Genomic DNA, 72,089 nt, shown 5'->3' on the forward strand with positions numbered 1-72,089 from the left:
CCAACTTACTCTAAACAGCGTTAGATATCGCCTTAGTTCCCTCCAGCTCTGCTCCACTCACACAAAGACATCAATGTTCACAAGCAATCAGCACTTCCTGGTAGCTGGATGGTGCTGAGGGCTTTGACACCTATGTCCACTAGGAGACAGGAGACAAACCAAAGAGATCATAGACCTCGGGTCTGGGGCTGAGTCCCAAGTAGCAACCTATTCCCCATATAGTGCACTATTTTGGACCAGAGCCCATTGGGATGTGGTCAAAAGTAGTGCACTATAGGTATTTGTGAAGCATCCTGAGCCTCCTCTTAAATGTATTTAAGCAGCGCCATACGTCCACCATCTTTGTTTAACCCTATTTGGCTATCCTGTAGGCATCTCCTTGACATTGCATGTTTCTGAGAAAAAGCTCCTGGTCAAAACGCTGAGGAACATCTGTAACAGGGTCAAGAACGCACGCCAGAATGAAGCATGACATAAACAGAACTTCAAGCTTCCAGTCTGTGTTTGACTGGGTGAAAAGCATGACTCACAAAGGCTCTGAAGACCACTAACTAAGGCATTTTAACTTCAAGCTTCCAGTCTGCGTTTAACTGGGTGAAAAGCATGACTCACAAAGGCTCTGAAGACCACTAACTAAGGCATTTTAACTTCAAGCTTCCAGTCTGCGTTTAACTGGGTGAAAAGCATGACTCACAAAGGCTCTGAAGACCACTAACTAAGGCATTTTAACTTCAAGCTTCCAGTCTGCGTTTGACTGGGTGAAAAGCATGACTCACAAAGGCTCTGAAGACCACTAACTAAGGCATTTTAACTTCAAGCTTCCAGTCTGCGTTTGACTGGGTGAAAAGCATGACTCACAAAGGCTCTGAAGACCACTAACTAAGGCATTTTAACTTCAAGCTTCCAGTCTGCGTTTGACTGGGTGAATAGCATGACTCACAAAGGCTCTGAAGACCACTAACTAAGGCATTTTAACTTCAAGCTTCCAGTCTGCGTTTGACTGGGTGAATAGCATGACTCACTAAGGCTCTGAAGACCACTAACTAAGGCATTTTCTTACGTCAGATAGAGCAACGATTCAAATAGCCTAACAAGAACTAAAAAAACAGGCTATTTATGGATACACTTAACTTCACTACACTGACCTGTGCTGCTTCTAGTCACTTCAGGACAACACATCAATCAGATTACAATAATATGGCCGTGGAGGAAGCCGGCAGAGTTAAGTAAGTAGAGATAAGATATACGGGAGCCCCTCGGCTGCAGTGCACTTCATGACCAAAAGCATGTGGACACCTGCAATAACAGCCTTCTGGGAAGACTTTCCACTAGATGTTGGAACATTGCTGCGGGGACTTGCTTCCATTCAGCCACAAGAGCATCAGTGAGGTTGGACACTGAAGTTGGGCGATGAGGCCTGGCTCGCAGTCGGGGTTCCAATTCACCCCAAATGTGTTCTATGGGGTTGAGGTCAGGGCTCTGTGCAGGCCAGTCAAGTTCTCCCACACCGATTTCGTCAAACCATTTCTGTATGGACCTCGCTTTGTGCACGGAGGCATTGTCATGCTGGAACTGGAAAGGCCCTTCCCCAAACTGTTGCCACAAAGTTGGAAGAACAGAACTGTCTAGAATGTCATTGTATGCTGTAGCGTTAAGATTTCCCTTCACTGGTACTAAGGAGCCTTGCATGAACTATGAAAAACAGCCCCAGACCATTATTCCTCCTGAACCAAACTCTACAATTGTCTCTATTCATTAGGGCAGGTAGTGTTCTCCAGGCATCCACCAGATCCAGATTTGTCCTGTCAGACTGCCAGATGGTGAAGCGTGATTCAACACTCCAGAGAACACGTTTACACGGCCCTAGCAGAGCAGAAATATAACACTCCAGAGAACACGTTTACACAGCTCTAGCAGAGCAGAAATATAACACTCCAGAGAACACGTTTACACAGCTCTAGCAGAAATATAACCTCCAGAGAACAGAAATATAACACTCCAGAGAACACGTTTACACAGCTCTAGCAGAGCAGAAATATAACACTCCAGAGAACACGTTTACACAGCTCTAGCAGAGCAGAAATATAACACTCCAGAGAACACGTTTACACAGCTCTAGCAGAGCAGAAATATAACACTCCAGAGAACACGTTTACACAGCTCTAGCAGAGCAGAAATATAACACTCCAGAGAACACGTTTACACAGCTCTAGCAGAGCAGAAATATAACACTCCAGAGAACACGTTTACACAGCTCTAGCAGAGCAGAAATATAACCCTCCAGAGAACACGTTTACACGGCTCTAGCAGAGCAGAAATATAACACTCCAGAGAACACGTTTACACAGCTCTAGCAGAGCAGAAATATAACACTCCAGAGAACACGTTTACACAGCTCTAGCAGAGCAGAAATATAACACCAGAGAACACGTTTACACAGCTCTAGCAGAGCAGAAATTTAATGAACTGACTTGTTGGAAAGGTGGCATCCTATGATGGTGCCACGTTTAAAGTCACTGAGCTCTTCAGTAAGGCCATTCTACTGTCAATGTTTGTCTATGGAGTTTGCATGGTCGTGTGTTCGATTTTATACACCTGTCAGCAACGGGGGAGGCTGAAATAGCCTAATCCACTCATTTGAGGGGCTGTCCACATACCTTTGTATATATAGTGTACTTATGTGAACTCAACTGAAGCAGTTCTGTGAACTCAACCGAAGCAGTTCTGTGAACTCAACCGAAGCAGTTCTGTGAACTCAACCGAAGCAGTTCTGTGAACTCAAGCGACGCAGTTCTGTGAACTCAAGCGAAGCAGTTCTGTGAACTCAAGCGAAGCAGTTCTGTGAACTCAAGCGAAGCAGTTCTGTGAACTCAAGCGAAGCAGTTCTGTGAACTCAACTGAAGTAGTTCTGTGAACTCAACTGAAGCAGTTCTGTGAACTCAACTGAAGCAGTTCTGTGAACTCAACTGAAGCAGTTCTGTGAACTCAACTGAAGTGTGTGATAAGGAAGAGATTGTGTACAGAACAGAAGATAAAGAGGTAAATGACAAGCTTGGTTACAGTAGTAATCAGATAGAGACAAACATATATGAGTCCCAAATGGCAAATGGCAAATTCCCTTTATAGTGCCCGATGGACCCTGGTCAAACGTAGTGCACTATATAGAGGATAGGGTGCAATTTGAGACAAAGACATACAGTAATCACGTTGGCCTGTGCTGTAGAGGCTGGGAGTGGTGAGGAACAAAGTGACTGTCTCAGTCCTGCAGCCCTGCCTAGATGTTGGAAATGAGTCTGTTCCACAGTAACCCGCTGTACTAGATATCACCGCCCTGCAACATCAATCACCTACAGTGGCTTTCTTTCTCTACACTGAATAGGCCTAATAGTCACCGTCATCTGGGGAAAAACACACTTCAAACATCCCCAGTGAATCCAATGGTTGATGGAGCTCCATTCAATACTGTTTACTTTATGGATTCAGTCATACGCTACCAGTTCAATGGTACAGTGGGTGGTATCATATTTGTAAGGGGCTAACCTACCATTACCTAAATCCTACCATAGACTAGTTTTCTATTGTTCTGGGTGGATGGACACGTTAGGGCATGACAGCTGTAATTTGGCCCTATTGTGAGAGCTCAAGGGTATTTCCCTTGCTGCTAATCTCTCTCTCTCTCTCTCTCTTTCTAACTCTCTCTCTCTAACACTTTCTCTCTCTAACTCTCTCTCTCTCTCTAACGCTTTCTCTCTCTAACTCTCTCTCTAACTCTCTAACTCTCTCTCTCTCTCTCTCTCTCTCTCTATAACTCTCTCTCTCTCTCTCTCTCTCTCTCTTTCTCTATCTCTAACGCTTTCTCTCTCTCTCTCTCTATAACTCTCTCTCTCTCTCTCTCTCTCTCTTTCTCTAACGCTTTCTCTCTCTAACTCTCTCTCTCTCTCTAACTCTCTCTAACTCTCTCTTTCTCTAACGCTTTCTCTCTCTCTCTCTTTCTCTAACGCTTTCTCTCTCTCTCTCTAACTCTCTCTCTAACTCTCTCTCTAACTTTCTCTCTCTCTCTCTCTCTCTCTCTTTCTCTAACGCTTTCTCTCTCTCTCTCTCTTTCTCTCTCTCTCTCTAACTCTCTCTCTCTCTAACTCTCTCTCTAACTCTCTCTCTCTCTCTCTCTTTCTCTCTCTCTAACTCTCTCTCTTTCTCTAACTTTCTCTCTCTCTCTAACTCTCTCTCTCTTTCTCTAACGCTTTCTCTCTCTCTCTCTCTCTCTCTCTCTCTCTCTCTTTCTCTAACGCTTTCTCTCTCTAACTTTCTCTCTCTCTCTCTCTTTCTCTAACGCTTTCTCTCTCTCTCTCTCTCTCTCTTCTCTCTCTTTCTCTAACTTTTCTCTCTCTCTCTCTCTCTCTAACTGCTTTCTCTCTCTCTCTAACTCTCTCTCTAACACTTTCTCTCTCTAACTCTAACTCTTCTCTCTCTCTCTCTCTCTCTCTCTTCTCTAACGCTTTCTCTCTCTCTAACTCTCTCTCTAACGCTTTCTCTCTCTAACACTTTCTCTCTCTAACTCTCTCTCTCTCTCTCTTTCTCTAACTCTTTTTCTCTAACTAACGCTTTCTCTCTCTCTCTCTAACGCTTTCTCTCTCTCTCTCTCTCTTTCTCTTCTCTCTCTAACTCTCTCTCTCTCTAACGCTTTCTCTCTCTAACTCTCTCTTTCTCTCTTTCTCTAACGCTTTCTCTCTCTAACTCTCTCTCTCTCTCTCTAACGCTTTCTCTCTCTCTCTAACGCTTTCTCTCTCCAACTCTCTCTCTTTCTCTAACGCTTTTTCTCTCTAACTCTCTCTCTCTAACGCTTTTTCTCTCTAACGCTTTTAACTCTCTCTAACTCTCTCTCTCTCTCTCTCTTTCTCTAAACTCTCTCTCTCTTTCTCTTCTAACGCTTTCTCTCTCTAACTCTCTCTCTCTCTCTCTTCTCTACGCTTTCTCTCTCTAACTGTCTCTCTCTCTCTAACGCTTTCTCTCTCTAACTCTCTCTCTCTTTCTCTAACGCTTTCTCTCTCTCTAACTCTCTCTCTTTCTCTAACACTTTCTCTCTCTAACTCTCTCTCTCTTTCTCTAACGCTTTCTCTCTAACGCTTTTTCTCTCTAACTCTCTCTCTCTCTCTCTAACGCTTTCTCTCTCTAACTCTCTCTCTAACGCTTTCTCTAACTCTCTCTCTCTTTCTCTAACGCTTTCTCTCTCTAACTCTCTCTTCTCTAACACTTTCTCTCTCTAACTCTCTCTCTTTCTCTAACGCTTTCTCTCTCTCTAACGCTTTCTCTCTCTAACTCTTTCTCTCTCTAACTCTCTCTCTCTAACTCTCTCTAACTCTCTCTCTCTTTAACACTTTCTCTCTCTCTCTCTCTCTCTCTCTCTCCAGACAGCCGCCTAAGTTATTCTCTCTCTCTCTAACTCTCTCTCTCTCTAACGCTTTCTCTCTCTAACTCTCTCTCTCTCTCTCTTTCTCTAACGCTTTCTCTCTCTAACTCTCTCTCTCTTTCTCTAACGCTTTCTCTCTCTAACTCTCTCTCTCTCTCTAACGCTTTCTCTCTCTAACTCTCTCTCTAACTCTCTCTAACTCTCTCTCTCTCTTTCTCTCTTTAACACTTTCTCTCTCTCTCTCTCTCCAGACAGCCGCCTAAGTTATTCTCTCTCTCTCTTCACTCCATCATTAGGTATAATGCTCTGGGGGAAGCAGACTGTGGTTTGAAAACAAAATTGCTTTCCCAGATTCACATTTCAAATCTGCCACTCGTGCCTGTCCAGGATAAGAGGTAGACTGAAACCTGAGAATGTGAGTGTGAACATCACTAGCAGCTCGGGTGAGGAAATGTAACCTCCATCGCCCTGCAGTCACCTTCAATGTGCCGACATCAGTGAGATTACAGTTAATGTTTCAGGGGGAGAGAATCAGAGGGAGGGTCACAAGTGCCGATGCAATGAATCATAGTGCCAAAACATATCCCAATGTTCCTAGGACCTAAGCCATCAAAGGAAAAATATGTCTATTTTTCACATTCTTTACATAGCTTACATGTTCACATGGTGCCTGTGGCATGGTGCTCTTAGAGCAGAAAACTAGCAGCTAAGACCCACAATGGGATCCCTAGGGAAAGGCACACAATTAAGAATGTTCAACCCAATTCACATTGTACAAGACAGCGTTTTACTGCATATAAATGTGTTCAAAATATACAATGACTAGTTAGGTTAATTATCTGAGACTTAACCTTAATCCTACACACTCTTGTCAGGATGAAACTGAGTTGCACCACACATGTATCTTGTGTGACCTTGGATAAACCTTTACAATCCAGCTGTTCAAAGTGAAACCAGACAACACAGCAGTCATCAACTCAACCCTGCATCACAGCACATGGAAGGGACATTGGTTTTAGCCTTTCTGAATGTTTGAGAAGTGCAATAGGCCGATCACCTTGCAAGGAAATCCTGACATCTAACATAACAAGACAGCTAATGTTGACTTGCTGAGTGAGTTGAGATTGTTAACTTAACCTACATACTGCATGGATAGGAAACAGACTTTTACATCATCAAAATGGGACACAACAAATCAGACAGTAAATAAACATACGACCCTGGACCCACTAGAAAGCATTGCTCAACATAACGGTGGTAAGATACCACAAAGTAGCCAATGGTCCATGACAGACAGTCAGTAAACTAGACTAATTGACTGACATCCGAGTTAATGTTAAGTTTCATTTCCTTGACCTTTGACCCAGACACATGCCTTTTGTTCTATTGCTGCAAACTCTAGTCTTGTTCCTTGAATGTTGGCTTTAAAGCTTCATTTGCTTAATTGCCTGGAATGGGGCAGTTCTGTGGAAATTTCAGATCTGATAAGAGCCTTAAATATAGGTTAACGTGTGGTTAACGTGTGGTGGGCTCTTGAGGCTGGAGCAGAAAGCTCATTACTGGTTAATGTAGAGCTGCTGATTACAAGAGCCACATCAGATGTAGCGTTAGGCTACAGATGAACAAACAAGTCTGTCTTCAAGACCTACTTACTAGACAGGGGTTTCACTGGATGAGGTTCCTACTTACTAGACAGGGGTTTCACTGCTAGATGATGTGTCTTCAAGCCCTACTTACTAGACAGGGGTTTCACTGCTAGATTTCACTGACAGGGTTTCAGATGAGGTGTCTTCAAGCCCTACTTACTAGACAGCCCTACTTACTACTAGACAGGGGTTTCCCTGCTAGATCAGGTGTCTTCAAGCCCTACTTACTAGACAGGGGTTTCACTGCTAGATGATGTGTCTTCAAGCCCTACTTACTAGACAGGGGTTTCACTGCTAGATGAGGTGTCTTCAAGCCCTACTTACTAGACAGGGGTTTCACTGCTAGATGAGGTGTCTTCAAGCCCTACTTACTAGACAGGGGTTTCACTGCTAGATGAGGTGTCTTCAAGCCCTACTTACTAGACAGGGGTTTCACTGCTAGATGAGGTGTCTTCAAGCCCTACTTACTAGACAGGGGTTTCACTGCTAGATGAGGTGTCTTCAAGCCCTACTTACTAGACAGGGGTTTCACTGCTAGATGAGGTGTCTTCAAGCCCTACTTACTAGACAGGGGTTTCACTGCTAGATGAGGTGTCTTCAAGCCCTACTTAAGACAGGGGTTTCACTGCTAGATGAGGTGTCTTACTAGACAGGGGTTTCACTGCTAGATGAGGTGTCTTCAAGCCCTACTTACTAGACAGGGGTTTCACTGCTAGATGAGGTGTCTTCAAGCCCTACTTACTAGACAGGGGTTTCACTGCTAGATACTACTAGACAGGGGTTTCACTGCTACATCTTCAAGCCCTACTTACTAGACAGAGGTGTCTTCAAGCCCTACTTACTAGACAGGGGTTTCACTGCTAGATGAGGTGTCTTCAAGCCCTACTTACTAGACAGGGGTTTCACTGCTAGATGAGGTGTCTTCACTGCTAGATGAGGTGTCTTCAAGCCCTACTTACTAGACAGGGGTTTCACTGCTAGATGAGGTGTCTTCAAGCCCTACTTACTAGACAGGGGTTTCACTGAGGTGTCTAGACAGGGGTTTCACTGCTAGATGAGGTGTCTTCAAGCCCTACTTACTAGACAGGGTTTCACTGCTAGATGAGGTGTCTTCAAGCCCTACTTACTAGACAGGGGTTTCACTGCTAGATGAGGTGTCTTCAAGCCCTACTTACTAGACAGGGGTTTCACTGCTAGATGAGGTGTCTTCAAGCCCTACTTACTAGACAGGGGTTTCACTTCAAGCCCTACTTACTAGACAGGGGTTTCACTGCTAGATGAGGTGTCTTCAAGCCCTACTTACTGCTAGACTTCAGGGGTTTCACTGCTTCAAGCCCTACTTACTAGACAGGGGTTTCACTGCTAGTCTTCAAGCCCTACTTACTAGACAGGGGTTTCACTGCTAGATGAGGTGTCTTCAAGCCCTACTTACTAGACAGGGGTTTCACTGCTAGATGAGGTGTCTTCAAGCCCTACTTACTAGACAGGGGTTTCACTGCTAGATGAGGTGTCTTCAAGCCCTACTTACTAGACAGGGGTTTCACTGCTAGATGAGGTGTCTTCAAGCCCTACTTACTAGACAGGGGTTTCACTGCTAGATGAGGTGTCTTCAAGCCCTACTTACTAGACAGGGTTTCACTGCTTTCACTGCTAGATGAGGTGTCTTCAAGCCCTACTTACTAGACAGGGGTTTCACTGCTAGATGAGGTGTCTTCAAGCCCTACTTACTAGACAGGGGTTTCACCCTACTAGATGGGGTTTCACTGCTGTCTTTCAAGCCCTACTTACTAGACAGGGGTTTCACTGCTAGATGAGGTGTCTTCAAGCCCTACTTACTAGACTACTTACTAGACAAGCCCTACTTACTAGGGGGTTTCACTGCTAGATGAGGTGTCTTCAAGCCCTACTTACTAGACAGGGGTTTCACTGCTAGATGAAGCCCTACTTACTAGTGTCTTCAAGCCCTACTTACTAGACAGGGGTTTCACTGCTAGATGAGGTGTCTTCAAGCCCTACTTACTAGACAGGGGTTTCACTGCTAGATGAGGTGTGTCTTCAAGCCCTACTTACTAGACAGGGGTTTCACTGCTAGATGAGGTGTCTTCAAGCCCTACTTACTAGACAGGGGTTTCACTGCTAGATGAGGTAGTCTTCAAGTCTTCAAGCCCTACTTACTAGACAGGGGTTTCACTGCTAGATGAGGTGTCTTCAAGCCCTACTTACTAGACAGGGGTTTCACTGCTAGATGAGGTGTCTTCAAGCCCTACTTACTAGACAGGGGTTTCACTGCTAGATGAGGTGTCTTCAGGGACAGGGGTTTCACTGCTAGATGAGGTGTCTCAAGCCCTACTTACTAGACAGGGGTTTCACTGCTAGATGAGGTGTCTTCAAGCCCTACTTACTAGACAGGGGGGGTTTCACTGCTAGATGAGGTGTCTTCAAGCCCTACTTACTAGACAGGGGTTTCACTGCTAGATGAGGTGTCTTCAAGCCCTACTTACTAGACAGGGGTTTCACTGCTAGATGAGGTGTCTTCAAGCCCTACTTACTAGACAGGGGTTTCACTGCTAGATGAGGTGTCTTCAAGCCCTACTTACTAGACAGGGGTTTCACTGCTAGATGAGGTGTCTTCAAGCCCTACTTACTAGACAGGGGTTTCACTGCTAGATGAGGTGTCTTCAAGCCCTACTTACTAGACAGGGGTTTCACTACTAGATTTCACTGAGATGTGTCTTCAAGCCCTACTTACTAGACAGGGGTTTCACTGCTAGATGAGGTGTCTTCAAGCCCTACTTACTAGACAGGGGTTTCACTGCTAGATGAGGTGTCTTCAAGCCCTACTTACTAGACAGGGGTTTCACTGCTAGATGAGGTGTCTTCAAGCCCTACTTACTAGACAGGGGTTTCACTGCTAGATGAGGTGTCTTCAAGCCCTACTTACTAGACAGGGGTTTCACTGCTAGATGAGGTGTCTTCAAGCCCTACTTACTAGACAGGGGTTTCACTGCTAGATGAGGTGTCTTCAAGCCCTACTTACTAGACAGGGGTTTCACTGCTAGATGAGGTGTCTTCAAGCCCTACTTACTAGACAGGGGTTTCACTGCTAGATGAGGTGTCTTCAAGCCCTACTTACTAGACAGGGGTTTCACTGCTAGATGAGGACAGGGTTTCACTGCTAGATCTTCAAGCCCTACTTACTAGACAGGGGTTTCACTGCTACATTTCACTGCTAGGTGTCTTCAAGCCCTACTTACTAGACAGGGTTTCACTGCTACATGAGGTGTCTTCAAGCCCTACTTTCACTAGACAGGGACAGTTTCACTGCTAGATGAGGTGTCTTCAAGCCCTACTTACTAGACAGGGGTTTCACTGCTAGATGAGGTGTCTTCAAGCCCTACTTACTAGACAGGGGTTTCACTGCTAGATGAGGTGTCTTCAAGCCCTACTTACTAGACAGGGGTTTCTTCACCCTGACAGGGGTTTCACTGCTATGAGGTGTCTTCAAGCCCTACTTACTAGACAGGGGTTTCACTGCTAGATGACGTGTCTTCAAGCCCTACTTACTAGACAGGGGTTTCACTGCTAGATGAGGTGTCTTCAAGCCCTACTTACTAGACAGGGGTTTCACTGCTACATGAGGTGTCTTCAAGCCCTACTTACTAGACAGGAGTTTCACTGCTACATGGGGTTTCACTGGTGTCTTCAAGCCCTACTTACTAGACAGGGGTTTCACTGCTACATGAGGTGTCTTCAAGCCCTACTTACTAGACAGGGGTTTCACTGCTAGATGAGGTGTCTTCAAGCCCTACTTACTAGACAGGGGTTTCACTGCTACATGAGGTGTCTTCAAGCCCTACTTACTAGACAGGAGTTTCACTGCTAGATGAGGTGTCTTCAAGCCCTACTTACTAGACAGGGGTTTCACTACTAGATGACGTGTCTTCAAGCCCTACTTACGAGACAGGGGTTTCACTGCTAGATGAGGTGTCTTCAAGCCCTACTTACTAGACAGGGGTTTATAGTGGTGCAGCTCGGTGTTATAGTGTACTAGTTTACCTGGGTGGTGCAGCATGGTGTTATAGTGTACTAGTTTACCTGGGTGGTGCAGCATGGTGTTATAGTGTACTAGTTTACCTGGGTGGTGCAGCATGGTGTTATAGTGTACTAGTTTACCTGGCTGGTGCAGCTCGGTGTTAGTGTACTAGTTTACCTGGGTGGTGCAGCTCGGTGTTAGTGTACTAGTTTACCTGGGTGGTGCAGCATGGTGTTATAGTGTACTAGTTTACCTGGGTGGTGCAGCATGGTGTTATAGTGTACTAGTTTACCTGGGTGGTGCAGCATGGTGTTATAGTGTACTAGTTTACCTGGGTGGTGCAGCATGGTGTTATAGTGTACTAGTTTACCTGGGTGGTGCAGCATGGTGTTATAGTGTACTATTTACCTGGGTGGTGCAGCCTGGGTGGTGCAGCATGGTGTTAGTGTACTAGTTTACCTGGGTGGTGCAGCTCGGTGTTAGTGTACTAGTTTACCTGGGTGGTGCAGCTCGGTGTTATAGTGTACTAGTTTACCTGGGTGGTGCAGCATGGTGTTATAGTGTACTAGTTTACCTGGCTGGTGCAGCTCGGTGTTATAGTGTACTAGTTTACCTGGGTGGTGGAGCTCGGTGTTAGTGTACTAGTTTACCTGGGTGGTGCAGCATGGTGTTATAGTGAACTAGTTTTGACTATAGGGCCTGTGTTCTTCTGTATTTGTCTGACCTCATATAACTAGGAAATGAAGCTGTCTGTGAGCAGCATGTGACTCTGGGTACGAGGCAGTGGTCTTACTGAGGAGACGTATGATACTCTGTGCTACTGTTGCTACTAGCTACTGTACAATAGGCCAGTGCTTTGGTATGGTGTGAGGGGTTTCCTTTAGTCAGGGTCCTTCTCACTCCATGTACTGTCAGACCATCACTGTTTTAACCTCTCTGTCGTAATATGACTCCAATAGACACTATGTCTGCAGTAGGCCGGCCTACTGAGATTACACTTTGGGGAAATAATCCAGGATAGTGGCTTGGGGTGGTAGAGCGGGTTAGCCACTGTCCTGGATCCCATGTAGAGCTGTGAGTATGGGTTTGTATCAGACACACTGTCCTGGATCCCATGTAGAGCTGTGACTATGGGTTTGTATCAGACAGACACACTGTCCTGGATCCCATGTAGAGCTGTGACTATGGGTTTGTATCAGACACACTGTCCTGGATCCCATGTAGAGCTGTGACTATGGGTTTGTATCAGACACACTGTCCTGGATCCCATGTAGAGCTGTGACTATGGGTTTGTATCAGACACACTGTCCTGGATCCCATGTAGAGCTGTGACTATGGGTTTGTATCAGACACACTGTCTCTGGATCCCATGTAGAGCTGTGACTATGGGTTTGTATCAGACACACTGTCCTGGATCCCATGTAGAGCTGTGACTATGGGTTTGTATCAGACACACTGTCCTGGATCCCATGTAGAGCTGTGACTATGGGTTTGTATCAGACACACTGTCCTGGATCCCATGTAGAGCTGTGACTATGGGTTTGTATCTGACACACTGTCCTGGATCCCATGTAGAGCTGTGACTATGGGTTTGTATCAGACACACTGTCCTGGATCCCATGTAGAGCTGTGACTATGGGTTTGTATCAGACACACTGTCCTGGATCCCATGTAGAGCTGTGACTATGGGTTTGTATCAGACACACTGTCCTGGATCCCATGTAGAGTTGTGACTATGGGTTTGTATCAGACACACTGTCCTGGATCCCATGTAGAGCTGTGACTATGGGTTTGTATCAGACACACTGTCCTGGATCCCATGTAGAGCTGTGACTATGGGTTTGTATCAGACACACTGTCCTGGATCCCATGTAGAGCTGTGACTATGGGTTTGTATCAGACACACTGTCCTGGATCCCATGTAGAGCTGTGACTATGGGTTTGTATCAGACCCACACTGTCTATGGATCCCATGTCCTGGAGAGCTGTGACTATGGGTTTGTATCAGACACACTGTCCTGGATCCCATGTAGAGCTGTGACTATGGGTTTGTATCAGACACACTGTCCTGGATCCCATGTAGAGCTGTGACTATGGGTTTGTATCAGACACACTGTCCTGGATCCCATGTAGAGCTGTGACTATGGGTTTGTATCAGACACACTGTCCTGGATCCCATGTAGAGCTGTGACTATGGGTTTGTATCAGACACACTGTCCTGGATCCCATGTAGAGCTGTGACTATGGGTTTGTATCAGACACACTGTCCTGGATCCCATGTAGAGCTGTGACTATGGGTTTGTATCAGACACACTGTCCTGGATCCCATGTAGAGCTGTGACTATGGGTTTGTATCAGACACACTGTCCTGGATCCCATGTAGAGCTGTGACTATGGGTTTGTATCAGACACACTGTCCTGGATCCCATGTAGAGCTGTGACTATGGGTTTGTATCAGACACACTGTCCTGGATCCCATGTAGAGCTGTGACTATGGGTTTGTATCAGACACACTGTCCTGGATCCCATGTAGAGCTGTGACTATGGGTTTGTATCAGACACACTGTCCTGGATCCCATGTAGAGCTGTGACTATGGGTTTGTATCAGACACACTGTCCTGGATCCCATGTAGAGCTGTGACTATGGGTTTGTATCAGACACACTGTCCTGGATCCCATGTAGAGCTGTGACTATGGGTTTGTATCAGACACACTGTCTCTGGATCCCATGTAGAGCTGTGACTATGGGTTTGTATCAGACACACTGTCCTGGATCCCATGTAGAGCTGTGACTATGGGTTTGTATCAGACACACTGTCCTGGATCCCATGTAGAGCTGTGACTATGGGTTTGTATCAGACACACTGTCCTGGATCCCATGTAGAGCTGTGACTATGGGTTTGTATCAGACACACTGTCCTGGATCCCATGTAGAGCTGTGACTATGGGTTTGTATCAGACACACTGTCCTGGATCCCATGTAGAGCTGTGACTATGGGTTTGTATCAGACACACTGTCCTGGATCCCATGTAGAGCTGTGACTATGGGTTTGTATCAGACACACTGTCCTGGATCCCATGTCCTGGATCCCAGAGCTGTGACTATGGGTTTGTATCAGACACACTGTCCTGGATCCCATGTAGAGCTGTGACTATGGGTTTGTATCAGACACACTGTCCTGGATCCCATGTAGAGCTGTGACTATGGGTTTGTATCAGACACACTGTCACTGTCTGTGACTATGGGTTTGTATCAGACACACTGTCTCTGGATCCCATGTAGAGCTGTGACTATGGGTTTGTATCAGACACTGTCTGGATCCCATGTAGAGCTGTGACTCTGGGTTTGTATCTCACACTGTCCTGGATCCCATCTGTGACTATGGGTCTGTCTCTGTCCTGGGTCCCATGTCTGTGACTATGGGTTTGTATCAGACACACTGTCCTGGATCCCATGTAGAGCTGTGACTATGGGTCTCTCTGTCCCAGTAGAGCTGTGACTATGGGTTTGTACAGACACTCTCCCATGTCTGTGACTATGGGTTTGTATCAGACTGTGTCCTGGGTCTGTCTGTGACTATCTTTGTATCTCTGTCTCTCTCTGTCTCTCTCTGTCTCTCTCTGTCTCTCTCTGTCTCTCTCTCTCTCTCTCTCTCTCTCTCTCTCTCTCTGTCTCTCTCTCTCTCTCTCTGTCTCTCTCTCTCTCTCTCTCTCTCTCTCTCTCTCTGTCTCTGTCTCTCTCTCTCTCTCTCTCTGTCTCTCTCTCTGTCTCTCTCTCTCTCTCTCTGTCTCTCTGTCTCTCTCTCTCTGTCTCTCTCTCTGTCTCTCTCTCTCTCTCTCTCTCTCTCTCTCTCTGTCTCTCTCTCTCTCTCTCTCTGTCTCTCTCTGTCTCTCTCTGTCTCTCTCTGTCTCTCTCTGTCTCTCTCTCTGTCTCTCTCTGTCTCTCTCTCTCTCTCTACACATTAAAAAAATACAAAAAGTGTGGGACTCCTTCAAAAAAATAATCAAGGTTAGCTGTCAACTTGAATATTTACGAATCACAAAATTCAAGATGCTTCCTCCCTCTCAGCAAATAGCAAGTGGAGGATAATTACTATGGCATGTTAAACTAGTTGTCCATCCCTAAACCACAGCCCCTTTAACACCAAATGTGAAACTCACATGAAAAGTAATGGTGAAGAGACAGAGTCATGCCAAGGCTGGTCAGCTGGTATGGAATTGTTTAGCTCTAGAATGAGTAGTTATTATGCTTTGGGTTCTGACTGAGACCACAAACTCTGTTTTCTTGGACACAATATGATATATTATTATATTCAAATTGAGTTAATTAGGCTAATTTATGTTTCCAGGTCCCGTAGACAATTATTCAATAGATGATTTACATAACAATGGTAAAAAATGATGATGAGGAAAAGCACAAGTACAGTAAACAGGTCGGGCTGTAATTCAGCCACTGATGGCCTCTAGCTGATGCATCTATTTATACAGGCTGTTGCGTTGGAATTTTGTCACAGTTCCAGCAGTTGGTTCGCTGTTGGTTACTTTGTTGAGGTAAAGGTTTTGATCGGGTCCCGGTCATTCTCAAAGAAAGAAGCAGGGGCTTCCACAGGACATTTAAAACATCTGGACAATCTAACATAGAATGATCTTAGTTCATTTGCTTGATTTTTAGGAGATCACACCAGAATATGAATACTTCGATCGGCTACAGTGTAGCTACAGGAGCTTCGGGTCTATCGGATGTTATTAGGGCGTTATAGCGGGGCAACGCTGCAGAAAACTTTCTTAAAGAGACAGTATCGAGAGCAAGTCTAAACGGGGTGCTTGAGACGTCCCAACTCTGAGGTCACCACATTGAAGTTGAAATGTAAAACGGTTAAGGTAAGGGTTAGGTAAGGGGTATGTTTAGGGTTAAGGGAAGGGGTATGTTTAGGGTTACGGTAACGATTGGGTTAGGCAGTGTTTCCCAAACTCTGTCCCTGGGAGCCCAAGGGGTGCACGTTTTGGTATTTGCCCTAACACTACACAATGAATTCTTATGATCAACACTTGTTATTTGAAACGGCTTGTGTAGTGGTAGGGCAAAAAAACAAAACGTGCACCCCTTGGGGTCCCGAGGACCGAGTTTACCCTGGGTTAGGATAGGGACGTCCCATGGATCCCTTATAGTAGTAACCCTGCAGCGGAGCGAGGTGGGTTAGTGAGCCTGCATTATTAAGCCACTCAGTCACTTTCATCCCGGGGAGAAAAAAAAACAGATTTTATTTTAAATTACACAGGGAAGATGAACTTCGTTTTCACTGTTTTAAAGCTTGAAAAACTTCCCGGGAAAACTCAACAAAAGTCCAGTTTCAGTCCAGTTTCAGCCGGTGTTGAAAGTGTGCGTATGCCCTAATTACACAATCACAGAAGAGTCCAGTCCAGAAGACTGAGAAAATAAAAACTCAACATTGTCTTTATATCCATAAAGTTAGCTTGGAAAAGTTGGTGCCTCGAGGGACAGAGCTTGAGACGCTCCCTAAATAATCATGTTACACCAAAATAAAAGACGACGTTCTTAAAATGGTCCACAGGCACAAACAATATATAATAAAGACAGATCAGAATGTTGAACAAGTGTAAATGTGTTTTTACCTGCTGTTTTCTCCTTTATTGTTGGAAGGCGGTGGATGCAGAACAGTTTGGTTATCCTCCATATCCACCACACATTTCGTATGCAGTTCCGTTTCTGCAGAGTTCAGAGCAAATGTGTCTCTGTCTTGTTGAGAAAGTTTCCATACATTTCTAATCAAAGTAGCTAGCTAGTTAGCCTAATCATGTATCTACTACATCTGACACTTGGCAAGTTGGATTTATGTTTTATTTAAGATTAGAGGTAGCTAGCTAACGTGACACTAGCCACATATAAGCAGCCTGTCATTTGGCTAGAAGACTTGGTTGCTAACTTTCTATCTGCAGCAACAACAAAAAATCTATTTGGGATAAAAGGCTAAAGAAGGGGTACTAAAAACGAGTTAGCACGTATTAAATACAACTGTAACGTTTGCTGAATTCGGGTTCCTTTTCAGTGACGGTAACTTACCTCTCCGGTTCATGGGTCGGACTCTGACTGCAACTTTTACCTTGGTATCCGACATTTTCATCCACTTTCCTCCCAGCCTGGACTACCATCAATGTGTTAGCTAGCAAGCTATGGCTATCCGTCTGGCTCTCCCCGTCCCCGAAAAGACCAGTCCACTTTCAGCCGGTGTTGAAAGTGTGCGTATGCCCTAATAACACAATCCCAAAAGAGTCCAGTCCAGAAGACAGAGAAAATAAAAACGGAACATTGTCTTTATATCCATCAAGTTAGCGTCCTATGCAGATCCAGCACTGTGCTCCAGTCCCAGACAGCATCACAACCGCCATCTTCAAGTGGGAGCAGTTCACACGATTGTCTCTCTCTCTGGCTGCTGGAAATCATGCGGTGCCTTAAGGCTATGCAACAAAAAAAAAAGGATTTCTCATAACACGAACCGAACTGGCCAATATTGGGAAACCCGGCATGGGGGATCGGGACAAGTCGGAAACTGTATCAGTGCACGCGCTTATGGGGTTCAAAAATATTGTGAAATGTGAAATGCAGACTGTGTAAAATGTGTTAGAGGAAGAAGAGGAGGAGATACTAGCCCTCCTCATCAGTGGCCTTAAGTGACTAAACTTATACTTTGCTTTCTGTTTGGGGCCTTTTTATGTCTGGGAATGGACCGGATAGCCTAGCCTACTTAGTCGATACACCAGGAGTATAATCATTAGTCCAACACGTTTTGCGAAGGAAACTGTTTACTCCCCAAAAAGTTTTACAATGAAAACGAGAGTTTCAATTGGACAAATTCAGGTTTCGTTCCGTTTGGAACCGTTTGGATCGTAGTGAATACAACCTATGAAACAGAACATGTGCAAATGACCTCCAAAAGTGTTCAAACAGATAGACTTCATTAAAAATAAATGAAATAAATTAACCTTATGGCAAAAGGTCTCCCTTGTAAAATAGATCTTCTGACCTCAATGGGACTTCCTGGATAAATAAAGATGAATACAATTAAATGTATTGTCTAATTAGCACCAGGCTGTCAGTTAAAACGTAACCAGAGATGAGCAATGTTCCTAAAATATGTAATGACATAGGTGCAGTCAGTGTAATCACAGGACAGTTTTACAATTAGTAGGCCTGGTTTATTTGTATATCTCAGAAGTAATTATCACCTGTCATTACCATGTTATTATCCACCTGTCGTTACCATGTTATTATCCACCTGTCATGACCATGTCATTATCCACCTGTCATTACCATGTCATTATCCACATGTCATTACCATGTTATTATCCACCTGTCATTAACATGTCATTACCCACATGTCATTACCATGTCATTCTCCTCCTGTCATGACCATGTCATTATCCACCTGTCATTATCCACCTGTCATTACCATGTTATTATCCACCTGTCGTTACCATGTCATTATCCACCTGTCATTACCATGTCATTATCCACCTGTCATTACCATGTCATTCTCCTCCTGTCATTACCATGTTATTATCCACCTGTCATTACCGTGTTATTATCCACCTGTCATTACCATGTCATTATCCACCTGTCATTACCATGTTATTATCCACCTGTCATTACCATGTCATTATCCACCTGTCATTACCATGTCATTCTCCTCCTGTCATTAACATGTTATTATCCACCTGTCATTACCATGTCATTATCCACCTGTCATTACCATGTCATTGTCCGCCTGTCATTATCCACCTGTCATTATCCACCTGTCATTACCATGTTATTATCCACCTGTCATGACCATGTCATTATCCACCTGTCATTACCATGTCATTATCCACATGTCATTACCGTGTTATTATCCACCTGTCATTACCATGTCATTACCCACATGTCATTACCATGTCATTCTCCTCCTGTCATTACCATGTCATTATCCACCTGTCATTACCATGTCATTATCCACCTGTCATTACCATGTTATTATCCACCTGTCGTTACCGTGTCATTATCCACCTGTCATTACCATGTCATTATCCACCTGTCATTACCATGTCATTCTCCTCATGTCATTACCATGTTATTACCCACCTGTCATTACCATGTTATTATCCACATGTCATTATCCACCTGTCATTACCATGTTATTATCCACCTGTCATTACCATGTCATTATCCACCTGTCATTACCATGTCATTCTCCTCCTGTCATTACCATGTTATTATCCACCTGTCATTACCATGTCATTATCCACCTGTCATTACCATGTCATTACATTTACATTTACATTTAAGTCATTTAGCAGACACTCTTATCCAGAGCGACTTACATTACCCACATGTCATTACCATGTTATTATCCACATGTCATTACCATGTCATTCTCCTCCTGTCATTACCATGTCATTATCCACCTGTCATTACCATGTTATTATCCACCTGTCGTTACCGTGTCATTATCCACCTGTCATTACCATGTCATTATCCACCTGTCATTACCATGTCATTCTCCTCATGTCATTACCATGTTATTACCCACCTGTCATTATCATGTTATTATCCACCTGTCATTACCATGTCATTATCCACCTGTCATTACCATGTTATTATCCACCTGTCATTACCATGTCATTATCCACCTGTCATTACCATGTCATTCTCCTCCTGTCATTACCATGTTATTATCCACCTGTCATTACCATGTCATTATCCACCTGTCATTACCATGTCATTACATTTACATTTACATTTAAGTCATTTAGCAGACACTCTTATCCAGAGCGACTTACATTACCCACATGTCATTACCATGTTATTATCCACCTGTCATTACCATGTCATTATCCACCTGTCATTACCATGTCATTCTCCTCCTGTCATTACCATGTTATTATCCACCTGTCATGACCATGTCATTATCCACCTGTCATGACCATGTCATTATCCACCTGTCATTACCATGTCATTCTCCTCCTGTCATTACCATGTTATTATTCACCTGTCATTACCATGTCATTATCCACCTGTCATGACCATGTCATTATCCACCTGTCATTACCATGTCATTATCCGCCTGTCATTACCATGTTATTATTCACATGTCATTACCATGTCATTATCCACCTGTCATTACCATGTCATTATCCACCTGTCATTGCCATGTCATTATCCACCTGTCATTACCATGTCATTATCCACCTGTCATTACCATGTCATTATCCACCTGTCATTACCATGTTATTATTCACCTGTCATTACCATGTCATTATCCACCTGTCATGACCATGTCATTATCCACCTGTCATGACCATGTCATTATCCACCTGTCATGACCATGTTATTATTCACCTGTCATTACCATGTCATTATCCACCTGTCATTACCATGTCATTATTCACCTGTCATTACCATGTCATTATCCACCTGTCATTACCATGTCATTATCCACCTGTCATTACCATGTTATTATTCACCTGTCATTACCATGTCATTATCCACCTGTCATGACCATGTCATTATCCACCTGTCATGACCATGTCATTATTCACCTGTCATTACCATGTCATTATCCACCTGCCATTACCATGTCATTATCCACCTGCCATTACCATGTCATTATCCACCTGTCCTTACCATGTCATTATCCACCTGTCATTACCATGTTATTATTCACCTGTCATTACCATGTCATTATCCACCTGTCATTACCATGTTATTATCCACCTGTCATTACCATGTCATTGTCCACCTGTCATTACCATGTCATTATCCACCTGTCATGACCATGTCATTATCCACCTGTCATGACCATGTCATTATCCACCTGTCATTACCAAGAGCCCAAACACCCCATGTTATTAATGCTCTTCATTTCATTCTTTCCAACAGCGTTAAAAAAGAAAACATACTGTTCACTCAACAAAAAAAATCATCTTAAAACATTTGTATAATTTTAATCTGGATTTTATTGTGTTACATCACAACAGGTGGAATCGCCAGTCATTATGCATTTGGTTTCTATATTTTTTCACAATACAAGTCAGCCAGACAGCTAACTCTTCCTACATCATTTTTGGACTAGAATAGCATCCGAGTGAACTGAATACATCTTCACTGCATGGTCTCCACTGTCTAAAACAATCAGCGTGTTCTGTGCTGTGGCGACCAGCCCCACCGGGCGAACCAAGTCTCCACTGACTAGGGGGGTTAGGACCGGGCTGTTCTGGAGCTTTCCCAAACTCCAAATCAACCCACGCTGGGAGTCTATCACGATCACATCCCCGTCCCTGTCAAAGGCCACGGCAGACATGCAGGGCCACACGGAGGCCCCCAGGCTCAAAGTAAAGCTGTCTATCTGAGAGAGCACGTTAAAGTCTTTGTTGAATATTGTCAGTCTGGTAGGCCGGGGGCCATTTGGAGGTTGTGTGGTGGTGAGCCCCAGTGTCTCCACCAGGGCGATGTTCCCCGTCACCCGACAGCAGGCCACTGCCTTGGGCCGCTGGAGGTCGGTTATGACCACTCGGTTCATCAGAGTCACGCCACGAGCAAAGTCCACCACAACCTGGGAGAGCGTGCCGGCCTGGATGTCAGTGACCAGGATATGTCCACAGCTGTCCACGTCCACCCCCCAGGGCATCTGGAAGGAGTCCCACACCGCCAGAACATAACTCCCCCTGGTGGTGAACACTTTCACTGCAGCGTCACCGGCATCCGTCACAACCACATACCCGCTGGGAGTCACCGCCACATCCACCGGGTGACACACCTCCCCGTGGCCGCGACCCCTCCGCCCGAACCCGTGCAGCCGCCTGCCCTGAGGCCCGAATACCACCACCCTCCTTTCTCCATCGTGCACCACCACCACGGTCCCAGAGGACCCGAACACAGCCACCCCCGTGGGGTTGATCAGGGATCCCCAGCCCCCGAAGGCTGAGCGAAGCCGCAGAGCTCCAGAGCCCAGGCCTCCGACCCAGCCGCTGCCTCCTCTGACCCGATGAGGGACAGGTGACCTGGGGGAGCGGGAGAGCAGAAGATCCTGGAGGTCTGTCAGCGCCTGGCAGTGGGAGGTGCTGTCAACGTCACACAGCTGCCGGCAGAAAGGGCACTCAAGTTTCTTGAGGACGGGGTGGGAGAGCGCCCGGACACATTCCAGACAGAGTACATGGCCGCAGGACAGGTTCTGAGGCCGGCGTTCCTTCTGCCGTGGGTTATACTTCTCGAAGCAGACTTTACACTCCAGCAGGTTGACGTGGATCTCTCTCAGGAGGATCCCCTCTGTTCTCAGTGAGGAAGGAGGAACAGGAACATCAGCCATAATAGTGTAGATATCCTCTCGTTTACTTTACCCAACGACAGTCACAGTGTCATTTCTGCTGTAGTCTCTTTACCCAACGGCAGTCACAGTGTCAGCTCTGCTGCAGTCTACCCGACAGCAGTCACAGTGTCAGCTCTGCTGCAGTCTCTTTACCCAACAGCAGTCAGTGTCAGCTCTGCTGCAGTCTCTTTACCCAACGACAGTCACAGTGTCAGCTCTGCTGCAGTCTGCTACGGCTGGAAAGTATTTTTGAGGAAACACGGAGGAAATGTGTTGAAAGTCAGAGAGGGAAAGAGAGAAGAAGAGACAGAGAGAGGAAAACACAACACCGGTGACATTTTGAAAGTCTGAGAGCACTGGCCTCCTGTAGGCTTAGGCTGTCATGTGACTTTGACACAGTGGGCAGGCTCACTCTGCGGCCATCTGCTGCCCTCTAGTGGAAAGAGGTGTCACACAGGTCTGAGGAACAATTAGTGACTTCTGGAATCTCTGAGCCATGCAGTAAAACAATTAACACTAGTCTGGATGGTAATGGGTAGCTTCTGAAAGGACTTACTTCGTTTTGTCAGAATAGACACAAGTACTGTGTGATTTAGGGGCCCTCTGCTAGTTACTCCACATTACTCTGTGACTTCAAAACCAGCATCCTGTCATTTCTAGTCTATCGTCAGTCATTGCTTTAACTTCTTCCTGACTTGGCAGCAGCATCAATTAACAGTTTGTTGAAATCTATCTCTTTATAGGTCAGAACATGGAGGCTATTTCTGTCTGTTCCCTGGCGTGCCGAACGAGTGAAATCTGATCCCTCTGGCTGCTTCTCAAACGACACCCTACTCCCTATATAGTACACTACCTCTGACCGGAACCCAATGGTCCCTGGTCAAAAGTGGTGCACCGTATAGGGACTAGGGTGCCGTTTGGGACAGGTTGGTTGAGTGGTGAGGAAGGACAGCTCCAGGCTCCATAGCAGGCCCACTTCCCTCTCCTGCTAGAGAGCAGACCCCCCTCCAGAGGTCAATCCAGGGAATTACACATCTACAGGACTAATCTCAGCAACCCCAAAACAAATCTCACTTGAGTGCTGGCCAAGCATCTTCATCTTCACAAGACTACGGTTTTGTCGACCCAAGGGCCTAATTGGACAGTGGCAAGCAAGTTCCAATAAACACCTGGAGTTGGACAAGCTATTAACTGTAGTGCTTTATACTTACTGATTAGGCCTGTATGCAGATACTGTACCCTGGATAACTAAAATACAGGTGTTTGGAAGAACCCATTGTAGAATTATTGTGTAAATAGCTCAATATTTTGGAATCAACATGTGTGCTGGAACCAGGAAGCATTCCACAATACATTATGTGCATATTATAATCATTCAGCCCTATCAACCTTTTCAACTATGAACCCTTGAATCACAAGGGGAGTTACAGAATGGAGAAGAACACATAACTAAGGCCTTTGTACCTTTTAACCTCAACACAAGGTATTTCTAATGAGACATACACAGTCTACAAGACAATTGAAGAGGACATAAAAAACATTTTTAATAAAGTTTTATTAATTCAGAGTGAAAAAACAAACAAAAACACACAAGTCTCCTTTTCGAGAGGGATTGTTTTTGGCAAAATGGCATCTTCATTCCAGAAACAATACGCCATATTCTATACAGCCAGGGAGTCTGGTCCATGCTACCTGGGGATGAAACAATACGCCATATTCTATACAGCCAGGGAGTCTGGTCCATGCTACCTGGGGATACAGCCAGGGAGTCTGGTCCATGCTACCTGGGGATGAAACAATACGCCATATTCTATACAGCCAGGGAGTCTGGTCCATGCTACCTGGGGATGAAACAATACGCCATATTCTATACAGCCAGGGAGTCTGGTCCATGCTACCTGGGGATGAAACAATACGCCATATTCTATACAGCCAGGGAGTCTGGTCCATGCTACCTGGGGATGAAACAATACGCCATATTCTATACAGCCAGGGAGTCTGGTCCATGCTACCTGGGGATGAAACAATACGCCATATTCTATACAGCCAGGGAGTCTGGTCCATGCTACCTGGGGATGAGTGTCAGTGTCTGATTTTGACATGATAAATATTTGTGTTGAGATGATGGCTATGGTTGAATACTAATAAAATGCACCCTTCTATCCTCCCTTCTACCCTCCCTCAAAATATTCATTTATCTGACAACTGGGTGATAATAGCTCAGAGTGCCATCGCTAAACTCCATTCGTCAAACCACATTTCTCAGGAATTATACACAATTTTGTATACAAAAAAAGTTATCTTAGAAAGACACAGTTATGTCAGAACAGCGTTTACTCCAAGGGGGAGGAAGGATGCATTCTCAGAGTATTACCCAGGCCCAGTGACTGACAAACCTTTACTTCAGCAATAAGGCCTGAGGGGGTGTGGTATAAGGCCAATATACCACGGCTATGGGCTGTTCTTATGCATGACACAAAGTGCCTAGATACAGCCCTTAGCAGTGGTATATATTGGCCATATACCACAAACCCAGAGGTGCCTTATTGCTATTATAAACTGGTTAGCAACATAATTAGAGCAGTGAAAATAAATGTTTTGTCATACCCATGGTACACGGTCTGATATACCACGGCTGTCAGCCAATCAGCTTTCAGAGCTCAAACCACCCAGTTTATAATCATCAATAGAACACTGGAATAAAGACTCAAGGAGAAATGTAGAAGGCTGAATACAAACTGCAAAAAAGTGTTAAAAAGAACAAAACTACATACATACATACATACATACATACAGGCACAAGGGCATTGAATTAAAAATGTTCACAGCAACACTGAAAAAAGACATGGTGTGAATACTGGCTTACTGACGTGGTGCGACACTGACACAAAGACCATGTTGTCACTACTACTGTAGTAAATCTGTAGCCTCCCCCAGGCCCTCCTGAGACACTCCATTTCCACACTTAGCCATGCAAAATGCCATGAAGGAGAGAACATCCACATGGTAGGAAAACAAAGCTACCTGCCTGCACAGACAGACCGAGCTCCAACTACGAACGACTGGCCTCGTCATTTACTGGAAAAACACAGCAGCCCAGATGTGAAGGGAGAGGAAGGCTGCATCCTAAATGGCATCAAAATCCCTTTATAGTGCACTACTTTTGAACCAGGGCCCATAGGACTCTGGTCAAAGGTAGTGCACTATAGAGGGAATAGGGTGCCATTTGGGACGTCACATAATAAATCACACAAAGGTCATGACGATGATTTCACAAAACATTACAGTAAATGTACAGCATCTCCAAAACAGCGGATGTCAACGGTTTATATGGAGCTGGTGGAGCGCAAAGACAATTCTCTGACCCAGGAGGTCAAACACAACAATCACAAACGTACGTCCTTCCATGATGCCAAAGCAGCTTTGCATTAAAATCCTGGTGCCATATGTACCAAACATCTCTACTCTGACAGTAGAGTGCTGATCAGTTGGAGTATTTTAGAGCATAACGAGTCCGATTACATTGGGACCTGATCCTAGATCAGCACTCCTACTCAGATGTTTGATACATATGGCCTCTGTTCACATTCCTCTCTTTGTTCAAGTCATAAAAACAAACCAAAAATGGTGAACACTTACAAATATGAACCAACTGATGATGAAGAGTTGGAGCAGAGAATAACAGCCTTCCCCTACAGTAGTCAACACGAGAGTCCAACTTCTGTGATATTACACAGCTATATCATCTCTGCTTCCCAAATGGCACCCTATTGTCTTCTTAGTGCAGTACATTGGACTGGGGTCTGGTCAATCTTAGTGCACTATATAGAGAATAGGGCTCCATTTACCTACAGTAGTCTGATGGGGGGGGGGCTATGTCATAAACCCTCACATTTCCAGAGTAGGGCTCCATTTACCTACAGTAGTCTGATGGAGGGGGCTGTCATAAACCCTCACATTTCCAGAGTAGGGCTCCATTTACCTACAGTAGTCTGATGGAGGGGGGCTGTCATAAACCCTCACATTTCCAGAATAGGGCTCCATTTACCTACAGTAGTCTGATGGAGGGGGCTGTCATAAACCCTCACATTTCCAGAATAGGGCTCCATTTACCTACAGAGTCTGATGGACATTTCCAGAATAGGGCTCCATTTACCTACAGTAGTCTGATGGGGGGGCTGTCATAAACCCTCACATTTCCAGAATAGGGCTCCATTTACCTACAGTAGTCTGATGGAGCTCATAAACCCTCACATTTCCAGAATAGGGCTCCATTTACCTACAGTAGTCTGATGGAGGGGGGCTGTCATAAACCCTCACATTTCCAGAATAGGGCTCCATTTACCTACAGTAGTCTGATGGAGGGGGCTATGTCATAAACCCTCACATTTCCAGAGTAGGGCTCCATTTACCTTTACAGCAGTCTGATGGAGGGGGCTGTCATAAACCCTCACATGTCCAGAATAGGGCTCCATTTACCTACAGTAGTCTGATGGAGGGGGGGCTATGTCATAAACCCTCACATTTCCAGAATAGGGCTCCATTTACCTACAGTAGTCTGATGGAGGGGGCTGTCATAAACCCTCACATTTCCAGAGTAGGGCTCCATTTACCTACAGTAGTCTGATGAAGGGGGGCTATGTCATAAACCCTCACATTTCCAGAGTAGGGCTCCATTTACCTACAGTAGTCTGATGAAGGGGGGCTATGTCATAAACCCTCACATTTCCAGAGTAGGGCTCCATTTACCTACAGTAGTCTGATGGAGGGGGGGCTATGTCATAAACCCTCACATTTCCAGAATAGGGCTCCATTTACCTACAGTAGTCTGATGGAGGGGGGGCTATGTCATAAACCCTCACATTTCCAGAGTAGGGCTCCATTTACCTACAGTAGTCTGATGGAGGGGGGGGGGGGGGCTATGTCATAAACCCTCACATTTCCAGAGTAGGGTGAATAAGGGAAGCCATATTGTTCAGGGAGGAATCCTAACCAGTCTAACTGAAATGAATGGCAGTAGAGGCATAATCCTGATTTGATTTCTACAGGAAAACAAAAGTAAGGCATGTGATATCAGAAATGTCTAATGTAATCGTCAATCTAAAATAGTCATAATTATAAATACAGTCTATACAGGTTTTATACACATTTTGATATAGCCTCTATAATATATGTAAACAGACTATAAATGTCAAAATTGTTGTTGTTTTCTTGGAAAACTGAGTGCCACTATGACAATAATCAATAGCTAACTTATTGCATTTACAACTAGCCGAAGTCCAACCAGCCAGTGAATGGATTGTTGGAATGGAATGTTGGCATATTGACAGTTAATTGGACAAATGAATTTAATCGTTCCTCTAAAAGCTGCCCGGTTAGCTAGCTAACAAACACACTGTAGACAAATTCCCCCCAATTCATTATTTTACACAATATCTTATCACAGCACTGGCTAACCATGGTTGAGCAACTCCCTGACCAAAATGGCCGACAGCCTGTATACCATCATAAGAAGGTTCATATCCATTCTAGTATTCTAATTCTATGGGCTGAAGCACATGAAAGATATATGGTACAGGATAAACGTAGCTCTCCAATCACAGTAGTTTACCAACTCCTGTACAATGGAACATGCATTCTTCGGTTCTGACTGAGGAGAAGCAATATTGCCACCACACACACATGCTTACGCAGACACACACACACTGATCAGCTGTAGGGTAGGTAGGAGCTCTGACCGTGTGAACCACCAGTAGGTATCTGTGTGGTTCTCTGATCTATCGGCCACCCCCTCCCCCCCTCTCTCCTTCCTCTACAACCCTGCATGGACATGGTGTCTGTCTATCCTGTCCACTGACCATGCCCCTAACCTGGGCCCACTCTCTCCTCTGGATGGGTGCTTCTCCGTATGTTAAAATGCACAGGGAAAGTGTTGTCTATCCTTTCTTTCTCTTCCATCTCTCCCAACATGCACCTCTTCCTCTGTGGTCCGGGGTTCTGACAGGAAAGAGGGCGGGACTACACCCTGGGTGGCAGGGCTAGCATTACTTCTTCCCCAGCCCATTGGTGGATTTGTTCTTCCCTGAGCTCCGCCCACGCTGCCTGGTGGGAGGAGCATCACCCTCAGAATGCAGTTTTCCTGCAAGGTTTAAGTTTAGGATTAAGTTTAGGATTAGGTTCAGGTTTATTATAACATATTGGTACATATCTAGAAAACACATCAAATGTGATGTCATACAATATAAAACAGTAAAAAGATTTACAGAAAACCCTCCCAGTCAACCACTAGGTCAGACCACTACCTAACTGTATTTACAGTAAAGTCTCCCAGTCAACCACTAGAGGTCAGACCACTACCTAACTATATTTACAGAAAACCCTCCCAATAAACCACTAGGTCAGACCACTACCTAACTGTATTTACAGTAAACTCTCCCAGTCAACCACTAGAGGTCAGACCACTACCTAACTATATTTACAGTAAAGTCTCCCAGTCAACCACTAGAGGTCAGACCACTACCTAACTATATTTACAGAAAACCCTCCCAGTCAACCACTAGGTCAGACCACTACCTAACTATATTTACAGAAAACCCTCCCAATAAACCACTAGGTCAGACCACTACCTAACTATATTTACAGAAAACCCTCCCAGTCAACCACTAGGTCAGACCACTACCTAACTATATTTACAGTAAACTCTCCCAGTCAACCACTAGAGGTCAGACCACTACCTAACTGTATTTACAGAAAACCCTCCCAGTCAACCACTAGGTCAGACCACTACCTAACTGTATTTACAGTAAACTCTCCCAGTCAACCACTAGAGGTCAGACCACTACCTAACTGTATTTACAGTAAACTCTCCCAGTCAACCACTAGAGGTCAGACCACTACCTAACTATATTTACAGTAATCCCTCCCAGTCAACCACTAGGTCAGACCACTACCTAACTATATTTACAGAAAACTCTCCCAGTCAACCACTAGGTCAGACCACTACCTAACTATATTTACAGAAAACTCTCCCAGTCAACCACTAGGTCAGACCACTACCTAACTGTATTTACAGAAAACCCTCCCAGTCAACCACTAGGTCAGACCTAACTATATTTACAGTAAACCCTCCCAGTCAACCACTAGAGGTCAGACCACTACCTAACTGTATTTACAGTAAACTCTCCCAGTCAACCACTAGGTCAGACCACTACCTAACTATATTTACAGAAAACTCTCCCAGTCAACCACTAGGTCAGACCACTACCTAACTGTATTTACAGTAAACTCTCCCAGTCAACCACTAGAGGTCAGACCACTACCTAACTATATTTACAGTAAACTCTCCCAGTCTCAGATTGGATGAAACTCAAGTTACCCAACAATGGGAGGCATAAATAACTAAAAATGGCATATTACATACGAAACCCATTAATAATGACCTGCATGTGTTTAACCCTAGCGGATGAAGAGACACCATAGTTACCTTTCCTTTGTTCTGACACAAAGTCCTCATTGTAGTTGCTGTCCTCACATTCAGAGTAGCTCTGTAAAACACAAGAGGGGTCAGAACAGACATGTCAGTGACATAGGGCTGAGAGAACACTACACAGCCAACAGCCAGCTGATCCAGCCACAGGCAGGAGTCCCAAATGGCATCCTCCCCCCCTATACTGTATAGTGCACTAGAGTCCTGGTGAAAAGTAGTGCACTAGGCTATATAGGGAGTAGGGTGCCATTTGGAACTTGGCGTGAATACAAGGTTAATGATCTTCAGATGAAAGGCTGTGACATCCTGTCATGTTCTTTGTAGATGAACCACAAGGTCATATTCCCTGAAGACTAAACTACACAGTGAGTCAGCTAGTTTATGTTGGAACTCTAAAAACACAGGTGTGGAAACTGCCATTCACAGCACAGTAAAAATGAGGGTTAAACAACATTCTACACAAATCATGGTTTCTGTAGAAAAGCTTTCCAGTTGGCTATGAGTACTTCTCAGAGGACTCGCTCAAACCCTCACTCAGAGGACTCGCTCAAACCCTCACTCAGAGGACTCGCTCAAACCCTCACTCAGAGGACTCGCTCAAACCCTCACTCAGAGGACTCGCTCAAACCCTCACTCAGAGGACTCGCTCAAACCCTCACTCAGAGGACTCGCTCAAACCCTCACTCAGAGGACTCGCTCAAACCCTCACTCAGAGAACTCGCTCAAACCCTCACTCAGAGAACTCGCTCAAACCCTCACTCAGAGAACTCGCTCAAACCCTCACTCAGAGAACCCTCTCAAACCCTCACTCTGGCCCTGGGACTTTAGGCGGCAGCAAACTTGGCTAGGCAAACTGAACGAGTGAGCTCGCATACTCCCTTAAAAAGACCTTCGCTTGAAAAACAGCAATACTACCGTTTGTCCATGTTGAGATGCTGTAGCCAGATGCTTCAAAATAGTCTGAATTTATCTAAGATAACTCAAGAAATCTGTAAATAATTTATACGTTTTTGCAGTGACCTTAGTCGCTCAATTAAGCAAACTAAATTAGATGCACAAATATCAATCCCCGCAAAAAATAAAATGCTAACCTCCCCTGTTATTGTAATGGTGAGAGGTTAGCATGTCTTGGGGGTATGATATAAAATGCTAACCTCCCCTGTTATTGTAATGGTGAGAGGTTAGCATGTCTTGGTGGTATGATATAAAATGCTAACCTCCCCTGTTATTGTAATGGTGAGAGGTTAGCATGTCTTGGTGGTATGATATAAAATGCTAACCTCTCCTGTTATTGTAATGGTGAGAGGTTAGCATGTCTTGGTGGTATGATATAAAATGCTAACCTCTCCTGTTATTGTAATGGTGAGAGGTTAGCATGTCTTGGTGGTATGATATAAAATGCTAACCTCTCCTGTTATTGTAATGGTGAGAGGTTAGCATGTCTTGGGGGTCTGATATAAAATGCTAACCCTGCCTGTTATTGTAATGGTGAGAGGTTAGCATGTCTTGGGGGTATGATATAAAATGCTAACCTCTCCTGTTATTGTAATGGTGAGAGGTTAGCATGTCTTGGTGGTATGATATAAAATACTAACCTCCCCTGTTATTGTAATGGTGAGAGGTTAGCATGTCTTGGTGGTATGATATAAAATGCTAACCTCCCCTGTTATTGTAATGGTGAGAGATTAGCATGTCTTGGTGGTGTGATATAAAATGCTAACCTCCCCTGTTATTGTAATGGTGAGAGGTTAGCATGTCTTGAGGGTATGATATAAAATGCTAACCTCCCCTGTTATTGTAATGGTGAGAGGTTAGCATGTCTTGGGGGTATGATATAAAATGCTAACCTCCCATGTTATTGTAATGGTGAGAGGTTAGCATGTCTTGGGGGTATGATATTTTTGTGTCCGACTTTCTCACTCATCATTATTTCGACCCGTTCAAGATTATCCGTAATCATGGTAGCATCCACATTAATGAAGTGTTTAAAAACATTATATTCTTATTTATAACAATAGTGACTCCAAAATGACAAAATACATTATTTACCATACATTTCTATTGAGCCCAAAATAATCTGAAACACAACCAAAACAAACAGCAAATACATCCAGCCAAGTCACAAGCATGATGTGGTCATTGCATGCAATGATATGGGACCAAATGCTCAACTTTGGATTACTTTAATACACATAAGTGAATTTGTCCAAATACTTTTGTTCCCCTAAAAATGGGGGGGGGGGTCACAGTTCCAGGGACATGTGTTCTAAACGACCTGGGATAGTCACAGTTCCAGGGACATGTGTTCTAAACGACCTGGGATAGTCACAGTTCCAGGGACATGTGACCTGGGATAGTCACAGTTCCAGGGACATGTGTTCTAAACGACCTGGGATAGTCACAGTTCCAGGGACATGTGTTCTAAACGACCTGGGATAGTCACAGTTCCAGGGACATGTGTTCTAAACGACCTGGGATAGTCACAGTTCCAGGGACATGTGTTCTAAACGACCTGGGATAGTCACAGTTCCAGGGACATGTGTTCTAAACGACCTGGGATAGTCACAGTTCCAGGGACATGTGTTCTAAACGACCTGGGATAGTCACAGTTCCAGGGACATGTGTTCTAAACGACCTGGGATAGTCACAGTTCCAGGGACATGGGATAGTCACAGTTCCAGGGACATGTGTTCTAAATGACCTGGGATAGTCACAGTTCCAGGGACATGTGTTCTAAACGACCTGGGATAGTCACAGTTCCAGGGACATGTGTTCTAAACGACCTGGGATAGTCACAGTTCCAGGGACATGTGTTCTAAATGACCTGGGATAGTCACAGTTCCAGGGACATGTGTTCTAAACGACCTGGGATAGTCACAGTTCCAGGGACATGTGTTCTAAATGACCTGGGATAGTCACAGTTCCAGGGACATGTGTTCTAAATGACCTGGGATAGTCACAGTTCCAGGGACATGTGTTCTAAATGACCTGGGATAGTCACAGTTCCAGGGACATGTGTTCTAAATGACCTGGGATAGTCACAGTTCCAGGGACATGCGTTCTAAACGACCTGGGTGATGAATAAAGGTGCATGTATATGGAGAAGGGTTGCAGCAGGACCACCCTGTAGTCAACGAGGTGTAGTTCATATCTAGCCTGGTATGTCAGCATACTGGGATAGATCTCAGTTCCCAGGGAATGTGATTAAGGCCTGGGAGGAGAGGAGACAGAGTTAAGGCCACAGTCAGTTCAAGGTCAGGTTTCAGCTTTATTGTCCTTGAAACAATAGTCAAAACATCCAGGGACATGTACAATGTGAATACTAAATCAAGACCTGCCAACATCCAGGATAGTCACAGTTCCAGGGACATGACATTCCATAATAAAGCAGTGACCTGGGATATCCTGTCACAGGACAACTCCAGCCCTGGTACATGTGTTCTAAACTGACAACTGCCCTGGTATAGTCACCATCTTCTAGGACAACTACAGCCCTGGACATCCTGTCACCATCTAAACTGGACAACTACAGCCCTGGGAGATAGTCACCATCTTCCAGGGACATGTTATCCTGTCACCATCTAAACTAGACAACTACAGCCCTGGTGATCCTGTCACCATCTAAACTAGGACAACTACAGCCCTGTAGGTATCCTGTCAGGACAACTACAGCCCTTGCAATGAAGGTCAACTTTAGCTGGAAACCTGTCATCATCTAATACTAGGACAACACAGCCCTGGTAGGTTATCCTGTCAATCTAATACTAGGACAACTACAGCCCTGTAGTTATCCTGTCACCATCTAATACTAGGACAACTACAGCCTGTCACCATGGTATCCTGTCACCATCTAATACTAGTCAGCCCTGGTAGGTTATCCTGTCATCTAATACTATCTTCCTCTCTTGCAGACAACTACAGCCCTGTAGATCCTGTCATGCAATACTAGGACAACTACAGCCCTGGTATTATCCTGTCATCTAATACAGACACAGGAATGTGATTAAGGCCTGGGAGGATCCTGTCAGGACAACTACAGCCCTGGTAAGTTATCCTGTCACCATCTAATCAGGACAACTCAGCCCTGGTAGGTTATCCTGTCACCATCAATACTAGGACAACTTTATCCTGTCCTCTAAACTAATAACTAAGCCCTGGTACATCCTGTCAATCTAATACAGGAAACTACAGCCCTATATCCTGTCACCATCTAGGACAACTACAGCCCTGATCCTGTCACCATCTAATACTAGGACAACTACAGCCCTGGTAATCCTGTCACCATCTAATACTAGGACAACTACAGCCCTGGTACGGTATCCTGTCACCTACTAGGACAACTACAGCCCTGGTAGCCAACATCCAACTACAGCCCTGGTAGTCCTGTCACCATCTAATACTAGGACAACTACAGCCCTGGTATATCCTGCACCACAAAATGGACAACTAGCCCTGTCCTGTCACCATCTAATACTGGACAACTACAGCCCTGGTAGGTTATCCTGTCATCATCAATACTAGGACAACTAAGCCCTGGCAGTTATCCTGTCACCATCTAATACTAGGACAACTACAGCCCTGGTATCGGTTATCCTGTCACCATCTAATACTAGGACAACTACAGCCCTGGTAGGTTATCCTGTCACCATCTAATACTAGGACAACTACAGCCCTGGTAGGTTATCCTGTCACCATCTAATACTAGGACAACTACAGCCCTGGTAGGTTATCCTGTCACCATCTAATACTAGGACAACTACAGCCCTGGTAGGTTATCCTGTCACCATCTAATACTAGGACAACTACAGCCCTGGTAGGTTATCCTGTCACCATCCTGTCAGCCCTGGTACGTTATCCTGTCACCATCTAATACTATCATCTACCAGGACAACTACAGCCCTGGTATACTAGGACAACTACAGCCCTGGTAGGTTATCCTGTCACCATCTAATACTAGGACAACTACAGCCCTGGTAGGTTATCCTGTCACCATCTAATACTAGGACAACTACAGCCCTGGTAGGTTATCCTGTCACCATCTAATACTAGGACAACTACAGCCCTGGTAGGTTATCCTGTCACCATCTAATACTAGGACAACTACAGCCCTGGTAGGTTATCCTGTCACCATCTAATACTAGGACAACTACAGCCCTGGTACGTTATCCTGTCACCATCTAATACTAGGACAACTACAGCCCTGGTAGGTTATCCTGTCAGCCCTGGTAGGTTATCTAATACTAGGACAACTACAGCCCTGGTACATCCTGTCACTCTAATACAGGACAACTACAGCCCTGGTAGGTTGGTCCAACAGTCACATCTAATACTAGGACAACTACAGCCCTGGTAGGTTGGTCCAACAGTCACATGCTATTTATGGTACATTAACTATGACAAGAAACGGACTGGTCTAAATAGTGATATAGTGATATGAGTACTTTTAGAGACCTGAACAACTGTTTGGAGACTAGTTTTACTATGTACATAAACAAACCACTTGGACATGACAGCTGTGTGGAGACTGGTATGTTTATGTGCACAGTAACAGCTGTGTGGTATGTTTATGTACTTGATGTGCACAGTAGTACTACATGAACATGACAGCTGTGTGGAGAGCTACTACTTGAACATGACAGCTGTGTGAGACTGGTATGTTTATGTTTATGTGCACAGTAATACTACTTGAACATGACAGACTGGTATGTTTATGTGCACAGTAGTACTACTTGAACATGACAGCTGTGTGGAGACTGGTATGTTTATGTGACACAGACTGTACAGTACTACTTGAACATGACAGCTGTGTGGAGACTGGTATGTTTATGAACATGACAGCTGTGTGGAGTAATACTACTTGAACATGACAGCTGTGTGGAGACTGGTATGTTTATGTGCACAGTAATACTACTTGAACATGACAGCTGTGTGGAGACTGGTATGTTTATGTGCACAGTAATACTACTTGAACATGACAGCTGTGTGGAGACTGGTATGTTTATGTGCACAGTAATACTACTTGAACATGACAGCTGTGTGGAGACTGGTATGTTTATGTGCACAGTAATACTACTTGAACATGACAGCTGTGTGGAGACTGGTATGTTTATGTGCACAGTAATACTACTTGAACATGACAGCTGTGTGGAGATGTACACAGTAATACTACTTGTGATGTTTATATGTTTATGTGCACAGTAATACTACTTGAACATGACAGCTGTGTGGAGACTGGTGTTTATGTTTACTACTTGTGACAGCAGTATGTTTATGTACATACTACTTGTTTATGTACATGACAGCTGGTATGTTTATGTACACAGTAATACTAACATGACAGATGTGTGAACATGACAGCTGTGTGGAGACATGACAGCTGTATGTTTTTATGTACACAGTAGTACTACTTGAACATGACAGCTGTGTGGAGACTGGTATGTTTATGTGCACAGTAATACTACTTGAACATGACAGCTGTGTGGAGACTGGTATGTTTATGTGCACAGTAATACTACTTGAACATGACAGCTATGTGCACAGTAGTACTACTTGAACATGACAGCTGTGTAGAAACCATGCTTACCACACACACCAGCCACAGCAGCACATAGAGGACCTGGGTCTTGGAGAACAGCTCCATTCCAAACTTTATACACGCCAAGGCCTCCAGGAACGCTATGGCCCTGTGATGTCAGAGACACACACACACACACAGACGTCACACACTACAGCTAAGGCTGCTGGGTAATCAGACAGCTATAGCTGTGTCCCAAATGGCTCCATATTCCCTCCATGGTGGGTAACCTGGTCTAAAGTAGTGCACTATAAAGGGAATAGGGTAGCTGTTGGGATGCACCCCATGACACCTGTCACCCTGCTGGGTGGTGACATGACAGAGTGAGGGAGAGGAGGGTGAGGGGTGAGCGAGGCAGAGAGAGGTAAGCTGAGGCCCATAGAAACATGAAACCAGTCCATCTACATGGTCAGATGTTAACAGCCTTTACTCTAGTGGGAGCTGGAGGGAATAGGCAACATATTCAGACCCCTGCTGAGCACTAACCAAAATAAACAGACTGACAACAGGCCAAATGCCACATGCACAATGCAAACATGGATAACAGAATATTAATGGAATATAATGGGGGGTTATAAAATCACATTTCACAAATGGTGTCTACGAAAGTTTCTAAGATCCCTTATTTCCCTAAACATGGGAACCACTAGAATACACAGAGGGTAGTGTGTACGACCCAGTACATCACTGGGGCCAAGCTTCCTGCCATCCAGGACCTTTATACTAGGCGGTGTCAGAGGAAGGCCCCAAAAATATGTCAAAGACTCCAGTCACCCAAGTCATAGGCTGTTCTCTCTGCTACCGTATGGCGAGCGGTACCGGAGCGCCAAGTCTAGGTCCAAAAGACTCTTTAACAGATTCTACCCCCAAGCCATAAGACTGCTGAACAATGAATCAAATGGCCACCAGGACTAAGCCAGTCTTTAATACTCAGGGTTTAGCTGGGGGATAATGGAGGCCATTGTTTTGTAGTGCTTCACTGCCAGACTGTCTGTGTCTGTGTGTGTGTGTGTGTGACTGTGTGTGTACAGCCCTAACCAGCTACAGTTTCTCAGTTCTCCAAGCTGTAGAAGGTCCATTAACATTAGCCTCCATCTCCCATGTCTTCACCCTCACACAGCTACAGTTTCTCAGTCCTCCACGCTGTAGGTCTGTTAACATTAGCCTCCATCTCCCATGTCTTCACCCTCACACTGCTACAGTTTCTCAGTCCTCCACGCTGTAGGTCTGTTAACATTAGCCTCCATCTCCCATGTCTTCACCCTCACACTGCTACAGTTTCTCAGTCCTCCACGCTGTAGGTCTGTTAACATTAGCCTCCATCTCCCATGTCTTCACCCTCACACTGCTACAGTTTCTCAGTCCTCCACGCTGTAGAAGGTCCATTAACATTAGCCTCCATCTCCCATGTCTTCACCCTCACACAGCTACAGTTTCTCAGTCCTCCACGCTGTAGAAGGTCCATTAACATTAGCCTCCATCTCCCATGTCCTCACCCTCACACTGCTCAGTTTCTCAGTCCTCCACGCTGCCATTAACATTAGCCTCCATCTCCCATGTCTTCACCCTCACACTGCTACAGTTTCTCAGTCCTCCACGCTGTAGAAGGTCCATTAACATTAGCCTCCATCTCCCATGTCTTCACCCTCACACAGCTACAGTTTCTCAGTCCTCCACGCTGTAGGTCTGTTAACATTAGCCTCCATCTCCCATGTCTTCACCCTCACACAGCTACAGTTTCTCAGTCCTCCACGCTGTAGGTCTGTTAACATTAGCCTCCATCTCCCATGTCTTCACCCTCACACTGCTACAGTTTCTCAGTCCTCCACGCTGTAGGTCTGTTAACATTAGCCTCCATCTCCCATGTCTTCACCCTCACACTGCTACAGTTTCTCAGTCCTCCACGCTGTAGGTCTGTTAACATTAGCCTCCATCTCCCATGTCTTCACCCTCACACTGCTACAGTTTCTCAGTCCTCCACGCTGTAGGTCTGTTAACATTAGCCTCCATCTCCCATGTCTTCACCCTCACACTGCTACACTCAGTCCTCCACAGTTTCTCAGTCCACCCTCACACGCTGTAGTCCTCCACGTCTGTTAACATTAGCCTCCATCTCCCATGTCTTCACCCTCACACTGCTACAGTTTCTCAGTCCTCCACGCTGTAGGTCTGTTAACATTAGCCTCCATCTCCCATGTCTTCAGTCCTCCACGCTCACCATTAGCCTCCATCTCCCACTCACACAGCTACAGGACTTCCAGTCCATCCACGCTGTACCTTTTTCTCAGTCCTCCACGCTGTAGGTCTGTTAACATTAGCCTCCATCTCCCATGTCTTCACCCTCACACAGCTACAGTTTCTCAGTCCTCCACGCTGTAGGTCTGTTAACATTAGCCTCCATCTCCCATGTCTTCACCCTCACACTGCTACAGTTTCTCAGTCCTCCACGCTGTAGGTCTGTTAACATTAGCCTCCATCTCCCATGTCTTCACCCTCACACTGCTCAGTTTCTCAGTCCTCCACGCTGTAGGTCTGTTAACATTAGCCTCCATCTCCCATGTTTCACCCTCACACTGCTACAGTTTCTCAGTCCTCCACGCTGTAGGTCTGTTAACATTAGCCTCCATCTCCCATGTCTTCACCCTCACACAGCTACAGTTTCTCAGTCCTCCACGCTGTAGAAGGTCCATTAACATTAGCCTCCATCTCCCATGTCTTCACCCTCACACTGCTACAGTTTCTCAGTCCTCCACGCTGTAGGTCTGTTAACATTAGCCTCCATCTCCCATGTCTTCACCCTCACACAGCTACAGTTTCTCAGTCCTCCACGCTGTAGGTCTGTTAACATTAGCCTCCATCTCCCATGTCTTCACCCTCACACTGCTACAGTTTCTCAGTCCTCCACGCTGTAGGTCTGTTAACATTAGCCTCCATCTCCCATGTCTTCACCCTCACACAGCTACAGTTTCTCAGTCCTCCACGCTGTAGGTCTGTTAACATTAGCCTCCATCTCCCATGTCTTCACCCTCACACAGCTACAGTTTCTCAGTCCTCCACGCTGTAGGTCTGTTAACATTAGCCTCCATCTCCCATGTCTTCACCCTCACACAGCTACAGTTTCTCAGTCCTCCTCCACGCTGTAGGTCTGTTAACATTAGCCTCCATCTCCCATGTCTTCACCCTCACACTGCTACAGTTTCTCAGTCCTCCACGCTGTAGGTCTGTTAACATTAGCCTCCATCTCCCATGTCTTCCACACTGCTACAGTTTCTCCTCACGCTGTAGGTCTCATTAGCCTCCATCTCCCATGTCTTCACCCTCAGTTTTCTCAGTCCTCCACGCTGTAGAAGGTCCATTAACATTAGCCTCCATCTCCCATGTCTTCACCCTCACACTGCTACAGTTTCTCAGTCCTCCACGCTGTAGGTCTGTTAACATTAGCCTCCATCTCCCATGTCTTCACCCTCACACTGCTACAGTTTACATACAAACACACAGCCCAACGGTAGAAACCACACCGTCAAAGAGCTCTGTTCAGTTGTTGACTAAAGGTAAATCATCGACCTGACGGCTGACTACTGCAGACGTAAATGTGTATTGTAGTTTAATGGTGTAGATGGCAGACAGCAGAGTAAACAGCTTTATCTCCTCAGACATCATCTACTGTCGTCATGGTAGTAGCTAATGAAATAACACTCACCCAAACACCCAGCACTGTGTCCCAACACGCTTACACTGTGTGTCTGTGAGGTAGGCATAGTACTGCCTGAAAAACACAGGGAGAAAACACCACCACAGGTCAGGACAAACACAGGATGGGAAGGCAGACATGTGAACCAGTTTACCACAGACAGAGAGCTGTCCTCTCATAGCCATTAACTCTAGACATGTTGGACAAACACAGGATGGGAAGGCAGACATGTGAACCAGTTTACCACAGACAGAGAGCTGTCCTCTCATAGCCATTAACTCTAGACATGTTGGACAAACACTGATGGTATGACTGAGGAGTTTTCTGAAGACTGGTGCAGAAGGGGTGCAAATTGGGAGAGAAGGGGGACAGAGGAGAGAGGAGGGGGGGAACAGAGGAGAGGGGGAGAACAGAGGAGAGAGATCAGCCCAGGTGAGGGGTGAGGTCCTACCTCACGGTGGGAGCTGTGATGATGCCGATGAAGAGGATCCGACACCAGCTGAGGGCGTGGCACGCCGGGAACACAAATATGTGCTTCAGGAAGAATGTGTTCAACTCTGTCAGCTATGGAGAAACAGAGAGTTATCAGAGACACCATCACAAAGCCACCCCCTACACAGGGCACTACAGAGCTCCCCCCGGGCTCTACAGAGCTCCCCCCCACACAGGGCTCTACAGAGCCCCCCCACCCACACACACACAGGGCTCTACACAGGGCTCTAATCACACTGAATACAGCGACTAATTATTCGATTTTTTTTGTAATTTAACTAGGGAAGTCAGTTAAGAACAAATTCATATTTACAATGACGGCCTAGGAACAGTGGGTTAACTGCCTTGTTCAGGGGCAGAACCACAGATTTTTACCTTCTCAGCTCGGGGATTCGATCTAGCAACCTTTTGGTTACTGGCCCAATGCTCTAACAACCAGGCTACCTGCCACCCCAACTAACTCATCCCTCTCTCTCTCTCTACCTCCCAAATGAGGAAGTAGAATACATAGCCTAGCTATGCAATACAATGAACCTGAACCATGTCAACATTTGGACCCACCCACAGTTTGACCCTGCGCTTCTCATCATCCACAGTACAGCATAATGAAGAGACTGGAACCAGACTGTCTCAACACGCTGTCATTTGGCCCTGAGCCTGTGTGTGTGTGTGTCTCTCAGTGTAGAGATAGGCTCAGGGCCAAATAAGACTGTCTAGAGGCCCTCTGGAGAGAAAGCAGCTAAACTGTAGCTACTCCTGAGGACTCTCTCTCTCTCTCTCTACCTTCGCTCTCCCCTTCTCACCCACCCCTCCACTCTCACCCCCCACCCCTCGTCAAGCTCCTCTCAAAGAGTGGGTAATTACTATTTCAAGCCCCCAGAGTGTTGGGAACAGGAGGGAGGGAGAGGAGAGACTAGTCCATTTCAAGAGAAGCTGCTCAGCTTTTCATCGCCATGGCAGCCAGTATTGAGGATAAGGGGGGGTGAAGGAGTATTGGCAGCTATGGTGGGCTCTCTGGCTGGGACCTGGATTGTATTCATTGGCAACAAATAGTAGACAACGGACTAAAACTGGGAGGGACTACTGGAACTTTTCCAACAAGAAATGCTCGTTTTCATTTTCCAATGCAAAAATGGTTTTGCCACAGTGTTCCCAAATGAATATGACCCTGGGTTAATGATGGAAAGCACTGGAACTTATTGAAGTTCCCCATCTTCCCATCCACCCCACGGTGTGGTGGGGCGCTGTCCCCCATCCAGAAACTGTCCACCCAGTCACATGTCATCCGGCTAGTTTCTCACTCTAAGAAATTAGTTTTCAATAAGAACACGCCATTTTACCATTTTATATACCTAGTGCTGTCAGCTAACCCCTGTCAGGCCAGAACTCTGCATATACCTGGTGCTGTCAGCTAACCCCTGTCAGGCCAGAACTCTGCATATACCTAGTGCTAACAGCTAACCCCTGTCAGGCCAGAACTCTGCATATACCTAGTGCTGTCAGCTAACCCCTGTCAGGCCAGAACTCTGCATATACCTAGTGCTGTCAGCTAACTCCTGTCAGGCCAGAACTCTGCATATACCTAGTGCTGTCAGCTAACTCCTGTCAGGCCAGAACTCTGCATATACCTAGTGCTAACAGCTAACCCCTGTCAGGCCAGAACTCTGCATATACCTAGTGCTAACAGCTAACCCCTGTCAGGCCAGAACTCTGCATATACCTAGTGCTGTCAGCTAACCCCTGTCAGGCCAGAACTCTGCATATACCTAGTGCTGTCAGCTAACCCCTGTCAGGCCAGAACTCTGCATATACCTAGTGCTGTCAGCTAACCCCCGTCAGGCCAGAACTCTCCATATACCTAGTGCTAACAGCTAACCCCTGTCAGGCCAGAACTCTGCATATACCTAGTGCTGTCAGCTAACCCCAGCTAACCCCTCAGGCCAGAACTCTGCATATACCTAGTGCTGTCAGCTAACCCCTGTCAGGCCAGAACTCTGCATATACCTAGTGCTGTCAGCTAACTCCTGTCAGGCCAGAACTCTGCATATACCTAGTGCTAACAGCTAACCCCTGTCAGGCCAGAACTCTGCATATACCTAGTGCTAACAGCTAACCCCTGTCAGGCCAGAACTCTGCATATACCTAGTGCTAACAGCTAACCCCTGTCAGGGCAGAACTCCCCATATACCTAGTGCTGTCAGGTCAGATAGACTTTGACCAGGGCCCTAAAGTAGTGCACTATAGGGTGTTATTGGACATGGGTTTGAAACCAGGAACATACCTGCCAGATGATCATGAAGAGGTAGACCCCGGTGACGCGCTGCAGGGAAGACTTGGGGTCAAACCAGCGGACGTAGGTCCAGCTAGCCGGGGTGAACTGGAGCGCAGCACGTTTGATCTTCCCTGTCGTGGTGTGGATGTCCCTGGACAGGTAGAGACACACACACACGGCAGAAGAGTTAACAAGGCTTGTGAATAGACACACAATAAGATAAGTAACACACAGCTAACTTGGATGAAAACAATGCCATTACATAAATTATTCAAGGCCACCTCGTTACCGGGCAACGGGCCTAATAATACTAAGCGAAAGCTAAACTGTAAGTGCCTCTGGATCAGAAAGTCTGATAAATGACTAAAAAAGGTCAATGTAAAAATGTAGGAAGTCAATTTCCATACGGTTTTGTTTCTGAGACGTGAACAAATGTCACTGAATTCCCTAGAGAAAGTAAGTAGCCTTGTCTGAGCCAGAAGCAGATCTCCTGTTTAGGTAGCGCGAGGCAGCTTGACCAACAAGTACACCCCCTGGACAGGACGCTATTGCAGAGCCCCATGGGGCCTGGTCAAAAGAACTGCTCTTTACAGGGAAAAGGGTGCCAATTGTGACACAGCCAGTAAAGCGAGGGAGGGAGGGGACCTACATGCTGGAGGCCCAGTGGTAGGGCTAGGAGGACCTACACTACATAGGCAAAAGTATGTGGACACCCCTTCATATTAGCTGGTTCGGCATTTTCAGCTACACCCGTTTACTGACCTGTATATAAAATCTAGCATACAGCCATGCAATCTCCATAGACACACATTGGCAGTAGAATAGCCCGTACTGAAGAGCTCAGTGACTATCAACGTGGGACCGTCATAAGATGCCACCTTTCCAACAAGTCAGTTCGTCACATTTTTGCAACTAGAGCTGGCCCGGTCAACTGTAAGTGCCGTTATTGTGAAGTGAAAACATCTAGGAGCAACAACAGCTCAGCCGTGAAGTGGTAGGCCACACAAGCTCACAGAACAGGACCGCCGAGTGCTGAAGTGCATAAAAATTCCAAACTGCCTCTGGAAGCAACGTCAGCACAAGAACTGTTCGTCGCGAGCTTCATGAAATGGGTTTCCATGGCCGAGCTGCCGCACACAAACCTAAGATCACCATACGCAATGCCAAGCTTCGGCTAGAGAGGTGTAAGGCGCTCCACCATTGAACTGGAGCAGTGGAAACGTGTTCTCTGGAGTGATGAATCACGCTTCACCATCTGGCAGTAAGACAGAAGAATCTGGGTTTGACAGAATAATGGCCTGGATCTGTTTTTCATGGTTCGGGCTAGGCCATTTAGTTCCAGTGAAGGGAAATCTTAAAGCTACAGCATACAATAACATGCTAGATGACTCATGCTAGATGTGCTACTAACTTTGTGGCAAACGTTTGGGGAAGGCCCTTTCCTGTTTCAGCAACGGCCCTAGTGCCCACTAATGCTCATGGCTGAATGGAAACAAGTCTCCACAGCAATGTTCCAACATCTAGTGGAAAGCCTTCCCAGAATTGTGGAGGCTGTTATTTGCAGAAAAGGGGGAGGGGGGGCTAACTAAATTTTTATGCCCATGATTTTGGAATGAGATGTTTGATGAGCAGGTGTCCATATACTTTTGTGTACCTGATGGAGGCCCAGTGGTAGAGTCAGGAGGACCTACTTGATGGAGGCCCAGTGGTAGGGTTATGGGTACCTGCTTGATAGAGGCCCAGTGATAGGGTTAGGGTTATGGGTACCTACTTGATGGAGGCCCAGTGGTAGGGTTATGGGGTCCCAGTGGTAGGGTTATGGGTACCTACTTGATGGAGGCCCAGTGGTAGGGTTATGGGGTACCTACTTGATGGAGGCCCAGTGGTAGGGTTATGGGTACCTACTTGATGGAGGCCCAGTGGTAGGGTTATGGGTACCTACTTGATGGAGGCCCAGTGGTAGGGTTATGGGGTCCCAGTGGTAGGGTTATGGGTACCTACTTGATGGAGGCCCAGTGGTAGGGTTATGGGGTACCTACTTGATGGAGGCCCAGTGGTAGGGTTATGGGTACCTACTTGATGGAGGCCCAGTGGTAGGGTTATGGGTACCTACTTGATGGAGGCCCAGTGGTAGGGTTATGGGTACCTACTTGATGGAGGCCCAGTGGTAGGGTTATGGGTACCTACTTGGAGGCCCAGTGGTAGGGTTATGGGGTACCTACTTGGAGGCCCAGTGGTAGGGTTATGGGGTACCTACTTGATGGAGGCCCAGTGGTAGGGTTATGGGTACCTACTTGATGGAGGCCCAGTGGTAGGTCCTCATCTCCAGGAAGCGACAGACAGTCATACCCATCCAGATGCCTCCTCCATTACACAACAGTATGTCCAGGATCAGCTGGTCCCACCAGCACTCAGCAAAGTTAGGCAGCAGGTGCATGAAGAACAGCTGAGGAGGAGAGGATGAGGGGGAAAATAGGGAGAGGAAGAGTAATAATTTATACCTCTCCTAAACTCCTTCTCTGACACTCTCCTAACCAAATGTTCTGACATTTGGTGTTTGTTCGTGCTTTGGGGTGTGTGTGTACCTCAGTGAGCTCCCAGGTGATGCTGATGGTCCAACAGAGGCCGTAGCTGCGGATGAGCAGGGCCTTCATGCCCCAGCCCCAGAAGTGACTGAAGGCAAATATGTCAAAGTGGCTCAGGATTCGCTCCCAGGTGATCACGTGACAGTTCACTGCATACTCCTACAAGCAGAGCACAGCGGCCAGAGACAACATCAACAATAGCCAATCAGAACAAGAGCATGAGGAAGTGAGTGTTGGTGCTAGAAGAGGGCTGTATCCTGTTTCTCCACCCTTTTCCACAAAGTGTGGACTTGCACACTTCCCATCATGGATTAAAAGCATTGGATTGGTGTAAGAATTGGCTGGAGGGAGTTTCACAATTGTTAAAAAGGCATGCCGGGAAGTGTGCACCTCAGGTGGAGAATCAGGAAGTAGCCACGGTCAATGTGCTAACCAAGAGACTGACAGCTAAGAGATCAGAAACTGACAGTAAAGAAAGTGTGCGTCCCAAATGCCACTCTATTCCCCTATATTATAGTGCACTACTTTTGACCACGACTCTAGTGAAAAGTAGTGCACTCCATAGGGAACAGGGTGAGTTGGGAAGCAACCACAGAGACTGATAGAAGAGCAAGGCTGCTGCTTACTCACCATGATGTCAGCCTCCCGGGTGGCGTAGCGCAGGTTGGGGTCCAGCCAGTACATGACGTTCTTCACCTGCTCCCAGTTTAGGAAGATGATGAACACCAGGAACAGGAAGTACAGCACACTCAGACCTGACCATAAAAGGGAGATGTCAGATCACTAGGAACAGGAAGTACAGCACACTCAGACCTGACCATAAAAGGGAGATGTCAGATCACTAGGAACAGGAAGTACAGCACACTCAGACCTGACCATAACAGGGAGATGTCAGATCACTAGGAACAGGAAGTACAGCACACTCAGACCTGACCATAACAGGGAGATGTCAGATCACTAGGAACAGGAAGTACAGCACACTCAGACCTGACCATAACAGGGAGATGTCAGATCACTAGGAACAGGAAGTACAGCACACTCAGACCTGACCATAACAGGGAGATGTCAGATCACTAGGAACAGGAAGTACAGCACACTCAGACCTGACCATAACAGGGAGATGTCAGATCACTAGGAACAGGAAGTACAGCACACTCAGACCTGACCATAACAGGGAGATGTCAGATCACTAGGAACAGGAAGTACAGCACACTCAGACCTGAACATAACAGGGAGATGTCAGATCACTAGGAACAGGAAGTACAGCACACTCAGACCTGACCATAACAGGGAGATGTCAGATCACTAGGAACAGGAAGTACAACACACTCAGACCTGACCATAACAGGGAGATGTCAGATCACTAGGAACAGGAAGTACAACACACTCAGACCTGACCATAACAGGGAGATGTCAGATCACTAGGAACAGGAAGTACAGCACACTCAGACCTGACCATAACAGGGAGATGTCAGATCACTAGGAACAGGAAGTACAACACACTCAGACCTGACCATAACAGGGAGATGTCAGATCACTAGGAACAGGAAGTACAACACACTCAGACCTGACCATAACAGAGCAATAACAGATTCTCATTCAATCAGGGCTGAACTGATTTCAGCAATTTAGAAAGACCTTTTTACATCAACAGTTGTCAGAAAGTAGCCTAAACCCCAAAGAGCAACTGAAGCAGAAGCACAGTGGCCAGGAAACACTCCCTAGAAGGAAGGAACCTATAAAGACACCTAGAGAGATTACCAACTCATGAATTGGGTGGATAATTCATGGTTAAACTCATTCAAAGTGAACTGGAATGGTAGCTAGGCCTATACAAAAAATGGGATTGTTAGATTTGTCACTTAATGTCACTCACCGAAAACTATTCGCCATATCGCCGGATGTGGTCTGGTAAATGGTCCTAGAGAGAGAAGAGTAAAAAAATACTGAATCAACAACTTCATGCACACTTAACGTTCCAAGGCTGGTGTACAATGACATGTAGAGATGTCTGACACATAGAACGTTTTATGAACACAGACAGTCACCCTCGAAGCATCGTTACCCATCACTCCACAAAAGCCACGGCAGAGTAAGGGAAACAACTACTTCAAGATCTCAGAGCGAGTGACATCACCGTTTCAAATGCTACTACCGCGCACTAGCTAGCCATTTCACAGCGGTTACACTAGCACCCTATTCCCTATATAGTGCACTACTTTTGACCAGAGACCAGGTCTAAAGTAGTGCACTATATAGGGGAAAAAGGTGCCATTTGATGTCAGAAGCAACTTGGACAACCTTGTCCTTACCGTTAGGGAAGGCCAGAACACTGATGACCAGGAAGAAGGAGAGGACCAGGATGAGGCCCACCCACAAGTTGGCGTCTTCGTTTGTCTCATCCCTAACATAACAAAAAGGCAAGGATTATTAACACAAACCAAAACCAGCATTAAGACATTTCAGAGTCAGTGAGATGAAAACAGTTCTAAAACTGATGCACTGATTGGACAGGTGGGTTTGAAACCCAAATTATATTCCCACCTCTGTCCCCACATAGCCTGCTGTACTGTGCTCTCCTTCAATCACACTTATGAAAGATCAGTGAGAGAGCTGAAATGATATTATAATTCACTCATCAGTGCTGGTTGACCTACTCCTGACACCCCCCCATTCCATTTGGTTATTGAGGATAAACCACTCTTGATGAGAGCAGCAGATAAGGGATTTGTCCCTAATGGCACCCCATTCCACATAGTGAAATACTTTTGACCAGGGCGCTATATGGAATAGGATGCCATTTGGAAACAGACAAGCTGTGCATCATGGGCTGCGTTCAGTACGCAAAAACGTAGTGGAAGCGGTGCTGTACGAACGACCAGTTGAAAACCGGGAGAGGTTGGGTTGTGAGTTCAAAATGCACGGCTCTCCTTTAAATACGTAACTCGTTGCTTCAACCACAGCCTGCCACACCCAACAAACGGCGCAAAGGTACCTCAAAGACTGTTCAAGAACGTTCAATGCAAACAGTTCCGCAACGTAGCATATGTTCAATCGAACTGAACGCACCCATGATGTAAGAAATTGATAGATGCATCTTGCAGATAAAAATGGACCACCAGGAACCAGGAAGGGAGATCCTTCCCCACGGTATAGAAAAGATACAAACGTGGCAAGTTGACACAATGTAGCTACAAATAGCAAATAAATCAGCCCACTTGCTACATCGAAACCAAACAAATTAAACATTCTCCTTCATTAGAGACGAGAGCGAGAGAGGAGCCAGATGGTCAGTCCCGCACCTGAGAACTTAAGCTAGCTAACTACTTCATCGAAAGACCTTAGTTACACATGTCAATTGTCGGAAATACTAGCGAACGTAATTACTTTTTGACTGCATAAACAAACACTTAGCTGCTCTGGCAGTTGGCCCTGTCAATATCGTTAGCATATAGCTAGCTAGTTTTAATTACCGGTAGTTAACTGGCTAGCTACTCTACTTACCTTGTAAATGCAAAATACATCAAGCTGAGCACTGTGCATGTTAACAGTGTTATTGTGTGCGGCTTATAGAAAAAGTCCAGTGTAATATCCTCCACTTGCTGCTCGTTGATCATACGGAAATGCATCCTGTAGTTCACATCATCTTTGCCTATAGTCCGCGATTCGTACCCATATCCGGACGCCATAATTGCGGGAGCGTGACCAGAGGAATCCGCCTTACCTCCTGCGGGCTCCTTTAGATTGACATTTAGACGTTCAGCGAAATGAATGATTCATGTTGTCCACTAGTAAAGACCAAAACGACCAGACGCACGTCCGTTAAATATGTGCGCAACAGCACAACCTAAAGAAAAACAGAGTCAAGAATGAACTGCTGCCTTCTTGCGAGTGCGAACATCACGGGTTAAATTTACTGAAACGTTTTAGGGGAAAAGAAACTCTCGATTTTTTGATTGGTTTGTAAGTCTAGGGGAGTGCCACTATGGAAAGCCGAAGGGTTCAGTTTATGAGATCAATCACGCGCTATTTTCTTAACGTTTGTAAACCACCAAGGCAAACCCACATAAATAGAATGGATTATATTTCTATGGGTAAACCAAGGTCAGTTCCACATCGCGTGAGGTTATTTACGTTCATGTCACAGGAGGGTAAAGAGTAATATGAATATTTTCCAACCACAAGCATTGATGTCATGAGTGTCCTAACCTACATTATTCCTAACCTACATTAGTTATCTGAAAAGTGGGAGAGATCGTCGTCAAATCACTGCATCATGAAAATGCATTAGTAAAATGGATATCATTATCATTCTCTGTAAGGGCTTCACATAATGTATGAAAAACCATCAGTATGGACATTATAATAATAGAATAGAACATAATGTATGAAAAACCATCAGTATGGACATTATAATAATAGAATAGAACATAATGTATGAAAAACCATCAGTATGGACGTTATAATAATAGAATAGAACATAATGTATGAAAAACCATCAGTATGGACGTTATAATAATAGAATAGAACATAATGTATGAAAAACCATCAGTATGGACGTTATAATAATAGAATAGAACATAATGTATGAAAAACCATCAGTATGGACGTTATAATAATAGAATAGAACATAATGTATGAAAAACCATCAGTATGGACGTTATAATAATAGAATAGAACATAATGTATGAAAAACCATCAGTATGGACGTTATAATAATAGAATAGAACATAATGTATGAAAAACCATCAGTATGGACGTTATAATAATAGAATAGAACATAATGGAATAAAACAACGTTATTCTACTGTCCACTAAATCTGGGAATCGCCCGGGATGTCACGATTAGATATTATCACGATAACTTTGGTGCGAACACCCAGATAAATGATTTGGTGTTGAGGTGCTGACTAACTGCAAATAAACTGTAAGCTATAAAAACAAAGAAAGAGAGTCACACTCTATATATAAACTCCCAGTCATTTATTGGGTAAAACACCAACGTTTTGGTCACACTGAAGAAGGCACAGTGAGGCAGAAACGTTGGTGTTTTACCCAATACATTACTGTGAATTTATACATAGAATGTGTGACTCTCTTTGTTTATTTTTATACCAAACATATTGCTCACCATATGCTGTTGTCTGTGATACAATATGTTTGTACCATGTTTTGTGCTGCTACCATGTTGTGTTGCCCCCATGTTGTTGTCATGTTGTGTTGCTACCATGTTGTTGTCATGTTGTGTTGCTAACATGCTGTGTTGTCATGTGTTGCTGCCTTGTTATGTTGTTGTCTTAGGTCTCTCTTTATGTAGTGTCGTGTTGTCTCTCGTGTCTTGATGTGTGTTTTGTCTTATATATATTTATTTTTTTGGAGCCCTGCCCCTTCCCCATAAATAAGAATGTGTTCTTAACTGCCTAGTTAAATAAAGATCAAATTAAAATGAAAAAGAGCCATGAGAAAACACGTTTTGATCAGTCATGGAAATAAAAGTTCTGAAAACCAATTAGCTCCCTGTTTAAAAAGAGGATGGAGAACAAGATATGAAGGAAAAATACTGTAGTTTTAGAGCAGGTACAGACAACTAGAGCAAAAATAATATTGCAAAAATGTCAAAATGATACGATATATTGTCAAAAAGAATATCCTGATATGTACCTGTGTTGATTATTTCCCCACATCACTACTGTTTACTGTCAACCGGACTAATGGTCTCTTGTTTACCAACTAAACATAATGACTCTATTGCCCCACAGTCTGGTATTTTTGCACATAGTCTAATGTTATCTATTTCTGTGCCTCTGACACCCTCAAGTGGTGACTTTTAGGGCTTGATAAACACCTATCAGAAATAAAATAGTCTCAACCCAGTCAAAGCACCTCTCTATCCTGCCACCCCAATGGTAGAACCAGCTTCCCCTTGAAGTTAGGTCAGCTGAGTCCCTGCCCATCTTCTGAAAACATCTGAAACCCTACTTCTTCAAAGAGTATCTTAAATAATACCACTTTCCCCTACTAGCTCTGACTTTACTGATTAGCTCTGGGATGGTGCCTGTGCTTAGCTCCATTCCATGTATTTTGTATCCTGAAAAACTCCCCAGTCCTTAACAATTACAAAGATCAAATCAAATTGTATTTGTCACATGCGCCGAATACAACAGATGTATTCGTGCTTCTACACCTGCATTGCTTGCTGTTTGGGGTTTTAGGCTGGGTTTCTGTACAGCACTTTGTTATATCAGCTGATGTAAGAAGGGCTATATAAATACATTTGATTTGATTTGATGTAGACCTTACAGTGAAAAGCCCTTAACCAACAATGCCGTTTTAAGAAAAATAAGTGTTAAGTAAAAAATAGATAAGTAAAAAATAAAAGTAACAAATAATTAAAGAGCAGCAGTAAAGTAACAGTAGCGAGGCTATATACAAAGGGTACAGGTACAGAGTCAATGTGTTGGGGCACCGGTTAAAGTTCCTTGGTGTCCACAAGCTGTTGAGCTGTTTTGAAACTTCTCTTTTGTGGAACGTCACATGCACCCTGCTAACTCTCCAGAGGCCCTCTGTTAAAACAAACCTCAATTATGTCGAAAGAAATAGTTCCTCTCTGAGAGCTAATTTACTTCTCAGTCTCACCAAAATAAAATGCCGTAAAACATCAAATATATACTGCATATTCAATTAAAAATGATGTATATCTTTTTATTTTTTGATCTTGCAATTCATTGGTGATCATTTGTAGTTTAATAAGTCCTATAGTTGGTTGGAAAATATTCTGTTCGCTTTGGTGCATAAAATATAGCTGTATTATCATGACAATGTGATCAGGAAGGAACGGAATTACAGGTCTATTGTTACAACAAGAAGACATTAAACAATACATGTTTAAATCCATTTAAATCAGATACAAGTCAGATGAAAATATAACCTACATTTTCAAATGTCATTTTGCATAATGCAATTGTAAGTAAAACATCTGTCATGATAATTAGCTTTCTCTTTGACAAACTGCTACAAAAATGGTATGCAACGTTATTACTATTTCTCAGTAGAAGAACCCGTATTTCTAAATTATATTCTGTATTTAATTTCCTTATTTGCACTTTTGAGACAGTGTCAAAATATCACTATTTTCCCGGGTGGCGCAGTGGTTAAGGGCGCTGTACTGCAGCGCCAGCTGTGCCACCAGAGACCCTGGGTTCGCGCCCAGACTTTGTCGTAAACCGGCCGCGACCGGGAGGTCCGTGAATTGTGACTTGTGAATAAAACAAATGTCATACAATATTAATCATTATTTCACTTAGTTGTTTGTTGTTTGCTGCGAGTCCTTCAGGTTCATACCTCTTGCTTCAGGGTGACCATGGGCTAGAAAGAAACATTGCACATGTATTTATTTAACCACACAGGAAGTTATCTTTGAGACCCATGTCTGTTTTTTGAGTGAGCCCTGCAAGGAATGTGTTGCTTGGTTATGCAGTGTGTCCCACTCAGTAAATACACTTGTCGTGATAAATAAGTATATATTTAATTAAATGTACATAATAAAGTATAATAATAATAAAGTAGAATAAGTATAATAAATGTATAACATATCACATGAATGTTCAGCCCAGTCAGTATAATAAACAGTAGAGTCTCACCAGAATGTTCAGCCCAGTCAGTATAATAAACAGTAGAGTCTCACCAGAATGTTCAGCCCAGTCAGTATAATAAACAGTAGAGTCTCACCAGAATGTTCAGCCCAGTCAGTATAATAAACAGTAGAGTCTCACCAGAATGTTCAGCCCAGTCAGTATAATAAACAGTAGAGTCTCACCAGAATGTTCAGCCCAGTCAGTATAATAAACAGTAGAGTCTCACCAGAATGTTCAGCCCAGTCAGTATAATAAACAGTAGAGTCTCACCAGAATGTTCAGCCCAGTCAGTATAATAAACAGAGACTCACCAGAATGTTGAAGTGCTGTCTGCACACTGCTTTACTCTCCCAGTAGATCGCCACCATGGCAACAACCAGTTCAATGACCAGGAGAACTACAATCATCCATTTGATACCAGAAAATACCTGACAAAGAGAATAGTAACTTAATACACTTAATACACATGTTTTTTCTGGTTTAATTTGATGATGATAAGCTACTGTGGTTTAGTATTTTGTTTGTGGAGAACATTTACACATAATTACAAAGCAAACAAACAGTTCAGTATCTGTATTGCTTTATCTAATTTCAATGCTTGTACTATTCCACCTCATTAACAAATCAATACTAATTCATTCATTCAATGTAATAAACAAACAATTAAGTAATTAACTCTGGAACCTCTTGATGGTCCCTGTGAAACCATGAGAGTCGGGGACAGTGCAGAGAACAACAGCAGCTACTGTCCAGAAACAGCTGACGATGTTCAAGGAAAATGACAGTTTGGTCTGTTGGTAGTGGAGAAAAACACAGAATCACCTCACTATTCAATTGGTATATTTATGATGTGTAATATTTTCATAATCATTTATAATAATCTACAATTATTTCATATTTGATCCATGACTGAATGTAGATATATTTGGAAAGCTGGAACTTACCACACACATACTTGGAGAATGACCTGCAGCATAGGTCAGCATTCCGGCAGCAACAAACTTTATAAAACAAAGATGTTTTTTTGTTCCTTCATTATTTGAGAGACTGATGACAAATTCAATCAACAGTACATGTATTATCCTCATTGTAGAGTTCACACTTCACACACAATGCACACTGACGACAGGAGAGAATAACGGATAGAGACGACACAAAGCTTTGGTCCAACATCGGCTGTATCAACATGTGTCTATTCCAATAATTGATGATGACACAAACTACCTTGTGGGCTGATCGCAGTGGTTCTTACCAGGACACTGGGCATGGTGTAGATCAGTACTAATGGGCTTTGCTGGACAAACAGTAGCCCCAGAATCAAGACAAGGACTCCAGCAATGAGCTGAGCCGCCTAAAACGAGAAGAAGAAGATGTAATCAGACAGATGAGAAAATATCCCAGAAACTGGCCCTCACATGAACATATACCAAATGTTCAACGTAACTTCTGCTCATCATGAATGTATTTTAATCATCCACAGATTAGCCTGAAGTACATTTATAATCGGCTGTATAGGAACATGTTTGCCATTCGTACCCCCAGAGCTTTAGGCTGACCCTTGAGGAAGACCTTGTAGACATCTTTGAAGACACAGTGGAAGTTCTCAGGCATCAGCTGGCCCTCCTGAGCATCTCTGAGACTGCCCAGAGGTATAGTGATGACCATGCACTCATCTGACTGAAATGTGTACTTCATTTACCTGGGAACAATACATTTCATTAAAGGGAGAAAAATAAAATAAAACTACTTTAGTGAATATAGAGGAAGACAAGTACTTCCAATGACATAATTAGTAAACCATTAATAGGTCATTAGTAGGCAATGCCTCCTCACAACTGGTCAAAATCACACGATGCACAATGATGATGTCATTGGAAACACGTCTTTCTCTATATTTTTTTACTACAGAACATAGAAATGCACCATTTTCACATATGTTGATGTTGGGGTGGTGCTGGAGACGATGAATATGAAGTTTCCCTTTATTAACACATCATGTAGACAATAACACTACTGATGTGATGAGGACACTGTAATGTAACGTTACCAATAAAAACTACCGTAATAATGTTGCTGAAATAAACCATAAACTGTTGTAATAACTCTATAAACATTGTACTTAAATGGAAACACGTCATGAATAATGGAAGGTAATAGGAAGAAAAAGGTTTCATGAAGTTTACAAACCTGCCGCTGTTCGTTTCTAACTTTATGGAGGAAGTCACACTTGGAGGGCGTCTGCGCTGGTCTGGTAAGCAAGCTGTGATGGACAAAAAACATTTTCATACACATGCACAGAGAGAGAGAGAGAGAGAGAGAGAGAGAACCAGAGAGGGAGAGAGAGAGAGAGAGAGAACCAGAGAGGGAGAGAGAGAGAGAGAGAATGAGAGAGAGACAGAGAATGAGAGAGAGAGAATGAGAGAGAGAACCAGAGGGAGAGAGAGAGAGAGACAGAGAACCAGAGAGGGAGAGTGAGAGAGAGAGAGAACCAGAGAGGGGGAGAGAGAGAGAGAACCAGAGAGGGGGAGAGAGAGAGAGATCCAGAGAGGGAGAGAGAGAGAGAGAGAGAGAGAGAGAACCAGAGAGAGAGAGAGAGAGAATCAGAGAGGGGGAGAGAGAGAGAGAACCAGAGAGGGGGAGAGAGAGAGAGATCCAGAGAGGGAGAAAGAGAAAGAGAGAGAGAGAACCAGAGAGAGAGAGAGAACCAGAGAGAGAGAGAGAGAGAGAGAACCAGAGAGAGAGAGAGAGAACCAGAGAGGGAGAGAGAGTGCACTGAGAGAAATTCTGTTTGTTGAAAACACTCAAGCTGAGTGGATGAGCTCCGGGTACAAGGTGAACTGAATTCACGGGTGGAAAACTTCTTCAGAAACTGAATAGTCTACATACAACAAAGTTCATTAAGTGTTGTAGTGTGTTTCTGAGCGCTTCACACCATCTCTCTCATCACCTGAAACTAACAGCACATGTGGTTTGAACAATTGGAGGACGTGGCGCCTCTGGTCTTTAAATCAGCAGATATCTCATCTGATAGGGTGGCCATTGTGGTCAACAGTTTAGAAGAGCTTCCTCCACGTCAATAGAGGAAGTTGTGAGAAGCCAACCATTACAGGGCACAGACACAGTGATGCTGAAGAAGGCACTTCAAGTGCATATTTTTTAGGGTACAACAGTAGGAGCATTAAATCAACTCTGGTGAGTGTGAATGTGAGAAATGTCAATATAATAATAGTGATAGTTTTAATGTAAATGTATATCATATGAATGCAGTTGTCAATATTTCATGTTAATGATCCTATATGTAAAAATAGGCGAGACACTCGGATTTCTCTCACAACAGTTTCAAGCTAAATGTAGGCTATAATGACTGTTTTGATAAGATATTGATGGTGATGTTGTTGATGATGATGATGTTGATGATGTTGATGATGATGGTGGTGGTGGTGATGACGATGAATTCAGGAGATAAAAACATGATCAGGACTATTTTAGACAATAATACATTGGATGATAATTATTATGATTGTTGCAATTAAAGAAATAGATGAAGGGTGTACAGTATATAATAGATATATCAAACTGTTATGATTGTTGCAATTAAAGAAATAGATGAAGGGTGTACAGTATATAATAGATATATATCAAACTGTTTTGCATTATAACTTCAGAAGTTTATACTCATCATAACCCCACAGGTATTGTGACTGAGACGTCATGGCTTGTGCAGACATCCCTATGGACATCCTGGGTCCTGAATCTGAGGAGCAGGAATACGAGGAGGCCGGGGACCAGAGAGGAGAAGCACTGATCAAGTATTACCAAGCAACTGAACTAATGCCTGCTCCCAAAGGACCACTCCATGACCTGTTGCTGAAGCAGCCTGCTGTGTTGGGGGTACGACCATAGATACTAAGAGCTCAATATAACACCATATTATACTGCTCTTTATCTATGAGTATAGACACTAAGAGCTCTATATAATCTTATGCTCTTTATCTATGACCATAGACACTAAGAGCTCTATATAATCTTATGCTCTTTATCTATGACCATAGATACTAAGAGCTCAATATAACACCATATTATACTGCTCTTTATCTATGAGTATAGACACTAAGAGCTCTATATAATCTCATGCTCTTTATCTATGACCATAGACACTAAGAGCTCTATATAATATCATGCTCTTTATCTATGAGTATAGACACTATGAGCTCTATATAATCTCATGCTCTTTATCTATGGGCATAGATACTAAGAGCTCTATATAATCTCATGCTCTTTATCTATGGGCATAAATACTAAGAGCTCAATATAATCTTATGCTCTTTATCTATGAGCATAGATACTAAGAGCTCTATATAATCTCATGCTCTTTATCTATGACCATAGATACTAAGAGCTCAATATAATCTTATGCTCTTTATCTATGAGTATAGACACTATGAGCTCTATATAATCTCATGCTCTTTATCTATGACCATAGACACTATGAGCTCTATATAATCTCATGCTCTTTATCTATGGGCATAAATACTAAGAGCTCAATATAATCTTATGCTCTTTATCTATGAGCATAGATACTAAGAGCTCTATATAATCTCATGCTCTTTATCTATGACCATAGACACTATGAGCTCTATATAATCTCATGCTCTTTATCTATGGGCATAGATACTAAGAGATCTATATAATCTCATGTTCTTTATCTATGGGCATAAATACTAAGAGCTCAATATAATCTTATGCTCTTTATCTATGGGCATAGATACTAAGAGCTCTATATAATCTCATGTTCTTTATCTATGGGCATAAATACTAAGAGCTCAATATAATCTTATGCTCTTTGTCCATGGGCATAGATACTAAGAGCTCTATATAATCTATGGGCATAGCCGTGGGAAGTAGTTTGAGGGTGGGGGTGCTGTCACTTTTTCACTGACTACGGGACTAGTAAAGGCCCAGCGCTAATTCTGTGATTTTTAAAAATACATGCACTACCGGTCAGAAGATTTAGAACACCTACTCATTCAAGGGTTTTTCTTTATTTTTACTATTTTCCACATTGTATAATAATAGCACATATGGAATCACGTAGTAACCAAAAAAGTGTTAAACAAATCAAAATATATTTTATATTTGAGATTCTTCAAAGTAGCCACCCTTTGCCTTGATGAAAGCTTTGCACTCTCTTGGCATTCTCTCAACCAGCTTCATGAGGTAGTCACCTGGAATGCATTTCAATTAACAGGTGTGCCTTCTTAAAAGTTCATTTGTGGAATTTCTTACCTTTTTAATGTGTTTGAGCCAATCAGTTGTGTTGTGACAAGGTAGGGGTGGTATACAGAAGAGAGCCCTATTTGGTGAAAGACCAAGTCCATATTATGGCAAGAACAGCTCAAATAAGCAAAGATAAATGACAGTCCTTTATTAACTTTAAGACATGAAGATCAGTCAATCCGGAAAATGTCAAGAACTTTGAAAGTTTCTTCAAGTGCAGTCGCAAAAACCATCAAGCGCTATGATGAAACTGTCTCTCATGAGGACCAACACAGGAATGGAAGACCCAGAGTTACCTCTGCTGCAGAGGATAAGTTCATTAGAGTTACCAGCCTCAGAAATTGCAGCCCAAATAAATGCTTCACAGAGTTCAAGTAACAGACACGTCTCAACGTCAACTGTTTCGAGGAGACTGTGTGAATCAGGCCTTCATGGTCAAATTGCTGCAAAGAAACCACTACTAAAGGACACCATTAAGAAGAAGAGACTTGCTTGGGCCAAGAAACACGAGCAATGGACATTAGACCAGTGGAAATCTGTCCTTTGACCCAACGTAGGAGAAAGTAAAAACGAAGAAAGTGAGTAGGTGTTCTAAAACTTGTGACCGGTAGTGTACATACTGTATATATACAGTATCAGTCCAAAGTTTGGACACACCTTCTCATTCAAGGGTTTTTCTTCATTTTTACTATTTTCTACATATACGTACAGTATATATATACATATTTATTTTAATTTAATTTAATTTATTATTCCGAGTTTTCAAGGGGTACTGCAACACCCTCAGCACCCCTACTTCCTATGTCTATTGGTACGACTCAGAGACAGGCCTTTACAGTGTCTCTGTTATATGTTAAGTGGACATGCACAGTGAGGGGAATTTCTAAAAGGAACTAATGCAATTATTGGTATGTTTGTTCATGAGGGAAGTGTGAAAGTCTATTTTGAATTGGGAACTGTTAACCAAACCTTTTTCTTTTAATTTAATGTATACTGTCTCATGAGTTCTCATGGTTCCAGGCCTGCATGAATGCCCATCTCAAGTTTATGGATAGTTTAGTCTCCATAGTTCTGACCTGTGTGATATTTAAATACCTTATCATGTAAGTCCTGTATTATACACTGTGATATTTAAATACCTTATCATGTATTATGCACTGAGATATTTAAATACCTGATCATGTAAGTCCTGTATTATACACTGTGATATTTAAATACCTTATCATGTAAGTCCTGAATTATACACTGTGATATTTAAATACCTTATCATGTATTATACACTGAGATATTTAAATACCTTATCATGCATTATACACTGTGATATTTAAATACCTTATCATTTAAGTCCTGTATTATACACTGTGATATTTCAATACCTTATCATTTAAGTCCTGTATTATACACTGTGATATTTAAATACCTTATCATGTATTATGCACTGAGATATTTAAATACCTTATCATGTAAGTCCTGTATTATACACTGTGATATTTAAATACCTGATCATGTAAGTCCTGTATTATACACTGATATATTTAAATACCTTATCATGTAAGTCCTGTATAATACACTGTGATATTTAAATACCTGATCATGTAAGTCCTGTATTATACACTGAGATATTTAAATACCTTATCATGTATTATACACTGAGATATTTAAATACCTTATCATGTATTATACCCTGTGATATTTAAATACCTTATCATGTATTATACACTGAGATATTTAAATACCTTATCAGGTATTATACCCTGTGATATTTAAATACCTTATCAGGTATTATACCCTGTGATATTTAAATACCTTATCATGTATTATACACTGAGATATTTAAATACCTTATCATGTATTATACACTGTGATATTTAAATACCTGATCATGTAAGTCCTGAATTATACACTGTGATATTTAAATACCTTATCATGTATTATACACTGAGATATTTAAATACCTTATCATGTAAGTCCTGTATAATACACTGTGATATTTAAATACCTGATCATGTAAGTCCTGTATTATACACTGAGATATTTAAATACCTTATCATGTATTATACACTGAGATATTTAAATACCGTATCATGTATTATACACTGAGATATTTAAATACCGTATCATGTATTATACACTGAGATATTTAAATACCGTATCATGTATTATACACTGAGATATTTAAATACCTTATCATGTATTATACACTGAGATATTTAAATACCTTATCATGTATTATACACTGTGATATTTAAATACCTTAACATGTATTATACCCTGTGATATTTAAATACCTTATCATGTATTATACACTGAGATATTTAAATACCTTATCATGTATTATACACTGTGATATTTAAATACCTTATCATGTATTATACCCTGTGATATTTAAATACCTTATCATGTATTATACACTGAGATATTTAAATACCTTATCAGGTATTATACCCTGTGATATTTAAATACCTTATCATGTATTATACACTGAGATATTTAAATACCTTATCATGTATTATACTCTGAGATATTTAAATACCTTATCATGTAAGTCCTGAATTATACCCTGTGATATTTAAATACCTTATCATGTATTATACACTGAGATATTTAAATACCTTATCATGTATTATACACTGTGATATTTAAATACCTGATCATGTAAGTCCTGAATTATACACTGTGATATTTAAATACCTTATCATGTATTATACACTGAGATATTTAAATACCTTATCATGTATTATACACTGTGATATTTAAATACCTTAAATACCTTATCATGTATTATACACTGAGATATTTAAACACCTTATCAGGTATTATACCATGTGATATTTAAATACCTTATCATGTATTATACACTGAGATATTTAAATACCTTATCATGTATTATACACTGAGATATTTAAATACCTTATCATGTAAGTCCTGTATAATACACTGTGATATTTAAATACCTTATCATGTAAGTCCTGTATTATACACTGTGATATTTACACTTAATACCTTATCATGTATTTTTATATAGCTCTATAACAGTGTTAGATATTTAAATAGCCTCATCATGTAAGCTCCTAACAGTGTTATACACTGTGATATTTAAATACCTTATCATGTAAGTCCTGAATTATACACTGTGATATTTAAATAGCTCTATAACAGTGTTATGTACACTGAGATATTTAAATAGCCTTATCCCTATGCATTATACACTGTGCCCTATATTTAAATACAGTGTTTTATATAGCTTATAACATTTAAGTCCTGACAGTGTTTTATACACTGTGTTATATTTCAGTGTTTTATACTCTATCATTTAAGCTCTATGACAGTGTTATGTAGCCCTACACAGTGTGATATTTAAATTTACACTTATCACTGTGTCATTATGCACTGAGATATTTAAATACCTTAAATCAAATGTAAATGTCCTGTATTATACACTGTGATATTTAAATACCTGATCATGTAAGTCCTGTATTATACACTGAGATATTTAAATACCTTATCATGTAAGTCCTGTATAATACACTGTGATATTTAAATACCTGATCATGTAAGTCCTGTATTATACACTGAGATATTTAAATACCTTATCATGTATTATACACTGAGATATTTAAATACCTTATCATGTATTATACCCTGTGATATTTAAATACCTTATCATGTATTATACACTGAGATATTTAAATACCTTATCAGGTATTATACCCTGTGATATTTAAATACCTTATCAGGTATTATACCCTGTGATATTTAAATACCTTATCATGTATTATACACTGAGATATTTAAATACCTTATCATGTATTATACACTGTGATATTTAAATACCTGATCATGTAAGTCCTGAATTATACACTGTGATATTTAAATACCTTATCATGTAAGTCCTGTATAATACACTGTGATATTTAAATACCTGATCATGTAAGTCCTGTATTATACACTGAGATATTTAAATACCTTATCATGTATTATACACTGAGATATTTAAATACCGTATCATGTATTATACACTGTGATATTTAAATACCTTAACATGTATTATACCCTGTGATATTTAAATACCTTATCATGTATTATACACTGAGATATTTAAATACCTTATCATGTATTATACACTGTGATATTTAAATACCTTATCATGTATTATACCCTGTGATATTTAAATACCTTATCATGTATTATACACTGAGATATTTAAATACCTTATCAGGTATTATACCCTGTGATATTTAAATACCTTATCATGTATTATACACTGAGATATTTAAATACCTTATCATGTATTATACTCTGAGATATTTAAATACCTTATCATGTAAGTCCTGAATTATACCCTGTGATATTTAAATACCTTATCATGTATTATACACTGAGATATTTAAATACCTTATCATGTATTATACACTGTGATATTTAAATACCTGATCATGTAAGTCCTGAATTATACACTGTGATATTTAAATACCTTATCATGTATTATACACTGAGATATTTAAATACCTTATCATGTATTATACACTGTGATATTTAAATACCTTAAATACCTTATCATGTATTATACACTGAGATATTTAAATACCTTATCAGGTATTATACCATGTGATATTTAAATACCTTATCATGTATTATACACTGAGATATTTAAATACCTTATCATGTATTATACCCTGAGATATTTAAATACCTTATCATGTAAGTCCTGTATAATACACTGTGATATTTAAATACCTTATCATGTAAGTCCTGTATTATACACTGTGATATTTAAATACCTTATCATGTAAGTCCTTTTTTATACACTGTGATATTTAAATACCTTATCATGTAAGTGTTTTATATAGCTCTATAACAGTGTTATGTAGCCCTATGACAGTGTTATGTAGCCCTATGACAGTGTTTTATATAGCTCCATAACAGTGTTATGTAGCCCTATGGCAGTGTTATGTAGCCCTATGGCAGTGTTATGTAGCCCTATGACAGTGTTTTATATAGCTCCATAACAGTGTTATGTAGCCCTATGGCAGTGTTGTGTAGAGCTACGACAGTGTTATATAGCTCTATAACAGTGTTATGTAGCTCTATGACGGTGTTGTGTAGCCCTATGGCAGTGTTATATAGCTCTATAACAGTGTTATGTAGCCCTATGACAGTGTTATGTAGCTCTATGACAGTGTTATGTAGCCCTATGACAGTGTTATGTAGCCCTATGACAGTGTTTTATACTAAACAACACAGGACTGTGAAACCAATCAACAAAACCAACAGATAGCTCTATAACAGTGTTATGTAGCTCTATGACAGTGTTTTATATAGCTCTATAACAGTGTTATATAGCTCTATGACAGTGTTTTATATAGCTCTATAATAGTGTTGTATAGCTCTATGACAGTGTTATGTAGCCCTATGACAGTGTTATATAGCTCTATAACATCTAAATCTTAAAAGATTTAGATGCACTACTGTTCCACTGGATGTCATAAGGTGAATGCACCAATTTGTAAGTCGCTCTGGATAAGAGCGTCTGCTAAATATATAAAGGAAATGTAAATGTTTTATACACTGTGAACAGTATTTAAATACCTTATCATGTAAGTCCTGTAAATTATACACTGTGATATTTAAATACCTTATCATGTAAGTCCTGTATAAATACACTGAGATATTTAAATAACTTATAAATATTATACCCTGTGATATTTAAATATCATGTAAGTCCTGTATAATATAGATATAAATATTATGTGTACACTAATTTAAATAAATCATGTATTATACACTGAGATATTTAAATAACTTATCAATATTATACAGGACTGTGATATTTAAATACCTTATCATGTAAGTCCTGAATTATACACTGTGATATTTAAATACCTTATAACATATAAATAAGTCCTGTATAATACACTGTGATATTTAAATACCTGATCATGTAAGTCCTGTATTATACACTGAGATATTTAAATACCTTATCAGGTATTATACACTGTGATATTTAAATACCTTATCATGTAAGTCCTGTATTATACACTGTGATATTTAAATACCTTATCATGTAAGTCCTGTATTATACACTGTGATATTTAAATACCTTATCATGTAAGTCCTGTATAATACACTGTGAGCAGGAAAGAGATGTAATGACACTGTTTATATGAAACATTTTCACAGAAATTCTCTTCCCTTTTTAAGAGCATCTTTCGTCATTAAATGTCAATTAATAAATAACTACCAGACCCAAATGTAAATGTTTTAAAATACAATAAATATATGACAGGACTGTGTAACAGCTAACTATATAAATATATGACAGGACTGTGTAACAGCTAACTATATAAATATATGACAGGACTGTGTAACAGTTAACTATATAAATATATGACAGGACTGTGTAACAGCTAACTATATAAATATATGACAGGACTGTGTAACAGTTAACTATATAACAGGACTGTGTATATAAAAATATATGACAGGACTGTGTAACAGCTAACTATATAAATATATGACAGGACTGTGTAACAGTTAACTATATAAATATATGACAGGACTGTGTAACAGTTAACTATATAAATATATGACAGGACTGACAGGACTGTGTAACAGCTAACTATATAAATATATGACAGGACTGTGTAACAGTTAACTATATAAATATATGACAGGACTGTGTAACAGTTAACTATATAAATATATGACAGGACTGTGTAACAGCTAACTATATAAATATATGACAGGACTGTGTAACAGTTAACTATATAAATATATGACAGGACTGTGTAACAGCTAACTATATAAATATATGACTGTGTAACAGGACAGGACTGTGTAACAGCTAACTATATAAATATATGACAGGACTGTGTAACAGGACTGTGTAACAGCTAACAGGACTGTGTAACAGCTAACTATATAAATATATGACAGGACTGTGTAACAGTTAACTATATAAATATATGACAGGACTGTGTAACAGCTAACTAACTATATAAATATATGACAGGACTATGACAGGACTGTGTAACAGTTAACTATATAAATATATGACAGGACTGTGTAACAGTTAACTATATAAATATATGACAGGACTGTGTAACAGTTAACTATATAAATATATGAATATATATATGAATTTAAAGAAGTGTATGTTTAGTTAGACTGGTCTTGCTTTTAGTGATGCATTTCACAGAAAATATATTCATGGATGATAATTTTCAAAGGTTAATTTGTGAGTGTTTGTGTTTGTAACAGTCTTTGCAGATGACGAGCGGTCTACTCAGTGTTGCAGTAGGAGTTGTGTTTGCTGCCACTCGGGATGCGAGCCAGTCCCTTTTAACCACGTTCAGAGTCGCGCCCTTCACTGGACTACTAGTGAGTAGCGGCAGCATGGTCTTTTAATCAGTACATCTTATTTGTTTAAACGTCCAGGATGACTTTGGAAATAGTGAAAGTCTTCTGATGAAGGTTTTCCAGAGTACTACTCTGGGGTCAGATTCACAACTTGTTGGAAGCATTCAATAGCATTGACTGTAATTTAAGGGTGAATATGTTTTACACTAAATTCTGAATGTCATATTCTCATTTAAGTGTATAAGATACTGATCATGTAACTATCACTAAATTATCATTTAAGTAATTAAGTCAAATCAATTAGTAAAAAAACTGTTCAGCCAAATTTCTGTTCATTAAGCAATAGTAAAATATTGATTAACACACTTATAAAACCTATTGATAATTGCTGTCAATGTGAGGGCCATTAAATGTGATCCTTCTCTTCTCTCTCCTCAGTTCTTCATCGCTGGGTTGTTATCCAACCTGTTGTTCAAATTCCCCAGACTATTACCTGTGAGTCAATAGTTTACCTGTGAGTCAATAGTTTTACCTGTGAGTCAATAGTTTACCTGTGAGTCAATAGTTTTACCTGTGAGTCAATAGTTTTACCTGTGAGTCAATAGTTTTACCTGTGAGTCAATAGTTTTACCTGTGAGTCAATAGTTTACCTGTGAGTCAATAGTTTTACCTGTGAGTCAATAGTTTACCTGTGAGTCAATAGTTTTACCTGTGAGTCAATAGTTTTACCTGTGAGTCAATAGTTTTACCTGTGAGTCAAATGCAGAAATACCCAGCGGGCAAAGCAGGTTGAAGTACAACCAGATTAACGTCATAATCGCCTGCATGGGAACCAGTTTTGCCCCCTGGGTAGATTAGATTAAGATAGATTAGTTTAGAAAACCTTTACACAATAAAATGTACATTGGGATACAGACAAAATTACAAATTAAAAAACAACAGATCAGCAAGGAGTTAAATGTTTTAATTGATTAAAGATTAAAACATTTGTTAATACATTGACTGTTCTGATATTCATGTTTAAATTAGACTATATTTACTACAAACCTTGATTGAATCCTTGGCTTTGAAGAGTTTTATTTCATGTTAACACACAGTAGCTGATAGTAGAAGATCCATGTAACGCTCTGCCTTATGAACCGGTAGGTCTGCCTGTGTGTCAACATTGGCAGCATGGTCGTAGCAGTAGTTGGAGGAGTGTTGATATGTGTTGACTTGGCCATGGACATGTCTACCTGGAATCCCAATGTTCAACATCATATAAAGGTAATTAGTTCTAAAAGAAGATTGTTTTTTCTCATCAAAGTTGACGTAGTGTAGTAATGGGATATGGCAGCATCCTGCTTGATGAAGGTCTCTGTCCCTGACACTTTTCTTTTGACTATTTGTGTTTCTGTAACAGCTGGAGGTGCTGATGCTCTGTGTGTTGGTCATGGAGGTGACCCTCTCTGCTGTCCTCTCCTTCTGGATCCGGGGAGCGAAACGCAGCCATTCACTGTGAACTGTTATCTGTCTGCCAGCTATTCATGGACGACCACATCCAAATATATTGACGTTTAAAAAATGAAATGATAGTGAGCGAGGAAGACAATGGGGGAAGATATGCTGTGTCAAAGGGCAGCGCCGCAGTAAAGGGACTTATCATTATAATGTCGTCTCTACTTGACTGTAAATGAACTAACATCTGAATTTCCAGGATAGAGAGTACTCTAAAAACTGTTTAGCTTTGACCATCAGTATGTGCCTCAATGTATGAGAAAGTACAGCAGCCTCAGATATCTTTACCCACTATCCAGTCTATGTAGGCCAGCGGTGAGTCCTCATCAAGGGGCTTGACTCACCGCCCCTACACCTATCTGTGGGTTTTAGAGTACTGTCTCAACCTCGGTGATTGCCTCCCTGCCTGCCTGCCTGCCTGCCTCCCTGCCTGCCTGCCTGCCTGCCTGTCTGCCTGCCTGCCTGCCTGCCTGCCTGCCTGCCTGCCTGCCTGCCTGCCTGCCTGCCTCCCTGCCTGCCTGCCTGCCTGCCTGCCTGTCTGCCTGCCAGCCTGCCTGACTGCTACGAGTCCTGTCTGTGTGGTTCTCTCTGACCAGGCTGGTTGTGGTCTAACTCTGCTGCGTAGCTACACACACACATGCACGCACGCACGCACGCACACACACACACAGTGTAGCTACACACTCCACTCAGACTGAGAACAACAGTTTTGTGGTCAAAACTAGAATGCGTCCCAAATGGCACCCTATTCCCTATTTAGTGCATAACTTCTGACCAGGGCAGGGTCGTGCACAACAATGTAGGGAATAGGGTGCCATTTGGGACACTGCCATATTGTGTTCTCGGAGGTGTCAAGCCAACCATTCTTCATTAGCGTTGCCTCCTCATTGGTTCGTTGTTCCCTATTTCAACCAGTATCAGTTCTTCCTGTGTGACTCTATCTATCTCAGTGTGTGTGTTTGCAGGGGTCTGTTTGTGGTTAATGATAAGAGTGAGTCTGTATCTAGCAGTAGCTTTAGGCGCTAACTGTAAAGGCTGACAGCATCAGTACATAGCTTAAGCCTACCAGTTGACAGTTTGAAACAGAGACATTTTCCAAACAAAGCCCCCTATGTTGTTGTTGTTTTCAACTGCTCACATTTGGTCATCTAACAGACTGGTATCCAGAGAGACACATAGTACTGGTAACGATAAGAACAGACTGGTATCCAGAGAGACACATAGTACTGGTAACGATAAGAACAGACTGGTATCCAGAGAGACACATAGTACTGGTAACGATAAGAACAGACTGGTATCCAGAGAGACACATAGTACTGGTAACGATAAGAACAGACTGGTATCCAGAGAGAGTGCTTTGTCTTGCTCGCTTCAAACAATGTAATTGTTGTTTGAGTAAAAATCATTTCCATATTAGGCATTGGGAAAAAGCTGAAGTAATATCATGTCAGATGTAGCTGTGGTGCTAAACATCAAAGAGCTTTTTAATATCCTGCTTAATACTCTGTACAGAGAGACACATAGTACTGGTAACGATAAGAACAGCCAGACAGACACATAGTACTGGTAACGATAAGAACAGCCAGACAGACACATAGTACTGGTAACAATAAGAACAGCCAGAGAGACACATAGTACTGGTAACGATAAGAACAGCCAGACAGACACATAGTACTGGGTAACGATAAGAACAGCCAGACAGACACATAGTACTGGTAACGATAAGAACAGCCAGACAGACACATAGTACTGGTAACGATAAGAACAGCCAGACAGACACATAGTACTGGTAACGATAAGAACAGCCAGAGAGACACATAGTACTGGTAACGATAAGAACAGCCAGACAGACACATAGTACTGGTAACGATAAGAACAGCCAGACAGACACATAGTACTGGTAACGATAAGAACAGCCAGACAGACACATAGTACTGGTAACGATAAGAACAGCCAGACAGACACATAGTACTGGTAACGATAAGAACAGCCAGAGAGACACATAGTACTGGTAACGATAAGAACAGCCAGAGAGACACATAGTACTGGTAACGATAAGAACAGCCAGAGAGACACATAGTACTGGTAACGATAAGAACAGCCAGAGAGACACATAGTACTGGTAACGATAAGAACAGCCAGAGAGACACATAGTACTGGTAACGATAAGAACAGCCAGAGAGACACATAGTACTGGTAACGATAAGAACAGCCAGAGAGACACATAGTACTGGTAACGATAAGAACAGCCAGAGAAACAGGGAAATGTCACTTGTTCTGACGCCTTGGTCACACCGACAGCGTCATTGCGCAAAATGTTACGCAGCATCATCTGGATATGTGTGGAACAAAAGTTCAACATTCACCTTTCTGCTACCGTTTCTGTCAAGCCGACTACACATACAGTTTGATGCATAAGTTTGATTAAGTTCTATAAATCCAACGTGTGCATCACACAGAACGCACTGCAACTGCCTCGGCAATGCAATGCTGCAGGACAAACGCAGCTTTTCATTGGAAATGAATGTTCTTCTGGTGAACCAAAATGCAATGATACTGTCAGTGTGATGGAGGCGTTAATTAACAGAATAGCTGGTAGTGAATCCCCACTAGTGATACTGTCAGTGTGATGGAGGCGTTAATTAACAGAATAGCTGGTAGTGAATCCCCACTAGTGATACTGTCAGTGTGATGGAGGCGTTAATTAACAGAATAGCTGGTAGTGAATCCCCACTAGTGATACTGTCAGTGTGATGGAGGCGTTAATTAACAGAATAGCTGGTAGTGAATCCCCACTAGTGATACTGTCAGTGTGATGGAGGCGTTAATTAACAGAATAGCTGGTAGTGAATCCCCACTAGTGATACTGTCAGTGTGATGGAGGCGTTAATTAACAGAATAGCTGGTAGTGAATCCCCACTAGTGATACTGTCAGTGTGATGGAGGCGTTAATTAACAGAATAGCTGGTAGTGAATCCCCACTAGTGATACTGTCAATGTGATGGAGGCGTTAATTAACAGAATAGCTGGTAGTGAATCCCCACTAGTGATACTGTCAGTGTGATGGAGGCATTAATTAACAGAATCCCCACTAGTGATACTGTCAGTGTGATGGAGGCGTTAATTAACAGAATAGCTGGTAGTGAATCCCCACTAGTGATACTGTCAGTGTGATGGAGGCGTTAATTAACAGAATAGCTGGTAGTGAATCCCCACTAGTGATACTGTCGGTGTGATGGAGGCGTTAATTAACAGAATAGCTGGTAGTGAATCCCCACTAGTGATACTGTCGGTGTGATGGAGGCGTTAATTAACAGAATAGCTGGTAGTGAATCCCCACTAGTGATACTGTCGGTGTGATGGAGGCGTTAATTAACAGAATAGCTGGTAGTGAATCCCCACTAGTGATACTGTCGGTGTGATGGAGGCGTTAATTAACAGAATAGCTGGTAGTGAATCCCCACTAGTGATACTGTCGGTGTGATGGAGGCGTTAATTAACAGAATAGCTGGTAGTGAATCCCCACTAGTGATACTGTCAGTGTGATGGAGGCGTTAATTAACAGAATAGCTGGTAGTGAATCCCCACTAGTGATACTGTCAGTGTGATGGAGGCGTTAATTAACAGAATAGCTGGTAGTGAATCCCCACTAGTGATACTGTCAGTGTGATGGAGGCGTTAATTAACAGAATAGCTGGTAGTGAATCCCCACTAGTGATACTGTCAGTGTGATGGAGGCGTTAATTAACAGAATAGCTGGTAGTGAATCCCCACTAGTGATACTGTCAGTGTGATGGAGGCGTTAATTAACAGAATAGCTGGTAGTGAATCCCCACTAGTGATACTGTCGGTGTGATGGAGGCGTTAATTAACAGAATAGCTGGTAGTGAATCTCCACTAGTGATACTGTCAGGTGTGATGGAGGCGTTAATTAACAGAATAGCTGGTAGTGAATCCCCACTAGTGATACTGTCAGTGTGATGGAGGCGTTAATTAACAGAATAGCTGGTAGTGAATCCCCACTAGTGATACTGTCAGTGTGATGGAGGCGTTAATTAACAGAATAGCTGGTAGTGAATCCCCACTAGTGATACTGTCAGTGTGATGGAGCGTTAATTAACAGAATAGCTGGTAGTGAATCCCCACTAGTGATACTGTCAGTGTGATGGAGCGTTAATTAACAGAATAGCTGGTAGTGAATCCCCACTAGTGATACTGTCAGTGTGATGGAGCGTTAATTAACAGAATAGCTGGTAGTGAATCCCCACTAGTGATACTGTCAGTGTGATGGAGGCGTTAATTAACAGAATAGCTGGTAGTGAATCCCCACTAGTGATACTGTCAGTGTGATGGAGGCGTTAATTAACAGAATAGCTGGTAGTGAATCCCCACTAGTGATACTGTCAGTGTGATGGAGGCGTTAATTAACAGAATAGCTGGTAGTGAATCCCCACTAGTGATACTGTCAGTGTGATGGAGGCGTTAATTAACAGAATAGCTGGTAGTGAATCCCCACTAGTGATACTGTCAGTGTGATGGAGGCGTTAATTAACAGAATAGCTGGTAGTGAATCCCCACTAGTGATACTGTCGGTGTGATGGAGGCGTTAATTAACAGAATAGCTGGTAGTGAATCCCCACTAGTGATACTGTCAGTGTGATGGAGGCGTTAATTAACAGAATAGCTGGTAGTGAATCCCCACTAGTGATACTGTCAGTGTGATGGAGGCGTTAATTAACAGAATAGCTGGTAGTGAATCCCCACTAGTGTCTGTCT

The 72,089-nt window shown here is 42.7% G+C and overlaps 4 protein-coding genes and 2 long non-coding RNA genes across 6 annotated transcripts; 1 reads left to right on the forward strand and 5 right to left on the reverse strand.

Moving 5' to 3' along the window:
- Positions 1 to 21,060: 21,060 nt before the first annotated feature.
- Positions 21,061 to 22,815, reverse strand: LOC115127994 (E3 ubiquitin-protein ligase NHLRC1-like). The gene has a single exon (XM_029657610.2). The coding sequence runs from the start codon at positions 22,444 to 22,446 to the stop codon at positions 21,199 to 21,201; it is 1,248 nt and encodes a 415-aa protein (XP_029513470.1). The 5' UTR covers positions 22,447 to 22,815; the 3' UTR covers positions 21,061 to 21,198.
- Positions 22,816 to 23,982: 1,167 nt separating this feature from the next.
- LOC115127995 (uncharacterized) lies at positions 23,983 to 26,548 on the reverse strand. The gene is made up of 2 exons (XR_010462709.1): positions 24,231 to 26,548; positions 23,983 to 24,195 (listed from the first exon to the last, which is right to left on the reverse strand). It is a non-coding gene; the product is annotated as an uncharacterized LOC115127995 (long non-coding RNA).
- Positions 26,549 to 32,099: 5,551 nt separating this feature from the next.
- On the reverse strand, positions 32,100 to 32,582 carry LOC135568683 (uncharacterized). Its single transcript, XR_010462708.1, has 2 exons — positions 32,281 to 32,582; positions 32,100 to 32,248 (listed from the first exon to the last, which is right to left on the reverse strand). It is a non-coding gene; the product is annotated as an uncharacterized LOC135568683 (long non-coding RNA).
- A 1,330-nt stretch (positions 32,583 to 33,912) lies between these two features.
- ptdss1a (phosphatidylserine synthase 1a) lies at positions 33,913 to 49,483 on the reverse strand. Its single transcript, XM_065015437.1, has 11 exons — positions 49,051 to 49,483; positions 47,859 to 47,950; positions 47,423 to 47,467; positions 46,177 to 46,301; positions 45,547 to 45,705; positions 45,256 to 45,407; positions 42,971 to 43,112; positions 40,649 to 40,761; positions 40,207 to 40,272; positions 36,516 to 36,615; positions 33,913 to 33,942 (listed from the first exon to the last, which is right to left on the reverse strand). The coding sequence occupies exons 1-11, from the start codon at positions 49,233 to 49,235 to the stop codon at positions 33,913 to 33,915; spliced, it is 1,209 nt and encodes a 402-aa protein (XP_064871509.1). The 5' UTR covers positions 49,236 to 49,483.
- A 2,739-nt stretch (positions 49,484 to 52,222) lies between these two features.
- Positions 52,223 to 55,739, reverse strand: LOC115127745 (membrane-spanning 4-domains subfamily A member 4D). Its single transcript, XM_029657358.2, is given in 8 exon segments — positions 52,223 to 52,911; positions 53,492 to 53,608; positions 53,865 to 53,896; positions 53,899 to 53,971; positions 54,125 to 54,181; positions 54,433 to 54,531; positions 54,717 to 54,879; positions 55,368 to 55,739. Coding segments are annotated over 7 exon segments (567 nt in total). The 5' UTR covers positions 54,876 to 54,879; positions 55,368 to 55,739; the 3' UTR covers positions 52,223 to 52,881.
- A 156-nt stretch (positions 55,740 to 55,895) lies between these two features.
- Positions 55,896 to 69,653, forward strand: si:ch211-269k10.4 (uncharacterized protein LOC100150242 homolog). Its single transcript, XM_065015436.1, has 6 exons — positions 55,896 to 56,372; positions 56,873 to 57,071; positions 65,718 to 65,837; positions 66,255 to 66,311; positions 66,963 to 67,082; positions 67,219 to 69,653. Exons 2-6 carry the CDS (start codon positions 56,892 to 56,894, stop codon positions 67,315 to 67,317), a joined length of 576 nt encoding a protein of 191 aa, XP_064871508.1. The 5' UTR covers positions 55,896 to 56,372; positions 56,873 to 56,891; the 3' UTR covers positions 67,318 to 69,653.
- Positions 69,654 to 72,089: the final 2,436 nt, after the last annotated feature.

This window comes from Oncorhynchus nerka, unplaced genomic scaffold (genome assembly GCF_034236695.1).
Source record: "Oncorhynchus nerka isolate Pitt River unplaced genomic scaffold, Oner_Uvic_2.0 unplaced_scaffold_1438, whole genome shotgun sequence".
NCBI lineage: Eukaryota > Metazoa > Chordata > Actinopteri > Salmoniformes > Salmonidae > Oncorhynchus > Oncorhynchus nerka.

What these genes read in the sequence shown, in the direction of transcription:
- LOC115127994 (XM_029657610.2), bottom strand. Translation starts at nt 22,446, where the DNA reads ATGGCTGATGTTCCTGTTCCTCCTTCCTCACTGAGAACAGAGGGGATC.
- ptdss1a (XM_065015437.1), bottom strand. Translation starts at nt 49,235, where the DNA reads ATGGCGTCCGGATATGGGTACGAATCGCGGACTATAGGCAAAGATGAT. An exon ending in TGTTCTGGCCTTCCCTAACG is followed by an intron (nt 47,468 to 47,858) that starts GTAAGGACAAGG and finishes TTCTCTCTCTAG; the next exon opens with GACCATTTACCAGACCACAT. An exon ending in TACCACTGGGCCTCCATCAA is followed by an intron (nt 43,113 to 45,255) that starts GTAGGTACCCAT and finishes CTACCTGTCCAG; the next exon opens with GGACATCCACACCACGACAG.
- si:ch211-269k10.4 (XM_065015436.1), top strand. Translation starts at nt 56,892, where the DNA reads ATGGCTTGTGCAGACATCCCTATGGACATCCTGGGTCCTGAATCTGAG. An exon ending in AGCAGCCTGCTGTGTTGGGG is followed by an intron (nt 57,072 to 65,717) that starts GTACGACCATAG and finishes TGTTTGTAACAG; the next exon opens with TCTTTGCAGATGACGAGCGG. An exon ending in CGCCCTTCACTGGACTACTA is followed by an intron (nt 65,838 to 66,254) that starts GTGAGTAGCGGC and finishes CTCTCTCCTCAG; the next exon opens with TTCTTCATCGCTGGGTTGTT.